This window comes from Trachemys scripta, chromosome 20 (genome assembly GCF_013100865.1).
Source record: "Trachemys scripta elegans isolate TJP31775 chromosome 20, CAS_Tse_1.0, whole genome shotgun sequence".
Classification (NCBI taxonomy): Eukaryota; Metazoa; Chordata; order Testudines; family Emydidae; genus Trachemys; species Trachemys scripta.
In genome coordinates, this window is record NC_048317.1 from 3,891,560 (window position 1) to 3,963,648 (window position 72,089).

The 72,089-nt window shown below is 40.6% G+C and overlaps 1 protein-coding gene and 1 long non-coding RNA gene across 6 annotated transcripts; both read right to left on the reverse strand.

Moving 5' to 3' along the window:
- Window positions 1-5,165: 5,165 nt before the first annotated feature.
- Window positions 5,166-59,179, reverse strand: LOC117868139 (zinc finger MYM-type protein 4). 5 transcript variants are annotated; one of them, XM_034753763.1, is made up of 30 exons: window positions 59,012-59,123; window positions 48,357-48,422; window positions 41,484-41,526; window positions 40,833-41,357; window positions 39,079-39,146; window positions 38,240-38,410; window positions 33,604-33,682; window positions 32,936-33,188; window positions 30,749-30,923; window positions 30,437-30,649; window positions 28,668-28,818; window positions 27,002-27,117; window positions 26,609-26,884; window positions 25,964-26,114; window positions 25,551-25,723; window positions 24,758-24,908; window positions 22,641-22,781; window positions 22,242-22,279; window positions 21,138-21,282; window positions 19,839-19,957; window positions 18,782-18,953; window positions 18,308-18,361; window positions 18,036-18,215; window positions 17,347-17,441; window positions 16,550-16,721; window positions 14,583-14,734; window positions 13,186-13,297; window positions 11,270-11,518; window positions 9,212-9,341; window positions 7,000-7,207 (listed from the first exon to the last, which is right to left on the reverse strand). In XM_034753763.1, the coding sequence occupies exons 4-30, from the start codon at window positions 41,332-41,334 to the stop codon at window positions 7,000-7,002; spliced, it is 4,446 nt and encodes a 1,481-aa protein (XP_034609654.1). In that variant the 5' UTR covers window positions 41,335-41,357; window positions 41,484-41,526; window positions 48,357-48,422; window positions 59,012-59,123. The 5 variants fall into 5 exon arrangements, with proteins under 5 accessions (XP_034609649.1, XP_034609654.1, XP_034609650.1 ...); XM_034753759.1 differs by having other exon boundaries at window positions 48,294-48,422; XM_034753760.1 differs by lacking the exon at window positions 59,012-59,123 and adding an exon at window positions 55,227-55,523 and having other exon boundaries at window positions 48,294-48,422.
- Window positions 59,180-62,869: 3,690 nt separating this feature from the next.
- LOC117868436 lies at window positions 62,870-67,332 on the reverse strand. Its single transcript, XR_004643627.1, has 3 exons — window positions 67,118-67,332; window positions 64,999-65,121; window positions 62,870-63,593 (listed from the first exon to the last, which is right to left on the reverse strand). It is a non-coding gene; the product is annotated as an uncharacterized LOC117868436 (long non-coding RNA).
- Between the last annotated feature and the right edge of the window lie 4,757 nt (window positions 67,333-72,089).

Genomic DNA, 72,089 nt, shown 5'->3' on the forward strand with positions numbered 1-72,089 from the left:
ATCCTGCCATTATATGTGAAACAAGGATTTAACCTTTCAGCCAGGTTGAAAAATGTTTAGTCATTTTTCCAGAATACAGATATTGCGGATAAAAAACATCCTTAGCCAGCCAGCCCATCTGGCGAGTGAATAACCAGTCTTTTAGATGCCACACATTTAACTACACCAATCTCCACTTTTTTAAAAAAAGCTGATTTTTATAAGAGGTATTTATTCACTACTTACCCATTTAGGCCTTTTAAAGTAATGCTTTGCAGTTGCATAGCACCTTTCATCAGAGGCCTGCAAAGCACTTTACAGAATTTAGTCTTGTAACACCCATGAGGTAGGAAAGTATATCTAATTGACAGATGGGGAAACTGAGGTACAGAGGGGCAAGTGACTCAAATAAGGCTTTCATCTACAGGACAGGAGCAGTTTTTATATGTAGCTATGTCTAGGGCTACACAATGAGTCAATTGCAGAGCTGGAACTAGAATGCAGGAGTCCTGTTTCAGTCCTTTTGTCAAACACTCAGAGAATTTTGTTAAGGTTACTAGCTGCCCAACAGATCCAGACTGTGCCCTTTGGTATATTCTGGTTGTTAGAGTTATACACACACATGTAGAACTACTAAAACGTGAAGCAGTTCCACCCAAGATAGTCTGTTCATTTGTGGATAAGGCATGAGAGCCTTCTATTCCATACCCAATCCAGCTGCTGTACACACGTAGTCTGGCCACCAAGAATGCAGGCTGGATTTTGGTCAATGAAATGGACTGTACCTTTATGATGATCTGATTTTCAATGTTTTAAAACTTGACCACTTTTCAAGAGCTGCCCTTTGCATTTTATTGTTTACCCCCCCGTCAAGAGTGAGGTTGGAAAATTCCAGTTGTTAAACACAAACCTCCACCAATTAGCCCCGAAAATCCTTAGCTGAATGTTACCATCTTATCAGTGTTTAAGAACTAGGCATCGGCGAATCCAAGGGGTCTGGATTTTATGAAACCGTTAAAACTTTTAAAACCATTCTAGAATTTTTCAACATGTTGGGCCAGATCTAGAGCTGGTATTAACAAGTGTAGTTCCATTGATTTCAATAGATGTGGCCTCTAACTTTTATAAATTAAAAAAAAAAAAAAATTGTTGGCCAGAACCACCCTCATAACCCTCTTCCTCAAATCTAAATAGCAAAAAACTTATTAGACAGAGGTTGGAATGCTAGACCTATGAACTTGTAAATTAGGACTACCAGAGACTTGTCCCATCTCTGCTATAAGTGCATATGCACATCATGTTGTTGATTAGGTTGGATCTTCTTTGAATAAGAAACACTGCATGCAGAATGATGGAACGCATACACCTTAAGCCTATCACTTGTCTGCATAAACTGACTCCAAAACCAAACATGATAAAGTATTTGCAACGCAGAGCTCTTGGGAATACAGTGCAGCAGCTGTAGATTCTCCACTTTTATTTAAATATTCCATTACCCCTTGGCAAGTGCAAAATAACTTCCTTCTAAGGCAAAACAACAAAACAAAAAACCCCAAAAAGCATCAAGAGACTTTTTGTTGAAAATCACACACAAGATTTTACACATGCTCAACCAGACACTGTGGGCTTGCGGGGGAATTGCTGGGTGAAATTCTATAGGCAGGTGGTCAGACTAGATGATCATAATGTTCCCTTTTAAACTCTCATCTCTGAGATTTACAGCTGGAAATCCCAGTTTTAAAAGCAAACTAGTCAAAACAGTCATAATACAACCCTATTGTGCACAAAGTGTGTACCCTCTGTTTTCCGGCTCGATTTTCCCTGAGCAAAAATATATTCATATTTCTGGTACATGTATGGGTAGGGCTAATTCCTGGCCATGCTTTCCTTGGCTTTACTGAGCAACAGGTGGTTCTCAAGCTACTGACCCTAATAGAATGAGGGATTAAAATTATGATGTAAAATCGTGTCCTGCTCGGTCATCTTTCAATGAATCTATGAGCAGAGCCATAAAATGGCAATAGACTGCTTGTCTTTGGGTATGCCTACGATTAAACAGCCACAATGCTTCAGTGTAGACATAGGTCATCCACCTCTCTGAGACGCAGTAGCTTGGTTGACAGAAGAATTCTTCTGCCAATCTAGCGCTAGGTCCGTTTAACAATCTCAGGGGTGTGGATTTTTCAGAACCCTGAGAAAGACCGAGCTATGCCAATGTAGATGAGCCCTAACAAGTACAAATTTTACTCCAGTGGTAATACCTGTGTAATGCAAGCAGGGTTTGGCTCTAAAGTTGCAGCTCTTAAGGGCAAAACTGGACTCCATGATTCAGCTTTACTACGGCAGAAGAAAGATAAAACTATCGTCCACAGTACATGAAATAAGAAACCAGCAGCTGGTCTGCCACTTCTCGCCCAGTAATCTATAATCCAGTCTGAAATTGCCATGCCTTGACATTGGCTGCACAATTTCTCTTGAGAACTGAGAAAAAAGTCTGATTCATGTTGCTCTCTGGACACATGATGCAATTTACAACTAGAGAAGGATTCGATAGGCTTCGAAAGTTTTGTGACTCCAAAAAAGATTTACAGTGGGCTGGTCTACGCTGGGAATTTGCCTTGGCATAACTACGGCTCTCAAAATCCACACCTCTGTGCAATGTAACTATGCCATCTTAACCCCCAAGGTATAGACAGTGCTAGGCTGATGGAAGAATTCTTCTGTTGACCTAGCTACCCCCTCTCTATCTATGACGGGAGAACCCCTCCCCTCAGCGTAGGTAGTGTCTACACTGCACTGCTGCTGTAGTGGTTGAGGTATAAATATACCCAGTATATACAGTGAACATAGGTAGATTCCATCAGTCTTCTGCAACTTGTCTGCTAAATTGGCTGCTCAAAACTAGCTCCTTCTTTCAGGCCTGCAAAGATGTTCCCTTCTACTTGGAACAAACTGTAGAGCAGCAGCTGAGGAGAGCAAATCCAGATTCTGAATCCACTGGATTGATCAAGAACATTAAATAGGGTAACACATAAAGCAACAAGAGAATGCAACCCTGCTTTGTTAAGGCCAGCCAAACTCCGAATGCCCTCATTTTATACATAAAGCATGGAGACTGAAGATGAAAAAAGGAGCACAGTACACTAGGGTTACCATATCTCATAAATAAAAAAAAGAGGACCCTCCACGGGCTCTGGCCCCGCCCATTTCCCCACCCCTAGCCCCACCCCAACTCCGCCCCTTCCCCATCCTAACTCCGCCCCCTCCTCCCTTCCACTCCCACCCAGGGGGAAAGGGCTGCCCCAGTGCTACCAGCTTCAGGGTTTGCCGGACAGCCCCCAGACCCTGCGCCCCCAGCCGGCGCTTCCCCAGCGCAGCTGGAGCCCGGGAGGGGAAGCACCCAGCTGGGGGCGCAGGGTCCGGAGGCACGGGGGCTGCCCGAAGCCAGTAGCGCTCGGGCAGCCCGGCTCTTAAACAGAGCCGAAGAGTCGGGGAGGAGCAGAGCCGCCATTTTCCCGGACATGTTCAGCTTTTTGGCAATTCCCCCCGGACGGGGGTTTGACTGCCGAAAAGCCGGACATGTCCGGGAAAAAGAGGACGTATGGTAACCCTACAGTACACAAGGTTTTATACACTGTAGCTGTTTTGTAAGGCAACAGTTCATAACCCTGCCTCTAAAGCTTCCTCAGTACTGCTTGGCCATTATATTACTGTACCCTTAGGAAATAAGAAACGGATACCACTGCTGCCATTTTATTTTAAGCTTGCGAGGAGACATTACTGAACTGGAGATGTTGCCAGCTGAATGCAGATTTTTTTTAGCTCAGTGGCTAATAAGGTCAATGGAATAATTAATGAAACATGCATCTTCCCTTTGTGCCTGATTCTGAAGTCAATGGAAGCTGGAGATCAGCACATACAGGATGCATCCCACTAGAAAAGGTCAGAATTGTGCAGCGGACAACCACGCCCCCCAAAAGGCATTTTTAAAATCTTTGCAAAATCGACAGTCTCAAATTACTGGCTCTAGCTGTAATTCACTATGTAATATACCCTGTAATATATAACTGGGCAGCCTGGCTTCCAGGCCCTCAAGCGAAACCATCAGGACAGCATAGCTGTCCTATCTGTGCCCAGAAAAGAAACACTTGAAAATCATAAGTGTCATTGGGTTAGGAGACCTAAAAATAAGCAAATAAACCTATTGGCAGGAAGCAGTATCTTCTGTTTGTCCTGCTTGTACTCACCACTGTCATTTCTTTGCCACGTGCAGACTAAAAAAAGGGATTTGTTTTCTCCTTAAATAGAACATTTCAAGTTACGAAGAGTATTCCCTGGGCAGCAAGCAATATGATAGAACTATTTATAATAAAAATAAAGGAAGTGTTTTAGGATACCCAGTAACTTTTTGAAACTGTGTGTGTAATAATATATATTGAAATCTTCAAGGCAACAGATCTTGCCTCAGTGTTGAGTCCAATCAAAACAACCACAGATCTGAGAGGCTGAGGCAACACTGGACTATCGAGGAAATGCATATTGTCTCTTACAAAGAACCACAAAGCAGAAGTTGTTACACTGGAAAAAACTGAACTATTGTCCTGTTAACGTGACAAAAAGAACCAAAACGGCAATTAACTGTTTATCATATAAAAAATTAAATAAAAAGACAAATACAACATTCACCAACGTTGCTTTCAATCAATCAGGCTAAAGTAGTATAGATTTGTTTGCTAAGAGGATATGAGGGGTAATTATTTTTCATTCCAAGAACCTGGAACAACTGACATTCTGTAGTTCCATACATAACAAAAGAGTGAGGTTCTCCAGAGAGAAAGAAAAATGAGTAAGTCACCCATCATATACAAATATACTATTTTATTCTACGGGAATATTTCTGTAACTTCTATCCAGGGAAAACCAGAAATTTGTGTTTAAAAACAAACCTAACAGGATGTCTTGACTGTTTCCCTTATTCATTGAAAAAATTTCACACAACTCTCTAATAGAAAGGGAAAAAAACAACAACCTGACAAAGACATTATAGCTGCACTCATGAGGAATGTCCAAGAATTACAATAATTCATGGATATTTCCTGTGATGTGAGGTTCTGGGTAGACCTGCATGCAACTGAGACACTACTTGTTTTGTTTTTTTAGGGGCAATAGGATTGTGGGGTTTTTTGTTTTTTTCCAACCATACAGTATCTGTTGTTGTCAGTTAAAGGCATAGGGATATTTTTTCTTCCTGAAACACATCAGCTGTCCAAACACAAACTGTGTGTTTGCTATCTAACTACTTTTAATATTGCTATAGGGAGAAGGTTAGTATTTATATACTGTAAAATTAATGTAATTGAGATCATTAAGCCTCCAAGTCTCTGGGTAGTTTATTGATAGGGTAATAATGGCCAGGGTATTTTCCCCCACAGCTTTAGGACAAGATGTGAAGTAAACAGTCTCCGATCAGAAATGACAGACACAGATGGACTTGGATCATACAGAATCAGGGGCAGGTTTACTTTTCACACAGTTTTCTGTATTAAAAAATACATCAGTGAAATCTGTTACAGGCAGGGACAGGACTACCGAGTACACAACGTCAATAGACTACTTTACCTTTGTTGCTGCTAAAAGTAAAGAAAATTAAAAAAAAAACAAATTTAATTCAAGGCTGTTGATTTTCAACTCCTGAAACTGCAGTGAGAGGGTAAGATATCAAACCCCCTGCTACAGAAGTTGGGCAACTACTGATTTTAAAAAAAGTACAATTCTCGTTAAAAATAGTCTCGTATGACCTGTCGTCCTTAGAAACGAACATCTTAAGCTTGAGAAAATGGAGAGACAGATGTTATCTAATCAGTGTCCTGTCCTCTGGATACAGTATGGGAGATTCCCCTTTTAAAAGATACAGTAACAGCCAAGCCATTGAAAAAAAAATATTTCAATTTCCAACACTATCACTAAATTTCTTTGGGTGGGGTAAAAAACCACACAAGGTACTTTTCTACCACAGTTCTGTTGTCAAAAGTAATACTGCACGCGTTGAAAGGGTGGAAAGAGTATCTTCACTTTGAAATGACAAGGCCCTCCAGACTTGCACTGTATAAAAACAAAGAATTAGGTGGGAATGGGGGGGGGGGGGAGAAAAGGGAAGGAAAGCTGCCTTATGCCCAAACCAAAACAACTCCCTCCAAAACAACTATTTTTGCGCACCACAGCATTTGCTCGATTACATCAGACAGCAGAGGCTATTCAGGGGGCTTTCTGCACACAGCCCTAGACCCTCGTTCTCCTATACGTATTCCAGAGATTTTTGTCCCATAACGTGATTGCTCTGATGCTTGACTTACAGCATCTCCCCCACATCAGAGATCCAACAGAGTCGTAGTTGTTAGCATGGACTAAGAGCTAGACTCTGGGGTCACGTGACTGGTTGAACGCAGTCCAGGTAGTCATCCACTAGGATAGTACTCTGGCAGATAGAACGTTGACTTCTGGCTTAATATCTTTCTTAATCTTTGATCCCAGTAAAAAATAAAATAAAACTAAAAAAGTGTGTGTATACATAACGGAAGGTGTCTATTTGTCTAGACCTCACTGCACTGTGTCTCCTGTCCACATGCTCTTTGGCAGCAATGGCTGCCAGCCATGTGAGCCACAGTCTAGTTCTCTATGCCCATGGTTACTATGGTAGAATTTATACAACAGTTTTGCTTAAAAATATTTCACAATTTTGTTTTAATCCCAAACAAATGAAGGATTTATGCACCGCTTGAATAGGTTAATTCATCTTGAGTTTGTTTAGAGGATTTATCACTGCACTGGACACTGGCGTTTCTTGCAGCTTAAAGTAGTTTGCTTCCTTCGGATTCCAGTTTGCACATCCCTTGTGGTTCAAAATATGCCTGTGTAGTGACGTTAACTTGGCTTATTTGATACACAACATTTTCTGAAGGCTGGATGTGTTCACAGTTTGGTACTTGCAATGTGTATTGAAAGGAAAATACCCCACTTCAGTTAGTCTGACAATTCAATATCAGAGTCCTCTGATCTGACTTTGGCAAGTTCTTCGTGTACCTCCCTCACCATAAGAATACGTGTTAACATGATGTCCAAGGTCCCGGGGTCTATTGGCAACGTGGAGTACCACATAGGGCTATTGGGTACACAAGAACGCTCAGGTTGAAGGTAAAACACATCACTTCTCTGCTTCACGCTTTCAGAACTGTTAGTGTAAAGAAAGGAAGACTATGTATCAGAAGGCAGCATTAGCAGTCCTGTTTACAGCACAGTTAAAGAGACAAAGGGAAAGCAGCTTAGACCTACTACCTGACATTACCTTGAGACTGGAATAACTACAATTTAAACAGTAAAATTTGGATCTCCATTCTAGTGCCTCAATCTCTGCCCTTCATTGCAGCGAGCTGCCAATCCGTCTCCAGCTCAAAGGGCATTAGCTATTTATAGAACCAAACAGAATAGCTGCGTCTCCTTATAGAGGTGGTTCTTCAATTGCAGTTTCATCCCATTACATAGCATCACCATCTTAACACAAGTAACGTTCAATCTCAGAACAAAACTGGTTCTAGTGTTCAAGGCAACGTGGGAGCTCCGGCTAAGTCTATGCAGACTAACGGCATTACTGGTATTTCCTGGGACACTTGATAACTTAAATGTTCTTTGGGATTCTGAGGGTACAAGAGCCAGTGATCTACAAAACCAGAGCCTCGCCTGCCTGTTAGTGATAGCAGAATGGTGAACCCATCCACTTGAAAGACTGACCTTCAGCATCAGAGAGTGCCTGGCAGTCTTGCGGAGCAAGGAGTGTAAAGCCTCCGCTCCCTGCTGGGCTTTAGAATTGTCACATTAAAATCCAGGAGGTGAAAGAGGCTTTTCACTGCCACTTGCCCTACTGCAATGGCTGAACTATGATGTCATATGAGGTGGTGTTGCAAATGTGGGATAGCTCAGAACGACACCAGTGAACACAAGGAATATGTGTGAAAGGAGCAGGGAGTGGAGAGGGTTGCCGGACATGGCTTTGCCTGGGCAGGGCTATTTTGCCCTAATTTGGTTGGGTGTGTTTCAGAGAATGATTTACAGGGCTATTAGCGGGCACTAATGCTATGTCACTCTCTGGCATGTATGTTCTTCTGAGAGAGAATAATACTGAACTCCATTGCTCAATGATCTTAAGTGGAGAGTGGGGGAGAGACTGAATGATTTATACCAGGGGTCCCCAACCCGGTGCCTGCGGGCGCCATGGCGCCCACCAGGGCGTCTAAGTGCGCCCGCGTACTGGCCGGCGGACGAGCATCCACCGAAATGCCGCCGATTTTCGGCGGCATTTCATCGGCGACGCCTCTGGATGATGCTGCTTGTTGGCAGCATTTTGGTGGCGACGCCTATTGACGTTGCCGCTGGGTGGCGGCATTTCAGCGGATGCTCGTCCGCCGCCATGGTCCTCCGTAGCTCATCGTCTGGTGCCCGCCAGACAAAAAAGGTTGGGGACCACTGATTTATACGTTCATCCTTGTTCTGCGGCTTCCTTTGTGACTTCTGGAGTAAAGTTAATCTCATCTTTCAGCAAGTAAATGTCAGCATCTCTAGTTGCTACCTCTAGTCACACTCTTCTACCCTGCTTAACGAGGAAAGTGCTACTGAGATGTTGCTTATCTTGCGCGATGGATTACTGCATTGCAGAGCTTGGCTCTACTTCTCGGTGCAAGGGGCCAGATTGCAATCATTCTGCAGGGTCCAGAATCCGTGAGCATGAGGGCAAAGGAATGGCGGGGGTTACTGCATCTTCCTCTACCCCTCTTCCCCCACCCAGCCCGGGGAACTCTTGGCAAAGTTAATGCAAACCACAGCGGTATTACCATGTGACAGCATTTCCCCATCACTGGTTGGACCCCGGAGGATCTGCTGGTGCCTGGCTCCATTAGAGCTGTGATGTTGAGGAGGAGTAGGGAGCCTCAGAGCCTGTGCAGAGGCAAAGGGCTGGGTGACCCTGATCCTCCTGAGGGGCTCAATAGGGATTGGGGGATGGATAACTTCCTTGCTTCTTTGCAGGGGAACTGCGTGTGTGGGAACCCCCTTCTTGTGGGGTGTTTGAAGAAAACTCCCCCAGAGGAGCTGCAGAGTTGCCCTACCCCACCACAGATTTCCTTGCAGGAGGGCACAATCTGGTCCAAGTATAATCCAAAAGTAGGCTGTGCCAATCACTCACCATTTTGACAAGTAAAACTCATAGAGTCGGACTGGACATCTCAGAGGGTTATCTGTGTTTTCAGCCATTTCCACTGCTGTTGGAACCTCCTCGTCCTCACTCCGTTTCCTTTTTCCTACAGATAACTTATCTGGATACAGGAAAATGACACATGAGCTCAGTGGAGAACAGTCCTCCTCTGTGACAGTAAGCTGAAGCTGGTTGGTTTAAGTTCTGCACCCTGATGGGGCTTTGCGCAGCGCATAAATGACATGCTGTTTGAGAGGATCACTTTTCACGCAAACTGGCACTGCCAAGTCAAACACTGGAAACAACTTTATCAAACGAATGCCATCATTTGTGTCGCTGAGAGTTAAAAAGGAGCCCAACATAGCAGAATGAAATGCTGGATCAGGAAAATGTAATTGCTTAAACAATATTTAGTTTCACCTTCTTAATGCCAGTTTACAGTGACTGGTACGACCCTCGCCCCCATCCACAGCTCAATGCTAGAACACCATAGTACCAATGCATGGTCATCCTTGGTGTGTCTGTTCCCCATCTACCTCAGAGTGCGTACATCCTTTCCACGACACATCCACTTACCTGCCACTATGCTTTTCTCCACCCATCTCCTTCTGCTGCACTTTCAGAGCATACACCCCCACTGCTTTTAACAGTAGTTGTATAAAAATGAAATCAAGATCTACCCGCAGTGTATCTTGCTTATGCAAATGACCTTTGCCAGGACACAGAATGAATTTTTGATAAGTTCCAGAACTAAGGCTGTGTCTGTCTATGCAGCAGTGCCAATACAGCTGCGGCATGTGTGGTGAAGATGCCGATGGGAGAAGCTCTCCCACCGACATAAGCGTTTGTGTGCACAGTGCTACGACGGTGTAACTTATGTTGCTCAGGGGGGTGGAATATTCACACCCCTGAGCGACAAGTTTTGCCAACATAGGCTATGTCTACACTACAGCTTAAGACCTAGTGGCCCAATTCTGCACGGACTTGTAACACTATTGGAAGCATTTAAGAGAGACTTTATGGTCACTCACTTAGAAAATCAGTAGTGCATGTTATCAATCTTATCCAGGACTTCAACTCTAGGAGGGAAGAGTAGAAGTGTTACTCCCCTCCTGGAGAAGGTAAGAAGACCTAGCACACAACCAATAGCATCTATCTTAATAGAGAGAATTCATAGCTTATCAAAATTAACTCAAGCAGGCAGTAGCTTGATGATCCTGCTTGCTGTCCTTACGAAGGACACTGTCTGATCAGTGGCAGTCAGCACGCTTCCACCGAGTTTTCGATTCACAAACAAGTCAAACATCACCACCACCAACTCCTCTCCCAGGGCTCATTGCCATCCCTCACAGAATCGGATTGAGCTTTAACATTTCCCAGCTTACCAATAAGCTGCTCACCCACTACCGCAGCGAAGGAAAGCTGCATTCTCTCGCTCTACATCTGGGGCCTGCAAAAGGAGAGTTTCCACTCCCTCCTCCTGAATTTCATGTGTGTCAACAGCTCTGGCTGGCTTGGCTTTATCTGAACTGTTGTCCTGTGGCTGGTCTGCCTTCGGGCCTGCTCCAGTGCGATAGGGTGTGCATACTACAAAGCAGAGCCTACCTAAGCAGACTAACTTCAAGTGCCCCTGACTTCCATGGGGGTTAAAGGTGCTCAGCACCTTAAGGAACCTGGTCCTTCGAGCTATCAGCTCTCCAGGAAGGGAATGACTCATATTCTAGGTTTGAATGGCTGGATGTGCTTAGCCTGCTCTAAAAATGATCAGTGAAAATCTTTCAAATATTTTGGGCATCTCATCCACAAGTTTCTATCAGCTGGTGGGGCTCATACATAATTTGGTTTTAAACCCAGCTAGAAGTCAAAAAGAAAGGGGGGGGAGAGGACAAGGGGAAGGAAGTTAAAGTATCAGCAGAAGCCCAAACATTACTAAATGTGCAAAATGCCCAACGTTTTTTGCTCATTTTAAAATAAAGCATTGACAATGCTCCTGGGGCTATGTAAATCCAAATTAAAACCACCTCAAGTAATTAGAAAGCAGCAACACACCTGATTCTACCTCTTGTTTTTGAAAAGGTGGGAAAAAACGCAGGTATGTCATCTTGGTGTTGTATTTCAGAGTCCGGGTGCGTCTCATAACGTGGGCAAAGGACAGCTTCAGATGCTCATTGACATTCTTTAGTTGGAAGTATTTGGTATTGAAGAACAGAAGTGTGTTCAATAAGACTATAGGGGAATATGCACCGAGCTGTTTACATTCCCATAAATGTTCCTCTTCAATTCTCGAGAACATGTAACCTGAGGATAATGGGTAAAGGAAAAGTAAAAATCAGCTCTTTCTAAACAGTCATCTCATTGTAAGGGCAACTCTCTGCCCTCAGGTATGAGTAAACAGCTTCAGCAGTGACTTGAGGGCACAATGTGATCCCTGAGGATTTTCATAGGTTTAAGGAAAGTAATAAACCCCTGTTGGATTTGGGGGGGGGGGGGGGTTGCATTAAAAAGGGAGATCCTGCCAGACAAATTAGAATATAAATGAAATCCTCCTAGACAACCTGATGCGTCAATGAACTGTACATCAGGTCAAACTCCGATCTACAGTAAGTAGATTTAACTTGACTGAAATCAACAGAACTGCAAACACTTACACAAGGGATAAATCTGACCCATCAAGCATGAGAAACTGATCAATAGCTTGGTCTGAGATTTGTCAAAAGCAAATGGAAAGCAGCCATTATTTATCTCAGTAAGACCTCAGCACAGTTTCATGTTGTATAGCTCAAACAAGTGCTCAGACATTACACTTCTTGGGTGTAGAGCATGGATAATTGTGTGATACCTCCAGGTGGAGATAAACTGCTGTGACATAGTGAACCTGAAAGCAGGTAAAGAAAAGGTATTATGGAGGTTAATCACAGGGTACGTCTTCACTACCCTCCGTATCGGTGGGTAGCGATCGATTTATTGGGGATCGATATATCGCGTCTCGTTAAGATGTGATATCGATCCCCGAACGCGCTCCCCGTCGACTCCGGAACTCCATTGGAGCAAGCGGCGGTAGCGGAGTCGACGGGGGAGCCGCGGCTGTCGATCCCGCGCCGTGTGGACCTCAGGTAAGTAGATCTAAGATACTTCGACTTCAGCTACATTATTCACGTAGCTCAAGTTGCGTATCTTAGATCGATTTCCCCTCCCCCGGTGTAGACCAGCCCACAGATGTGTTAGGCAACCAGAGGCCTTGGTGGATGTAGCACCATGTAAATGCGTGTTTTTTTTTTTTAATTTATTAAAGGAAATACACAGAGAGATGGTCACGGATCCAGGTATGCAATCACCACAATCACTAAAGCTTCTTTGGTATCCTGAAACCCATCTCCTCTATCCAAATTACAGTTAAAAAAAGTGTTCAGCTGTTTTAGTTGCATTTATAAAATTACCACCTTTGTTTCGTTCAGTGCCCTTCCCAAGTATATCAACCAGCCAACTCTGCAGGAAACAGAGGGACGATTTATAACAATATTTTGAAAACCTCCAATGAAAGATGCTAGATGAAGAGCACTTCAAACATTAATTCATGAAGCTCCATGACATATGGCTAAGGGAAGCGTTATACCCATTTTACAGAGGCATAACCTGAGGCAGAGAGATGGTTAAGTGTGTCTGGCTAAAGGGCCCATAGTAAGTCAGTGGCAGAGTTGAATACGGAATCCAGGATTCCCGTCTCCCACAAATGACTACATGTTGTGGAGAGGGGGGGAGGAGGATAGCACCTCACAGTACAGATCATTCTCCTAATCATGGTAGACTTAATGGAGTAGTTCAATGCTGCTGTTCTTTGGCCACAGCACTCTTCAGATGACCTATACTGTAAGGCGCACCCCTGAGAACTCATTCATTTATAAAGATGGGTTTCACTGTCATGCAGGTACATAAAAACAACACAGTATGAAAAATAATTGTCCTACCATTTGGAAGTATTGTAGGTTCCCAGATTTTCAATAGTTTTGTAAGTTCAATCATAAACCTGGAATAGGGCTCGGTAAATATGTTATCTATTCTACCGTTCTCAAACAGGTACTACAAGAGAAAAGAAAGGAAGAGATACAATTCACAGTTACATAGAAGAGTGCTGACAGATTACAGGGTGTCAGATTTATTTTGGTTCTCTCCTACGGTATTTCTCTTTGCCTTCCTTTACAATTATGCTCAAAATGAACGTGCATTTCCAAATGTGTTATGCTCCAAAGCATTTTACTGGCATCCCAGGTATGATAAACAGAGGGGCAGTGGCCTCTCTTATTAAATGGGAGATGCGGGCGAGAATTATTATTAATGCACAGATCTAGACCAGTGTTCTGAAAATTCATCATCCGTGAACACAACAAAATACATCTCCAAATATGGCTCTGTCTACAGATGCCGGCGTAATCATTTTAGCATCTTTCTAATGAACTGGGCTTAAATATGTTAATACAATGTCTCTTGCCAACACAGACAGCATCTTATATAAGCCTACAAAGGGCACAACCACAGACTTATTATGATGTCACAGGCAGGCTTGTTCTCAGTAATCGGGGTGGGGGAGAGTTCAATCTTCATCATGAATGTATTGTCCTTTAATGGCTAATGGACTAGGATACAAACATTCTACTCCAGTCTGGAAAAAGAGTTTGCTTGAAAAGAAAATGCAATGCTAAGAAATTTCTGATCTTCCTGAATGCTGGTCACAGGCAAACCAAATTTATAGCTCTTCTTCCATTCTGTCAAGGATGTCTGGTGAAAAAAGTTAAGGTGACAAATCAACAACCAACCAAATGAGGTTTAATGCCTGGGAAAGCATTCGATCCCTAATCTCTGAATGGTTACTGGAGACAGTGAACAAATATGCTACCTAAGGAAAAACTGGTCCCACCCTGAACTGAGTCACTTTGTGTTTTAAAGAGCTAGTTATAAGGTTCTGGGGTTTATCATCATTGTTTCAGCTTACAGTAAGCAAGCAGGCCACAATAACTAGTTACATTTTTTGTTCCTATTGGTTAATTCTAATTTGATTGTTCTCATGATATTATTTCTGTAAGTGGTATCTCTGTGATAACTGTCTAGCAATGGCAGTCCAAGACTTTTTTTCAGATTTGCTAGCATGTTAAGGAAGGGTGTTCCTTAACCACTCATGATAGGGCCTGCCCTTGCTGCCAGACAGGTTTTAGAGGTATGTGTGAGGGTTTAAGAACAAGCCTTAAAAATGGGGTAACCAAGTGGCCCTCATCTCCAAAATAAATTCCCAACAGCTACCAATTACTACAGACACTACATTAAAAAACATCTAATTTACACTTGGCAATGCAGTAGTTCAATGAGTTACCTGCTGAATTCCAAGGCACAAGTATAAGATGCTGTCGGGATCATATTTTTCACCGTTTGGTCTCCGCACCTCTTGGATAAACTGGCACAAGCCAAAACTCAGCTCAGCAAAAGTGCATGAGAGAATATCCTCCTTGAGTTTCACAGGCCGAACTGTGGGGAATAGAAGCACAGGAGACATAAGACTCCATTCTGCAGGTCAGTCCTTCTGTACTTCCTGGTCCCGTACATCACATGAGCAGAGTTGTTACAACATCCATCTCCAACACACAACTCAACTCACGCCTAAAATAACTGTTCATCACTTTCCCATTTGTTAGTTAACAATTATGCAGCAGTTATTGTTTTCTGAATATTTACTAACAACCTTAACTGCCACCATATGTAACCAATATAAATTTTAACTGAGCAATAAGAAAGTGGGTACTTAAAACTAAGCAAGACTGTACAGTAGTGTGATCACTGAACCCAAGGAATAGTGACTTATACTTTAGACTGGCTGTGTAGGTTTCATAAATCAATTTCATTTCTATAGCTGGATTCAGGGGAATATTGAATGGGAGAATGATCTTGAGCATTTCCTAGTAGCTCCGGAAATGAGTTGGATGCAATATGTTTGACTCATTTACTTAAAGAGAGGAAGGAATTAAAAGTTTAAAGGACCAGGATATGGAGGGTGGGAAGAAGAGCAAACATAAGAGTTGGTTCCAGAATAAATGGTCAGAGAACTCTTGCACTGGGCTTGCTCCCTCCATCCCATAGGCAAGTTGCTTCTGCAGACTAGACAGAAAGCCTTTGTGGGGTAAGTTTAGGCATGGAGGCGACTCCTGGGTGTATGCAGGAAGATGAGTGAAGTTCCCTCACCCGCAAAAAATAGGATAGACAAAAAAACTTAATGGATTGCATTTCTGTGGGGACCTACAACCAGCTGTTCTCATATAACAAAAAAATTCCAAAGGAGCACAGGGGAAGCGTTCTCTTCCTAATCAGAAGATTTTTCCACTTTCTTATATAAACCCCTCACATTCTGTTTCAGAAAAATGTAAAAAAAAAAGTTTATTTCCCCAAAAGTATTTTAAAAATTTGAGTTTCTTCACTTCCCTGCAATCAAACCACTGGACAACTCCCAACTATTATTTCTAAATTAAGGGCCAAATTTTCAGTTGGCCTCTGAAAGCATGCCCGTAAAACTCTTGGTGTATTCCTAGGTCAGACTAGGGAAGAGGGAAAGGGAAGCAATGACATTTGATTCAGACTCTGCCAGAATTACTGGATGCTTCTGTTAAAAATCATCACCAGTGAAAACGTTAACACGGTTGACATTTCAGCCATCATTATTAGGCTCCAGAGCCAACATACCAATGGTAGGAAAGGAATGGTTCATGCTTTTCTGAGCTAGTTTCAGGTTGGCTGTAACATGGCAGTGGGATGCATTTGGAAGATTTTCTATGTAATTGTGAGGGCAAGAAATGAAGGGTCCAATTCTCTACTTCATCATTCACTATAAAACCAGTGAAGAGTTATGAAATTGGCATATGAATGCTTAAATTCTGGAGAAACAGATGGGGACAACACAAAGGTCAGTACAGGGTCCTACCCTATGCTAGCTCAGTCAGAACCCTGCACTTTATAAACACACCTGTGTTTCAAATCAAGTACAAATGTGCATAAAATTAACACTTACAGGGACATGAATGACTAATATTTATACTGTTCAACTTCCAAATTTCAGTCTGAGTCTTGCGTCAACAGGTGACATAATAGATTAAAAGCAACAGACAGACAAGATACTTAAAAATATATATCTCAATAGCCATGAAAATTGAGACCTGTTTCCTATAATCCTTACTCCACTCAGAGGGACATGGGCCTCAGTACCAATGGCATGCCTCAAACTCCATCCTGAAAGCTACATCACAACAGCTGCCCTCCAAGTTGCAGGTTTTGCTTCAATAGAAACAAGTTTACCTCCAAATTTTAGTTCCCCTTGGTCTTCCTGTGCATTCTTCCATTGGACCCAATTCCTCCAGGCATTTACCCCATACATGTACTTCAGAGTCATCCCGGAAACAGAGCAGCCTGGATAGGAACCCTGCATAAGATTCCGAGGCTCCACAGAAACTATGGACTTCTTCCTCCCCTGCAGGAAATCCAAAAAAGCTCATAACACAGTGTCCAATTCTGGACCCCTTTTAACCTGATCTCACAGGAAAAGTGCATTACACTTTGACCAGCTACTAGACGCTTACACTCCTGATGCTCCTGTTATAACACAGTGTCAGAGGACTTCACAAAGAGTGGAGAAATATTAACCTCGTTTTAAAGAAGGGACAACTAAGGTACAGGGAGGTTCTGCACACACAGCTAGTCAGTGACAGAGACAAACAAAAAACACAGGTCTCCTTGCCTAGTCCCCTGCCCTAATCACTGGACAACAATGCCACAGCCCATGATTAAAATACATAAACGAGTAAAACTTGATAGTTTTCTCTGCATTATTATACAACTAAAAATATAGGCTCCAAAGGAGTTGCTTTTAAATGCTACACACTCTTTAAATGCTACCCCATAAAAAGAACACTGATTCCCCCTAGCAAAAATACCTAATTTTATAGAATAAACATAAAATGTAGATAAAATATTTCCAATCCTGATCTTTGTTTCCTTATTCTGTTTGTTCAAACTCAAGAGATGTAAATATGCACGTAAGATTAGCACCTTAGATACATGGAGTTTTTAATAAGATGGAAGGGTGCTTTCCTTACCCGTCTTTTTGGCTGTGGGAAGCCATCTCTATGTCTCCGCCTTGCTCGCGAACGTGAGTGGAGACCCAGTCCTTTATTGAGCGGGTCAAATGAGTCTAAAGTCAAAACAACATCAGCACAAGATAAATTAATTATATGATTTAACGGGGCCATCTAGAAATGAGAGTTTGAGTCATTACTAAGTATCTTAAAATTAGAGATGCCACATCTGGATATTCCTATTGCATTACCACTGGATAATTAAGCAGTAAAAGCAGCTCTGTCGATGTCAGCTAGAAGGAAGCTCTGAGATGGAGGACTCCCATGTAAGGGACATGGAATTCTCAGGGTAGGGGGAAAAACCCCAACACACGGATGTGCTTCTGTACATAAACTGATATCCTTTGTACTCATGAAAGGACTCCCACCAGGACAGAGAGGTGACAAATTCACAAGCAGTCAAGAAAGAGTAACCACTATTCTCTATCAAATCATCTAAACTATGTTTTTTAAAGTGTAAACAAACGTGCTCTATCTTATTGGGATCAAGTATCTCTATTAGAGAAGATGTATTTCAGCTTTAACAACATGCATTTGCCCTTTGTGGGCAAATTAACTTCTTGCAATAAAGATACTGGAAGGATAGTTTCTAGCAAATCATGTATATATTTTTTTATACGTGACAGTGTGTTTTTCTACGTTACACAAACCTGAGGGAAAGTCCGCCTCCAGGTCCTGCTCCACGTCCCCTTTGGAGAACTGCCTCAGCTCGGGGTCTGGATCCTGCATGGCATTTGATCGTAAGGCATAGTGATTCAGCTCATCCTCCCAGCTGTGTGGAGTTGACACTGCTTCCGATTCTAGATCTCCACTGTAAGTGCTGCCTTGATCTGTAACGAACAGGACCCATATACAAAATGCACCAAAAGGAAAAAGAGATGTACAGTAGGACCAAAGTCCTCTCTACAAATGAAATACCAACCTTTCTCAAATATCTTAGGGTCCAGGAACAGCTCATGCTCAGATGTTTGGGATCCTTAAGGAAAAAACAACAACAACTAGAATTCATATGGACATGAAGTATTTTACTTATTTAAAACAGTAGCTGAAATGCAGAATTTCTTAGCTCATACAATTGATCCAAAAGGTCAGGAGACTAACCGGTCAATCTTGGGCTAAGAATAGTGGACTGTGTTTAAAGTATTCAAGAAGGCATCCTGGCTTTAAGAGAGAGGTAACCAAAATCCCTTATGAAGTAAGACCATTTTCACTGCATTTGCCCTTGGGAAAATAAAACAGCAGCTTGCTGATGGGGCAAAAGGAAGGCTTATCACAGCATGATGCAGGGGCATCTGGTCCGATGCAGGGGCATCTGGTCTGATGCAGGGAAAGCTGACATTTACCTACCTTTCACAGGAATGCTTCCTTTAGCATCCTTTTTAAAATGATCACATACCTCCATGAGAGTGCGTTTTTTCCTTCTCTTCATCTTCTGCAATCATTTCTGCCATTTGAAGGAGATCAGCCTCAAATGGATTTGTGGGAATCTTCTCCTTGATATCCTGAATAGTCTCTATGATCTTATCGGCATTATCCAGAGTAGTTGGGATAAGCATGGGAACTGGTACCTAAACACACGCAGGAAAGTTTAGATTTCTGAGCAGGACTTGTTTTATCGCACATGAAGTAGTTTTTTGCGTACCAAATGCATTAAAGAGGATCCAGCTATTTTTCTTCCTCTGGCACTTAGACTAAAGGGGCAACACAGACTATCTGCAGATTGGACAACTTGCTGTATCTCTGTAATAACCTGAACAATTCCTTTTACCACCACCTCTTTCCCCTGCTGCCCAGCTTTATGACCCTGCATAATGACCAAAGTCAATCAAGCAGAAGAAGACCGGATGGGATTCCCTCCAAACCCCATAACTGACCAGAGATTTGAGTGCCAGAAGAACTCAATGTCTGAATACATTGTCTTTGTGGCACTTCCAGCCTCTGAAAACTCTAGGACCGACAGACCAGGATCTGAATCTGCACCTGAGATTCTCACATTGGATTAGCCTATGCTAACTCTTTTCCTAAAAGGATGTTTACAGTACTTTCCTTGCTAGAGGTTCTGAAAGCTCCCTGGGAGAGAGTAGTAGAAATGCTACATAACCAGATATTTGGTTATAGATAAGAGAGACTCAGGCTGAAGATTTTAGGAAATCTCTCTCTAATTCAAATCTTTTGATGATGAAGTTGGAACCCCTGGGTTATAATTTAAGGCACAGCAGCAGAGGAGCTTTTTGAGGATGGGTATTAAATTTTAAGTGACCTCTAAGGCAATGTGACATGACTGTAGCTCTTGCAACCATCTTTTCCCCCTGAATACTGCCTACTGGGACATGTTTAGACAGAGTAAGAACAAATATAACCCTCACGGTTCTTTGTTCTAGTGAAACCAATCTTTAAACTGCAGGCCACTGAACATAACCATGAGTTGTCAGATGAGCTGAAGGGTAACTTACAGGTACTGGGACCCCAAGTGGAACTGGCGTATACTGGGTGAAGAGGTGAAGGGGCACTGGCACAAACACTGGTACAGGAACAGGCACCACAAGGATTTGGGGTCGAACTTCATCTTCCTCTGTCATGTTAAAAAAAATGAAAGTGGTTTGGTTCCCAGAGGCAAGGGAGCGTCTGACACCTCCGTAATATCTTGGAGTGGTCCATGAAGAATTATTATTAATAATTCCATTAACAGTGACTTCTGCTTGTATCTCCCCATGCACAACCTGGTATGTTCATCCCAGTGACTGACACGTCTACATAGCTGTGCGCACACCTCCTGCCCCTAGCTCTTAACATGTCAGGTAATAAGACAGATTTACCTGAAACAGGACAGGATTCCTGTCAAGACAGATAAATGTATGTATCATAGAAAGTCAAGAGCTATGACTTAGACCACTCTTCACTGGACTAGGTCCCACCCCCTTTGTATGGCAAGGACTAAATCCTGGTCGCAAAGGGTCAAATGGGAGTTTTACAATTGATTTCACTTGAGATGGAATGTAGCCTTAAAATGTTTAGGCCAATTATTCAAAGAGGATGCCAAATTTGTGCCTGTGTCTGCATCAATAAAAGCCAGCATTTTATTTAAAAATTGCACCTACACATGTCATATGGATTATTCCATATCTAATTATTTAATTCACCCACACTGGATTTAAGTTTGACACTCCACTCTTTTTATGGACTTATTCTAGCAAATCCCCTGCATCTTCCCTGGAAGTGACATTTAACTTTAGTGCTGTTATTAGAAAGTGCTAGGTATACAATTCAGATGTAAACAATATTGTGACCATATACATGAACAATGAGGGAGAAAGAGGTATTTCATACACCATTCTGTATATCAGAAGAAGGATGATTGCAATGAATACTAGACTGTGTGATCTTGTGTCTTGTACTCAAATTGGGAGCCAAAAACTCCTTAATTCTAATCCTAGAGCAACACAAGCTCCCTCTGTAGCCTTGAGCATATCACTTGACCTCCCTGCTTCACTTTCCATAACTATAACCTGATGATAGCATCCTTGTGAAAGTTTGAGCTGATTCCAAGATGCATTCCACATGCAGTTTTCATGGACTTCAAGAAATGCAGACAGAGATTGTCTTATATAGTTATAACACAAAATGATGCTTAAAAGCACTACGTAATCAAGCAAAACCCTTATTTTAATATTAAAAATCCTTATCACACTACGTTACTCATTCACCTGCAATACAGGCCTTTTTTTAAAAAAGGAAGACAATCTGACACATACCTGTCTGGCATTCCTTATTCTGGGTATGAGGTTTGCAAGATGTGGCCTTGGTCTGGGTGATCGGCTTGCACAATAATGCTTTGTTTTTTAAAAGCCTTGGAGGTTGTGATGGTGGTAGTTTCAGGGCGTCTGTCTGAGTACTAGCCTGGTTTTAAATACAGAAAAGAAAGTGTGGTAAGTTCAGTACATTTGGCTATGGTATTTTGTTACAATATGAGATGCAAGCCTCCTGCAGTATAATACAGATATAATTTAAAAAATGGAGATTTTGGTATGCAACATGCTTTACTGTTAAGTGTGGTAACCACAAAAAAAATTGCAAAAATGGTATCTTATTTGCTCCTCGTGTGTCTTCACATCTCTCTCTTATTTCTGTCAGTGAAGCAAAGGGTGTTTTTGTTTATTACTGTCAACACTGCTGAGAATAAACCCACAAGAGTGTCTGGTTTTAGATAACAAATAATGCTGGCTAAGTTCTGATTTTGAAACCTTAACTGTTTAACAAATATCTAAGACCCAGAAAGAACATAGCTTAGTTTTCAGATGCCATGTGGGGAATGCAATTAGAAATATTCCATCAACTAGGCAAACTGCTGTGAAGTCATTAAAAGGGAAAAAATATTAAAGTAGAACAAACAAGCCCGTCAATTTTAGGATCACTTTTTTGACTGTAAGCAAACTGATTAGTTTTGCTTCTAGTTTCCGGCACACTGTGCTGAATCTCTCTCTCTGTCATCATCTATTCCAACAGCATGATCAGATTACAGTAGAGACTCCACTAGGGGGGAACATATATTTGCATTAATGGGCATACTGTAGTTTAGAACATCAAATCAGCAGTTTACCAGTGTACACCAGAAGAAAGACTTCTCTATGCAGTAAAAATTCTAGCTATCTATGAAGATATTAGCAAGTTGGATGTATTTTGAATCTCAGTCACTGTCAGAAAAAAATGAGTTCAAATAACCGCTGTAACACTACATATGGAACAGAGATATTTGATGTTTGGATAAGATCTCTAACAAATCAGTGTGTCTGAGCAAAGCAGGGGGGAGGGAGAGAGGGGGTAGGAGGAAGTTTAAAGTTTCTTTTGCAAAAACTTACATCTCCAATGATCTTTGCTGTCACAGTAGGAACTGCACCTGTTAATTAGAACAACATAAACTTAATTTCTGTATTGCCTAACAGCAAGGCCCGCATCCTACAGAGGTCAAGTATTAATCTCCATTGGGCCCAATTCTCTGTTGAATGTAATTAACATTGTAGTTATTTACACCTGTGCAAAGTGAATGTGACAACCTCGCCATTCTAATTTGGTAGCATTTTACATTCGCTCTGCAGTGGTGTAAATGAAGGCACAAAGTACAGGGCAATGAAGAACTGGGCCTGTTATCTTCAATGGGAGCAGGACCTAATGCTGCCTATCAGACCTATGAACAACCAAAATACAAGCTCAAGAAAAAAAATGTAAAGACTTTGAAACTGTGTATTGAGGAATTCTACCTTGTAAGACGTTGTTGGAGTTAACCGTGGGCTGGGCAGCAGGGGCACTTGCTAGGGATACCACGTTTGCTATAACTGGAGTTGAATCCTTCCTTAGAGAAGGAGGGCCTGATGAAGAAGTTGGTGTCATGGAAAGGTTTGCTGTTTAGAATGAACAGAAGAAATCTAGTGTAAGCATTAATATTACTGATAACAGGGCATATTCATAGCAGTCTAACATATTATGCAAGATCCACCCTCCACTCCAATACATACACTCTTATAGTTAAAAGCTTGTGTAAGTATCAACTGCAGGTTTTTAATTCAGATTAAAAAAATCTGTTTCTTTAAATTCCATATGCAAACCATGCTACCCAGTCAGTGGGACATCTCAGAAATTGATCACAGCATGAAAGGGCCTATTTACATTATTATGTTTTATTACGTAAATACCATGGGGCCAACTGAGAACGGGACCCCACTGTGCTAGGCACTGTACAAACAGTAGTATAAGAGACAGTCCATGCCCCAAAATCCTTATAATCTAAATAACTCAGGTGAATTGTAACACTGCCCTACGAGACTCTTCACTGTCAAAGGCTGGTTTAAGTCCTTGACATTCATAATCTCCATGTTTACCATATTTCACCAAAGGTACTGTTCCCAGCAGTCTCTGGTACTACCCCGGACACATGAGGCCAGACTGTCAGAAGTGATGCACACCTGTAGCACATCTGTTTCAGATGAAGTTGCAGGTAACCTGAACTTCTGAAAATCAGGGCCATGGTACCTATCACTATCCTTTCTGCTTAAAACACACTAACTGACAAACTTCACACTAGACCAGGAGTGTCAAATGTTTTAGTAACGGCGTGAGAGTATAAATTAATTACTGAGTTACATATTACCCTCAATCCACAGCAAAAGTCCCACTGCTATCAATAGGAGATTTGCACAAGGATCAAGGGTAGAATATGGCCTAGAAGCATACAATACACTAATATTATTTATTATCTGGGGAGTAACTTAGTGTTGCAGTCACTATCATTCACTGGCAGAATATGCCCCTCTTTAGGACCACTACTATCTCTCCCCTTTGTTTCTCTTCCTCTTCCGGTCTTCCTCCCCTCTAACACTTCATTCCTCACAGTTCCTATTCCTGTGGGACGAATTGTCACCATCCTTCCCATTCCATCTGTTCAAATAATCAGTGAGGAATAGCTACAGCTTACATCAAGCTTAACACTAATATTTTAAGAGTCAACACCTAACGAAACTGGAGCTCAGAGTCATTGTTTCAAAATGTCTGCACATTTGGGAAGACAACTCAGCACTGGTTAAACTGAATTCACATTTGAAAGTTTGTCTTCAGAATCATGAAGTTTACAAATGTGTATTTTTTAATGAATACTTAGATTCTGCCAAATATGATGCTGCCATGTGGGCTGCTTGAAGAAAACCAGGTGCTTGACATCTCTGCAACAGATATTGCTCTAATCAAATGTGCTTTTGCAAACAGTGACACTCAAAAGTAATATTTAATTTCTCTCGTTTTCTCTACATTGAGCATTTGCGTCTACTTAACACGGAGAGAAATCTTGTTTCTCCGCTACAGAGGATTAAAGTCACAAGAGGCAGAAGAGCCCTAGATCAGTGTTTCTCAACCTGGGTGGGGAGGGATCACAAGTACAAGGCCGGCATTAGGGGGTGGGAAGCAGGGCAACTGCCCAGGGCCTCACTCCACAGGGGGGCCCGTGAAGCTAAGTTATATGCTTCAGCCCCGGGCAACAGGGCTCGGGCTTTGGCTTAGTAGAGGAGGGGGGGGGGAGGGTCACAATTTTTTATTTAGTTTTTGTAAAAGACTAAAGGAGGTTGAAGGAAAAAAAGGTTAAGAAACACGGCCCTGTATCACAGAATCGTAGGTTTAGAAGGGACTGCTAGGGTCATCTAGTCTAACCCCCTGCCAAGATGCGGGATATACCTGAGTCCATCCAATGGCTGTTCTCAGTAGGGGATGTGTGTGTACATTATATGATTTATGAAAAGGTCCACTGAACTGAGTTTTCCCCGAAATGGTCATACTGCATTATCCAAAGCAATTGTTCTGTTCTTATGTTCTAATTCACATCCTATTTTACCTGTGTTGTTCTGAGGTGGGGGTTCAGACACAGTTTGCTGATTACAGAACATCAAAATACAAAGCAGGTTGCAAAAATGTTTGATCTCCCCTTGCCATTTCATAGACTCACTGAGTTTACCTTGTCTTTTACAACCATCACACTTTGCCATCTAAAAAAAAAACAGCACGGGGAAAAAAAATTAAAAACACTCAAATACCAGGATAACAATAAATGCATATAAGTGAGCCCCTTCCCACCTACCTCCAAAAAAAGCTTTCAGCTTATATGCTGGTACTTTTAGAATAGCTGCAACATTTATTGGCGCTGCCACAAAACAGCCTAAAGAATGAGAGCATTAGATTGTGTTCTCCTGTAAGGTTCCTTTATATGTAGAACTGGTGTTCACAACAACTTGTGGGGGGTGGGAAGGACATTCAAAGGCACAAAGGGAACCTGGGCATCCAATTCCCCTTTCTGCCTTTGGCTATCTCCCCTGCAAAGCCCAGGAGCAGCACCAAAGCCAATAAACAGGCTTTTATAATTATAGAGGCACAGGGTGGTGAGCTGAGTGTGCCCCAGAGTGAGACAGAGAACAAGCAGGGCTGAAGACCCAAATAACCTGACTAATTCTGACAGCAAATGCAAAACACCAAAGAGTGAAGACTTCTTTTTCATTCAGCTCCCACAGATATGCAAGATCTTGAAAGGAAGCAGAGGTCCACTGCAGACAGTTTCATGCAGCTCTTGGGCTTCACAAGTTCTTTTGTTATGGCATTTACATTTCAGAAAGTGATGCATGAAAGCTACTTACCTGATAAAACAAAACCGTAAATTTAGACATGCATTCTTCTGAGCAGAACTCCTCCATCTTTCCCCCAAAGTGATTCTGGACCAGTTTGGGGGAAGCCTGTAAACAGTAACTGCACATTTTACAGTGGTTTCCCCAGCGTTTAGCCAAGTCGTGTTTATAGAGCAGTTTACAACCTAAGACATCAAAGGAAGAACAAAAACAAAAACAAATGAATATCAAATTAAGGTGTTTGTTTCGTTCTTGCTGTTAGTTGTGACTTTACGATAATTTATTAAAATTGATCATGAACGTGTAAAGTATGGACAAAGACCTAGTTAGGTTAACAGATGAGATTTCTCATTTTATTGCTCTCATTTTATGGCAGGATGCTTTCTGATCGGATTTACCTGACACACAGGCCTGCCTTTTCTTACCTTCACTACAGAATGGCTTGTCTATTCCTGAGAATCGCACGGTCTCCTTGATAATCTTCTCAATTTTGCAGTATGCACACATTGCCATTACACTACTTCTCTTCTTGTATTCATCACAGCAGGTCTTCCCACAAAACTGAAACATTTTACCCTGTAATTACATGAGACTAATTCAATTATGCCAAATCTTGTTTTCCCCCCAAAACCAGTATTTTTAAATAGTTTAAAGAACAAAACAAAAAAAACATGTAAGAGATTTCTAGTGCTGGTGAAAATCACCATTTGATAATGCTGGAGAATAAAGTCCGCAGAACAGGTGCAGCACAAGGAGGGAGTGGAAAGGTTCCTATAGACGCACCTACCAATGTGCTTCACTCCTGACCAAAGGTATCATCTCTAGAGGCAAGAAGGAATGCTGCCTACATAGTCATTTAATCCTTCGCCTTTCTTCTGAGGCAATCAAAAAGGACGCAAATCAATGCCAATTTTGATGGTGGTATTGCTGTACCGAACCGACTACTCAAATCCCAGGATAGCTGGCCATAGCAAGACACCAAAGGACTGTTGCCAGATTGCCCCACATTATGGTTTTGTGCCTGTTTCTGATTCAGAAAGATCTGCATGCAAAGCTCTGATCTTTATTACCTTGTAGTCAAGCAGCTCTGGTTTGGTTGCAAACAGTCGGTTACAGTGCTGACACTTGAGTTTCACAACAGTGCGGGCGAAAGTGACTTGCTGGGACTGAGCAGCGAGCCTCTGGAGACCAGCTGCAGCCGAGCTGCTCATGGAGCTGGGGGAGACTGTCGAGGTAGTGCCACCTGATGCGGATACCGTTGCCCCAGAGGGAATGCTTACAATGACTTGACCCTGCGACAGGGGCACCACAGAGGAGTTCATTCCTGCAGGCTTGTTGAACAAGTTCTGTCGGAAAGCAATTAGGAAGGTATACTTTACAACAGGAAACCCATCTCTTGGAGATTATAGCACTAGTCTGCCATTCTATTAATTGAACTTAGAAAGAAAGTCTAGACATGATACCTGAAAAGCTACAACGCAGCTGTAACTGCAGAAATTGCGTATACTCCCATCTGACATAGCCAGGTGATACTGAGGGATTGCGGAAGTTTTACAGCTGTTACACTGAACTTGGACACCTGATGGAAAAACAAAGAAAAAAGAAAACCCAGTGAATAAAGCCACACAAAAGCATTGCAAATGGCTTTATACTGTGTGTACAAAAAACACCAATGACTCTGAATGACCAAGTTAGATAGATCTAAGAAAGAATATGACCAATGTCCTAGAGAAGAAGAAGCAGCAGCCAGAGTAGATTGAGCACTTTATGATAGGTTGACATGAGCACTGCAATGGTGGTACATAGGTGCCTGCATAGTACTTTATAGTTCATTAATGCTCACAGTATCGTTGGCAGGTCAGTAAGCATTTGCCCATTTTACAAGAGAAGCATCTGAGGGACAGAAGCTGAAGCCAAAGGGGGAATGAGTGTCAATCTGGAATATTAAAATGCAAAAGTTCTGGGGCCCACACCTGTCATTTGTGACATGTAAAACCCCCAACCCATTTAAAACAAACAAACAAACAAACAAAAATACAAAAGCTGCTGTTTAAACAATAATACATTTGAAGGGCTTGGCAGAAATGTGATCACCTATGTACAAGATACAGGAAGCAGAGTACTAGAGTGATTAAAGTCCGCCCAGTGCTTTTGACTATATTAAAGCTATAATTTTTTAAAATTAAAATTGTAGTACTGGAACACAGTGTACACAGAACGTGATAGAATGTATGTTCCTTGATAAAATCCCTTGGTTAACTGGCTGAGAAAGAACTTGGCCTGCAAAGAACTGGAGTGTTTTACAAAGGCCAACAAACAAACCATGCACTGGTTATCACCTCAGAACCATCATTTATGCACAATTTCTGTAGGCATGCCCATGACAAAACAGTGCACCAGACTAGTGCACCCTGCCACTCACACCACACCTGTCTGTTTCATGCTTGTGAAGAGGAAGTACATTAAGATTTACAGGTATCTTCCTGCTCTCTGAAGTCATAGGAAATTCTGCACAGGTTGTTATTCTAGCAGACAGGGAACAGGATGTCCATTAGATACCAACACAGCAGATGGATCCACTTTTAGGGCTATCAGCATTCAAAGCATGCAAGTAAGTTTACACCCAAGTAATTATAATTAATTATAATTATAATTAATAATTAATGGAGATATCCCATCTCCTAGAACTGGAAGGGACCTTGAAAGGTCATCGAGTCCAGCCCCCTGCCTTCACTAGCAGGACCAAGTACTGATTTTGCCCCAGATCCCCAAGTGGCCCCCTCAAGGATTGAACTCACAACCCTGGGTTTTGCAGGCCAATGCTCAAACCACTGAGCTATCCCTCCCCCACAAAAAGAAAAAGAAGGAGTAAATGAAAAGTTGATAAAACTTTAGCTTCTTATTCTTTTTTCTGGCAAAATAAGATAATATTTAAACTGGAAGCATTGCAAAGTTAATAGTTGTATCTACAACAGGAAAAAAAACTTAACTCTTATTTCAGCCTATTATTCAAATTATTTTTTAAGCTTTGTTTTCAAGATGAACTAAGTTTGATCTAAACTAGATGGAACTATGGATGTAAAACAAAACACACAAACAAACATAAAAGCCCCAAAGGAATAAAGTTACCTGCAGATGTAACCATTTTAACTCTGTAGGCTGACAAGCAGTTAACAGAGCAAAAGAGTTCGGTCTTTCCTAAATTATTTGTGCTCTCTATCATCTCAGCTGAAGATCTCAAAGACTTGCACAGTGCACAGGGTGTAATTTTTGCTGATTTCTGTGGAAAGAATAAAATAAGTCACTCATTTGCAGGTTTGATGCAAATTTTAAGCTCCAAATTAACCACTCTAGCACATAAAATGTACATAAAATATGAGAGCCAGTGTATATGACGTTTGATTTCTTATGAAGTTATTGCAGTGTTTATTACTTACAATATATTTCTTCACTGTAACCTTATGCTCCCTCATGTTTGTTTGTACTCCTTGTTTTATATCTAGGTTGTAAGCCCCTCTTTTTATGTGTTTAAATAGTACCTAGCATAATAGTTCTGGGGCCTCTAGCCACTGCTGCAGCCCAAACAATTCCATGCATCTAGTAGCTTTTGTTGGAGTGTCTCAAATATTTTGCTAACATTAACTTTCAACACACCAGTGAAGTAGGTACACACTACTGCCATTTTTGCAGATGGAAAGATGAAGGCACAGACAGGTGAAGTTACTTGCCTAGGGACACAGAGTCAGTGGCAGGGCTGAGACTAGAGTTAACTACCATCTCCTATCCTTAAAAATGCATTTTGTTCTGTAATCAAGTAATATCAGAAATTTGTGGAAGGACACAAGGGAAAGAGACTATATACAATTTAAGGATTTAAAATATCACAGACAAGCAGTTGGTTAGAACTGGTTTATCAGTTGCGATAAGTATTATTAAAAAAAAAAAAAGTTAAAGGGATCAGAAAGGGCAGTGAATCAAGCAGGGTTGGGAAGAGAGGAAATAAAGCCCCTCAACTCATTGTCATATGAAAATATTTGTGATACATGTTCGTAACTCATTTATGCAGTACGACTGGGTTTCCTCCAATGATATACAACATAAAACTTAAGTTTGAAATTATTCTTTCCTAGCTTTCTACTGCATAAAGACACATTTTCTCCCTTTTCCCATCTAAGACCTGTTCCTTGCTCTTTCATCCAGGTTTAGGCTACAATTTTCAGCAATGATCATTGTTTTTGAAGGTACATTTTTGCATCTGCACATCAATTAACTGCAGATACAAATGCCACCATTTAATCAGCCAAGTACCTGATTTGCAGGCAGAGTCAAGTATCTTGACATCTTAATGGTGATACCTGAATGGACAATGCAAAAATGGAAGTTACATTTAAAATATCAGGGCCTTAGTATTTATCTTCTATACAATGCTACAAATCTACAGGGTACCATATTGTGGTAGGTAGGTTTCAAACAGTTAACTGGTCCCTACACTTAAGGACTTACAACCTGAAGACAACAAAACAAGGGGAATAGCCATTAGAGCTTGAATGTTCAACATAGGGTTTTCTTAGAGACGGGCTTGAGATATTGTTTGGATGTCAATTTGAATTTCTCCAAAGTTGGTGGTGTCTGGATATAAGACTTTGGTTCAGGTCTATTTCTAGTTTATCTAGGAGTCAGAGGAAGCTTAGCATATGAAAAAAGGTATGGAGACAAAGTGACATGTTTGAGCACAGCTTGAGAAATTAAAGGGCAGAGAGGTATTCAGGACAGAGTTAATGAGAACTGAAGCCTTCTATGAATAAACCAGGTCTATTCCTTAAATGGTCTATTCTAAAGTCCCCACTTACCAATTAAAGTAACTTCTCAATCAATGGGACACGAAGTTTTATAAGTACCTGTTTATACCCGGTAACACATGTTGAACTGCAGAACTTCTTTGACTGTCCTTCTATTTGAAGAACGTGGCATTGGCCAGAGCCACTGTAACAGTAGCCCCCACAGTTCTCACAGCAGTTCATAGTCAAGTTATTAGCAGAACGGAACTTGGAGAAGCAGGCATCACTGCAGAGTTTGTGTACAACATTTTGATAATTCACTTCATGTCTAATCTAAAAGAATAAAAAATAAAATAGTTGGTGTCCGAGACATTAAACTGTTCTGATTTGCAGGAAATTTGAACTAGAAAGTAGAAGTTACGTATAAATTACCACTGCATTCTTCTGGCACATGCTGCACTTGGTTGAAATGCTGTTAGTATGAATAGTAACAACAGGTTTCCTTTTCAATTCATATGTAGAAAGACATGACTGGCTGCAGAAATCCTTGCTGGAGTTTGTATTGTCAAACTGTGCAGTGATCACATCCTTTGGATTTAGGATCTCTCTATTTAAATTAAAAACAAACAAACAAAAAAACATCAGCTTGATACACCCATGGCCCTTGGCAGACCAAACACATTATCTGGAATGGTAGTAGTGTAGTAATAAGAGAGCATGACAGTGTCTCACTCCCGTGGCCTTTATTTCAATAGTGTAGCCTTCCTCAACTATAAACCCAGCAGAATACACTGAGACAAACTTCTTTGTTTAAAAAGCTTACTCTCAAGGTGGGTTGTGTTTTTGCAACTGCTTTACCCATTAACTTAGACAATCTGGTTTGCTTAGATGTCACTAAGTAACTCGGTTTTTAAATGCAGTATGGAAAATAAGGTGATGTAGACTGTACAAGAGAAACATTTGTCAAAACCTTCAGAAAGCAGGATACATAAATTAAATTCAGAAGAATGTTCCTTTAACAAGGAAAATACTCATCAGAGGGGAAAAACGACAACAAAATACATCTCCTGATCACTGTGAAGCCCATCCCAAGATGCTTTCACGGTGCTGTTCCAATCCTTCCTTTTTTCACCTCTTGTGTTGCTCTATTTGATGCTTAACTGCTGAATTTGACAGAGACGAGTTAGTTTTTCGTCTTATTTCCTGCCCTGCCTGCCCTCTTAATTACTGCAATTCTTTTGGCTAAAATGTTTTAAAATTCTTAAAGAGCAAATCTTCTAGGCCAATGCTCTTGATGGAAGGCTTCTGACAGTAAAATCAAGTTTAAAATAACACTGCACTTATAGCAGATGAGAACTACTTTTCTGAACACAAATATGAACAGCAGACAACTGAACATTGTTGCATGGATTTTTCACAGTGATGCATTAAACAAACCAAAATAGCAAATTGCAGTTTTATATTTAAGCTCAGCTGACCCTGTAAATCTGAAGGTAACAAATCTGTTGTTGAGGGACTCACAGTGATATATAAACAAAGCAGAATTCACTTTGCAAAGTGACTTTCGTAACTAAAAATACCACATATGAATAACTATACATATGAATAATATATTAATTAGATATTGATGAAAGCTTGAACAGCTACACCCAAAATTTCTCTTGGTTTAGTTTGGAGATAAGGACACAAAAGAAGATATGGTTTATAGGAATTAAAACTGCTTCTGCAGCAGTAGACAACAAATGCTGGCTCAATGCTACTTTCATATTCAGAACAGGTTTTTCAAATTATGCCTAGAAAGGGCAACGTTTCTTTTTCCATACTTGACAGAAGTTGCGAGCATCTGATTTAGATCCTAATATCCCCCTAAACCAGAAACTTATTTCATGCTCAATAATTTCATCTCTTCAGCTCAGCAAGGGTTAGATATTATATAATGAAGTGCCACCAGAGTGCTCTCAGGTGGCTTCTTTGGCCAAAAACTTAATGGACAAAACCTAACCTTGCAAAGTGGAGAGACTGCCCCTATTGGTAAATTTGATAAATAGCTTAGAGAGCGAGAATTTGTAGGGAATCTCATGAAATACAATCTATCAATTACATTCAACTACTAAAACTTGATTTTACTTCATTGACTTTAGTAATTTAATTGTTTTCAGTTGAAGAGCATCTGTTAAATGTATTCTCAAAATATATTTAAAACTTAAAGAAGAGTAAGTCTAATTTTGTATAGGATTATTTTAAGAATGGGGGAAGGGGACCAAGTACCTTTTGAGAGGCAAACTTTTATTTCCTGTTGATTTTAACTGGAAAAAAAGAAGGTGTGCATATCAGGGTAAGCGTTTTAAAAATATATATGTAGTTGCATACAACAGCCCATTTGCAGTGACGGAAAACCAAGTTCACACTACCATTTGCAAACAGCTAAATCAGCAGAGGCAGAGAATGAAATGTATTTCTGAAAGAAAAGACTGGTGGTAAAAGTGGGTACTGGGGGGAGGGGGAGGAAGAGATGTAAAATAGCGATCCCTAACAAGCTAACTTTTCTTCACAAACAAAGCCTTTGATTATTCATCTGAATGTTAATTATTACTAGAACTAGCTAGAACACTGCTTTACTTTGAGCAGCTTGAGCACGTCTTCTTTGTAGAAGCTGGTGGACGAGAAGCTGGAACAGTGTATCCAGTGAGGCACAGTGTGGAGCAGAAGAGCTGAGTAGAGCCTTTCCTCTGGTACGCTGTTTGTCCCTTCTGGAGGATTTTTTTACAGCCAGAACAGGAAACCCGAATGGCTGTGGTTGGAACTGAAGGCAGCATTTTACTCATGCCAGAGGATGCCACAGCAGGCTGGAAACCTGATGTCAACTGTGGAGCTAGAAATACAAGAGGAAATATATGTTAACAGCCAATACGTGGCTGGGTGAAATTCATGCTGTGCAGAAGGCCAGCCTCTGCATTTGAGGGACTAACTGGGACTTCAGTAATGCACAAGCTTTGTCCATACATACGTATATATGCGCCTCGTGCTGGCCTTCTGCACAGGAGCAAATTCCACCCATTGTTATAACTAAATACATACTTTTACATCCCTTTCAGATTTAATTCTCTCTTGGGTTCTGCAATACAAGCATTTGTAGGTCTACACCTGAAGAGTGTCTAGAAGCTGAACCAGACTTCATTTCTGCTGCAGTTAGACAGCAAATGAAAAGCATGCTAACCCCTGGGGTCATTTTTTGAAGTTGAAACATGTGGAAGATTTAATTAAATTTGGTTGGTCTTGTTCCTTACCAAGAGGACTGCCACTGACTGAAAATACAGCACTGATCTTCAGCTCCCCTTCCTGAGTTTTTGGCTGCTGGCCATACTCCTGAACAAAGGAAAAAGGAGACCAAATAAACAAACCTAACTAAAAGTGACATTAAAACAAATGAAATGACATCAATTCCTTCATAATGTGCTACTGAATACAAGGTCCAAGAAACCAAAAAATGAGAACTCTTCATAAACTTCTATGTCAAAAATCAAGGGCCACTGCATTCACAAAGCTCACACTGGTGTATGCAAATTGTGTAGCGGTGTGTGGAGATTTCATAGCACAAATTATATGTTCCCTTCCTTGGTTATATTTTCAAGACACTTTGATGGCCAAGCCTTAAAACATCTCCATGCTTCTCCCCAAATAATTAGCAGTTATTAGAGAGCTTTTCATCTACAAAGCACGTTGCAACTTATTGTTCTTGACCTTGTCTTGTAAAATAGAGGCAAGTATAATACTTAATCTCTGTTTTCTCATATGTAAATTGAGGGACTTCCTCATGTCCATAAAGGGAGTAGGTGTCAGAACTAGAATGTGGCGTTCCTGTCTTCTATTCAAACCATGCTCCCCTATTTGCTCTCTCCAGACATTTAAACAAAACAGCGGCCACCACGCAGAAGCAAGGCACATTCTATATGCAGATTCTAAAGTTTAAAAAAAATAGTTTCATGGAACTATATAAACAATTTTCAAAACACACAATACATTCAATGTTTTATAACAACAACAACAACGAGGAGTCCGGTGGCACCTCAAAGACTAACCAGTTTATTTGGGCATAAGCTTTTGTGGGTTAAAAAAACCACTTCTTCAGATGCATGGAGTGAAAATTACAGATGCAGGCATTATTGTACTATATTAGTTAATATAGTACAATAATGCCTGCATCTGTAATTTTCACTCCATGCATCTGAAGAAGTGGTTTTTTTAACCCACAAAAGCTTATGCCCAAATAAACTGGTTAGTCTTTGAGGTGCCACCGGACTCCTCGTTGTTGTTGTTGTTATAAAACATTGAATGTATTGTGTGTTTTGAAAATTGTTTATATAGTTCCATGAAACTATTTTTTTTAAACTTTAGAATCTGCATATAGAATGTGCCTTGCTTCTGCGTGGTGGCCGCTGTTTTGTTTAAATGTCTGGAGAGAGCAAATAGGGGAGCATGGTTTGAATAGAAGACAGGAACGCCACATTCTAGTTCTGACACCTACTCCCTTTATGGACATGAGGAAGTCCCTCAATTTACATATGAGAAAACAGAGATTAAGTATTATACTTGCCTCTATTTNCAGGCATTATTGTACTATATTAACTAATATAGTACAATAATGCCTGCATCTGTAATTTTCACTCCATGCATCTGAAGAAGTGGTTTTTTTAACCCACAAAAGCTTATGCCCAAATAAACTGGTTAGTCTTTGAGGTGCCACCGGACTCCTCGTTGTTTTTGTGGATACAGACTAACACGGGTACCCCTCTGAATGTTCTATAACGGAATCTACAAGGCAGATAAAGTTTATCCTATTTCCAGGCATGTGGGGGCAGTAAAATTCACATACTGTGTATAATGTCAAGCTTTATATTTCTATTGGGGCTGGAGGAAAATTTCCAAACTTCTTTACTAAGGGCTTGTCTATACTATGCAGCTTTTAGCGACAAGGCTGTGTCGACACAGCCTTGTCGCTAAAAGTCAGCGTGTGAGAACACACTCTGTCGGTATTTTGTCGGCACTTTTGCCGACAAAATACCTCTAGCCCTGCAAGCGGCATAAGCTTTGTTGGCAGGAGAGCATTCACACTGCTGCTTGCGTCAGACAAAAGTTTTGCCTTTTTTTTGGGGGGGGGGGGGAGTGAGGGGAGCTTTTTTAAAGTACCTGTGAAAGACAAAAGTTTTGGCAACAAAGTCGCAGTGTAGACAAGCCCTAAGAAAACTGAGTTACATCTCTTAGAATTTCCCACAAGAACACCCAGGGATACTAGTCCCCTTTGGGAACTGATGGACTGCAACATTTGAAGTTTCTCCTCTTTTAAAAGTGAAGATTTATCTGCGTGCAACAGAACAGAGTTGTTGTTTTTTTTTTTTTAAACTATAAAAAAAAAAAACTTTAAAACAACTGAAAAACACTATAACTTTTAAAGTTTACAAATCAGCTGTAAACAGATATTTTAATAATTTTAATTATAGTGTTAGCTGCAGGCATTGTTGGTAATGGGAATAGGCTCACACCCTGATGTCCATTATGCATGATTAGGTCCTTAGAGAGCAAAATTTCAAAGCAATACAATTGAGCTGAAATCTAGAAAGCATCACCCTTAAAAATCACTTGCAGCAAAGTGTACTGTGTATTTCAGACTGGAGAAAAAACACATTCCCAACTTAAAAAAGCCAAATTAAGAAAATCCTCACTAGCTTCGATATTTCTCCTCAGTAACAAATAAAGATGATTACTATAGGATTCTTTTACCCAAGGAATTTGTGTGTCTAAGAATTTAAACTTCATATATCTAAGTTTCCAAGTCTTCACTGACATTCATTAATATGACTTTTGATAAGCAGAGGATATCCTGCATTAAATTTTGCTTTCATAGCCAAACCCATGCAGCCTGAAATAAGAATCTGCAAATTACTACATACAAGAATGAATGTTTAATTACAGTAAACAAAATAAATAAAACAACAAAAACAAAAATCAATGTTGTATTCTCCAACCAAACACTGACACAGATACCAACTAGCAAGTCCTAGAGTAAACAAAATTTATGAAATATATTTTGTCAAATAATTTGGAATCATACACATGAGAAAAAAATATCAAAGTATTCATGAACATTGCACAAACAAAGTGAGGTGAAATTTGAATAAATAGTTGTTACAAATGATATTTCCAGCTTTAACCAGTACATAGGAAACTTTTTGTTTACATTTATCTATGAATAACAACTTTGTTTCCTTGGACCCAGAAGGCACTGTAATGCAAGTTTATAAACATTTTTAAAGAAAAAGAAATGGAAAGACTAAAAGGGGCAGACACAGAAGAAAGAGTACAAAAAGGTACAGAAAGAACAAAAAATCAGAACAAAACAAACCCCACCACTACACAAAGACACCGAAACACAGGCAGCAGTGTCAATACTGTATTTACAAACACTAACTTTGTTCTCCTCTTACCTAGGGAAGAATTACACACACACACACTTTATTTTGAAAAGCCTTAGGCAAACACTAATTAACCATCATAATACCCTATGAGGATATTATACCCATATTAGGAATGAGGAAGACTGAGGCACTGTCAAATCAAATGATTTGCTTAAGGCCACAAAAAAATCAAGTGGCAAAGATAGGTTAGAACTTTTAAAATCCTGCCCACACCTCCCTGCCACCACATTCAAACCACTAGCCCAATGGTGCCCAACTTATTACACAGGAGGGCCACATAAACCTAAGCACAACCTTGTGTGGGAGGCCAAACAGATTCTACATATTTTAATAAGATTTAAACTCACCTGTATTGATTTATATTTTAAGTTCAGTTTGTTTTGTATGTATTTAGATAGACAATACTGTATCTAGAAACAACCTATTTATACATTTGTGTAATCTAAAATGATGTAAACATGACAAAACACTAATGAATCGGCCACTAGTATATTGTGCTGAAGCAGGCTGCGGGCCTTATGAAATGCTCCGGTGGGCCACGTATGGCCTGCTGGCCGTCGGTTGGGCACCACTGCATTAGACCAATGGTTCTCAACCTTAGAATCATGAAACTTTTTTCTGTATGGTCACAAACATTTCTATAAAGCTCAAGAATTCAAGAAAGCATTTAAGCATACTCTTAAGTGTTCCTATAACTGAAGTCAAGTCAATGGGAGTTAAGCATGTGATTAATTGCTTTTGTGAATTAAGGCCTGTACGGGTACGTCTACACAGGGATAAAAGATCCGTGGCACAGTTGTAGCTGGCCCGAAGCAGCTGACTTGGGGTTTATGGGACTCAGGCCCTGGGCCTGAAAATACTGCTATGTAGATGTTTGGGGTCGGGCCCCGCGAGCCTGAGCCAGCTAATCTGGGCCACCCACAGGTTTTTTATACCTATGTAGACATTCCCTAAGCTTTATTTCCAAAAAATTGTTTCTAGCCTTTATGCTTGTGAAGGTAACCTTTAGGATATAAACAGCAGATGTAGTCTATTTTTATATACTGCTATGGTGTGACAATTCACAAAATAGTCTATAAAAACCATGAATTATACTTTAGAATTTTTTAAACAGGACATAGACACGGGCTGGACCGAAGTGTCTACTTTAGCCACAAATGATATAATAAACTTATATGCAGTGCTGGGTTTTTAAAAAATTATGTATTATAGCCTTTTGGTTTTTATCTAACAAACAGTATGAAACATTCTGAGATATGGGGTCATGGGAGGAAAAAACGTTGTTTGGTTTTGGGATTGGGGCTGGTAAAAGATAGAGAATCCCTGCACTAAGCTGTAATGCCTGTATGGTTGAAGCTTCAACCACCAACCAAGTGCAAGATTTAATTCATATTCAGTTTATAGGACTGAATGTAAGAAACCAGAATATAAAAAGTAATGGCAGACTTACCTCGGAGTTATCAGGTTCATCTTTAATTTTGTCTAACAGTCCCTGCTGTGGTGCCATAGCTTTATCATATTCATCATCCAAAGGTTCTTCCTTAATTCTAATATTTGATGCAAAGGAATTCCCCAGCTCCTGACCAATGGATTCCTTGCTAGCAAACAGGTAGCTAGGCTCCTGAGGCACAATAATATGAAAAAGAATTACACAATATCCAGTGTTTAGATGACCATTTCCTATATGTCTGTAACTATTACCTTCCCTCTTCAAATGCTTTGGCTCTTATAAACAAAGCAACAGACACTTAAAAACAGTAGGCTCTACAAATCTAGGATGAAATCATGGCCTCACTGAAGTCAATGGTAAAACTCCCACAGACTTCAGTAGGGTCAGGATTTCATCTATTAAGTAGTTTCTCCCGCATAAGAACGGCAATAATCGGTCACCAAAGGTCCATCTAGCCCAGTACCCTGTCCTCCAACAGCGGCCAAATCCAGGTGCCCCAGAGGGAATGAACAGAACAGGTAATCATCAAGTGATCTATTCCATCGCCCATTCCCAGTTTCTGGCAAACAGGGACACCGCAGAAGAGCTCACCAAAAAGCAACTACTTGTCTAGTAGTTGGTCTCTAAATTGTATGTACAGCAACTTTATTATCAAGGGCCCCCATCCAAAGAGGGTGGGCAAAATTAAAATAATCTGCATTTGATCTTTCAAAGTAGTAAAAATGTATATGGAGACAAACTGCAGTTATTTTGAAATACCCAAAACAAACACATTTTGCTATATTAAAAAAAACAAAACAAAACAAAACCCTCACACATCTGAGAGTTCCATAACTTACCCTGAAGTTAGTTTCTGGAATCTGTGGTGCTAACTGCGTCCGTAACGTTTCTTCTACTTGATTAGTAACTGGGGAAAATGTATATTAAATAGAAGTTAATACAATTCTTAGACAAAACTGCTTCAAACCATCTAGGGTCTTATACCAATGTCCATCAGCATAATATCGGAGTATCTCCTATGTATTATATTCAAACTTTGCCTCCTCTTCCTTCCCAAAGCAGGTCAAATATAATGCTCAAACAGAATTAAGATTTTTGTTCTTCTATTAGACAATTTATTTCCCGACATCAGTGAAATGGTCATAAAATTCTGAAGCAGATACCCCTCCCTGTGGGTTACCTGCCTCTGAATAAACTGGATCCTGCCATGTTTCTGCATTTACATTTATATCTGGCTATTGATTTTTTCAAAACAAGGAAGTAAAGACGACTCATCTATTTCTTGCTTTTCTGCCCCTCTCCCTCGCTCCATAAGTACTAGCAGCTAATACATGAAGAGATGTATTCAGTGCATGCTCTTCTTAAAATGTTCAAAGATACTGCATTTGTTACATAATTAACAAAGCAAGTTTGTGAACATTTATTATAGCTGTCACAGTTAGTGGCCACTTTACTCAAGGGTGCAAAAACAGTTTCTGAGAGTTCAACTTTAAGCTCATCATAATTTTCCAAAATATGCTCTTCTGGGGCAGAAATATTTTGTGCTTGGTCTCTGCCCAACAGTTACGTGGTCTGGGGAAAAAAATCCCATTCACTTTTTAAAATTGCCCTTGTGTTGTTCCCTTTACATATGCTGAGATTGTAAAACACTGATTTTAAAATTCTTGTAGAGTTACAAGCCTTTGAAAATGCAGGATTGGGTATGCACAACAGTAAATACCGGAGTTGTAAATTGTACAGAACAATAAGAGGCAGCAATCAGAAACCTCTCATTCCAGGGCCAGCCCTACAGCCTACTTTCTCCCCATCCCCCGAGATTTCTGAACATGATTAGATCATATATTAATTCAGCTTGTTCTGTTACTGTCAAGCTTGGCATCCCACACTGTACTGAGGCTTCCAGAGCCTGGGAAGTTTGAAATAGGTGCCTGGGTAGCAGGATCACTAGGCCACTTTCAGGCTCCCTTGACTGAGGAGAGGATCCCCAGGCATCCCTTTGGCCTGTCCATGATGGCTGGAGAGAGAGTCTGGGAAGCAAATTCCTTGTCCCAGTAGACAGTGTGTCTCAAAGCTGCTCTCTAGCTGACTACTTGGAGGCACCAGTGTAGCTTTAATAAACCTTCCCCCAATGCCAACCTTGAAGGGCACACATATTAATAGCATGCATTTCACAGAAGCATCAGTGCATTACTGACAAACTTTTAAAGACAAAAATCATGGAAGAGAAGAATGGAAGTATAAAGAGACTGCAAAGAACATGATCAAAATCACAGTAAGAAAGCTTAAAGTGACATTGAGCTCACTTAATAAAGCCACAATAAAAAGGTTTAGGTTGAGATATTCAAAGAAGGTTAAGGGAGTCAAGCACCCAATGCCTAAAAGGCTAGAATTTTCAGAAGAGCCTAAATATATAATTTCTATAATATGCATTTGTCATATTTCAGGGTTCAATGTAAAATGCTTTCCCTGCATTCAGGTGGACACATTACCCTCCCCAAGACAATGGGCTACCTAACTAACTCTTCGAGTGGTCTGTATCTAGTTTTCTTTTTCCCCTCTCCTGAGCTGTTATTTCTGTGGGTTAAACTGTTACCTGCTTTATCAAGGAAACTGCTTTTCAATCTGGAATCCAACTCTTTAGGAATTTTTTCCAAACGTTTTTCACGTTCTTGGAAAGGTCCTTCTCTGCTTTTCTCTTTTGTTGAAAAAGTCTCTTTACCATTATCTCTTGCTATGCTAAAATCCTTCCGAATGGGTTTAAATATAGGGCCCTGATCACACGATGAAGTGATGTCCTTTTGGATTGCATTTTGTATTTGCAATTCTTTTTCACTGTCCAATTCATGTTCTGTAACTCTCTTTCCGTCCTCCAGGTTATCTTCAGTGTGAATCGTAGACGGGAGACTGTCTTTTGGAGTAAAATTTTGATCATCCTCATTGTCACTCCCAACAACTGGAATCCCTGCAAGATCCCCTGAGTTCAGAAAATAATCATCTTCATCCAACAGTGAGTTTTCAGATCCTGTTCGATTCTGCATTTCATAGGATATGCTTTCAAGGGCAGGTATTAAATTGTGATCCGCGTCCTCAGACATTTCTGCATCCAGAATATCACCACCTATGAATAAGGAAAAAGAGTGCAGGTCTTCAAAAAACACCATGTTTGGGTTTAACAGAGAATATGCATACAGCATTAAACTTTAGCTTACTCATAAATACATATATAAATAAAAGAAGCACTTACATTTCTCTGTAATGTCAAAAACTGCATTAGATTTGTCTTCAAACTGTAAGAAGGAAAACATTACATGATTATCCATGGCAAGTGTGATGTATTGTGGTGTAACTTACCCTACAACAAAATTTACCACCCACCACTACCAAAATTGTCAATATAAGATTTTGTAAATTAGGATTACTTTATTCTGCAATATAACTACATTAGAAGTTGCAAAGTGACATTTATTGTAGCTGCTTTAGTAGTGTACAGAAAAGCACAGCATGGAGGTTTAGAATTAATACTGCCTCACTTCAGAAAAAGGGTAAAAAACAAAAAAAAACAAACAAACAAAAAACAACAATTTAGTTTAATCCCTCCCCACACCCACCCCCAAATAAAACCAACAAAAACACCCCACACGCCCAAACAAATAAAGATCAGGGATTCCACCCAAGGGAAACTAAGGCCTAATGTAGACCAAATTGGCCTTTTTCATACCCAAATACTAAGGCGACCAGCACACTACGAATATAGAGACACCAGCACACAGAACTTCCATTGACCTTATGGGCTGCATAACCACATTTGGCCAGGGAATCTTCCCTTTTCCATAACGCACATAGAAAGTACGGTAACACCTTCTTTCCTAAGAGTTTTGACAGTGCATGAGAGTAAGGCACAGAACTGAAAAGTGCTTGTGTTTATGTATTGTACGGAACATGTGTTTTCATTACACATTCCCTGACAGATGTTAACATTGATAGCATCCTTTGAGGCTTTTCAAAGCCAAAATGTGCACCAAGGAGAACCAGAATGTCCAACAGAATTATTATTATTTCTTCTCGTGACATAACTTTCCTTTCAGTGGAAATGGTAACGCTTCCGTTTTAAGTCATATCTGCTTTCTTAAGGCAACTGTAAGAGGTAAAGAAATTAAACTTCCCATCGAGGCTAGAATAATCTTTGCCTTCTTCATCTGGAGCACAAGCAATGTGTAGATCCTGGAAGGTTTGAGCTTTCTTACTGTTGCAATGAATTGGGCAATGTCTGGTGAGATGCAAATCTCAGGCTGGTCTATGGGCGCAATTCTCTCCTCAATTACACTAGTGTAAATCAGGAGTATTTCCACAGAAGTGAACTGAGTTACATTAGTGTAAACTCAATGTGAGAATAAAATCAGGATCTATAAACCCAGAACTCTTCCTAGCGCTGGTACTTAGATGTTGAGAACTCAAGAGAGAAGGATGCAGTACTGGAAGTGTCCCTGGTAGCAGAATCTCAGTAGGCACTTGCTGCCATTTCCCCAGGGTGTGCAGGTATGTATCCAGACTGGAAGTCTCCTGGAGATACAAAAAAGGACCAAGGTTCAGTTCTACATCCAGGTCCAGTAGCAATGTTTTCACTCTTCTTCATGAGGACAAAGAACATACCAGAGAGAACTTGCTAGTGGGGCATTGTAAGTTTCCAATGGAGGTGAGGCATTAGATCAAACTCATTCTCCTTCTTGAGTTGCATTAAGATCTTAAGTGATTCTTGGGCTCGTTTGAGATCTCTTGAACATCTCTGAGAACTAATTTTTAGGATCCACCATAGCCTTTGGTAGTCATCCTACATGTGTTCAAAATCTAGCTCCCAGAATCTTCCTCCTCTCCGGGTCCCATACGTGCTGAAGTCCTGTAGTTACTGGAGGCTGGAGTGTTAGAACCCTAATTATTTCTGCTCCATGAAGGGGATTCAGAACCATAAAGTGTTAAAGATGAAGAAGGGGCCAGAGAGATATTTGCTTTATGGCAGATTTGCAGGATGTGTCCTTTATAGAATTCAAAACTTTGTCATGATCAATCTGACATGGAATCAGATAATAATGGAGTCGACATGGAGGATGTTGAAGCTGGAAAGCTGCACTTCAAGAACACATCAATTTTTCCATCACTGAAGTCTTTTGGAAAGAAATCTCTGTTAAAGAGACATTTATCCTGTAGAGGACCTCCCTAACTTGGGCGCTTCGACATAGTACTGTACAATCCTTTGTCAGTTTATAGGAGGTGAGAGATCCTGTGAATTGTCACTGTAGATTTTGCCCCTTCAGTAAACTAATTGCTTCATTCAGGGAAACGAGAGGTTCAACTTGGATTGTAAGCAATGTTTGTACAGCACCTAGAACGATGGGACCTTCGGCACCAACATACAATACCAAGTTCTTTTTCTGAACAGGTTGAAAAATATTTGCAATTCAGACAACTTGGAATGGCTCTTTAAAGTGTTTACCACATTTTCAACCATCAGATTGTCCTTGAAGGAAAAACCTGTTTTGGATTTCTTGTCTCTTTCCTCTATGGAGCTGTCAGAATGAGAGGTGATGTGTACGTTTGCCTTGGGCGTTATTAGATCCTTTTGGATTTATTCTTTTTACAAGATTCAAGGCATACATGAAAACATGAATAGATCACTAGTACGTTTTTATTTCTACTTTGTTTTACTTCTGCTGGCAACCATTGAAGGCCCTAGTTTTATATACAGTATATCACACATTCCACCTTAGAATTAAATATCCTTCTTGATAGGTTCCCTTCTTGGGACCCTTAGCAGACTTGGAGGAGCCTTCAACCACAGCAGGAACAAGGAATAATTGACCTGGGAAAGACATACTGGAGTGTAACTGTTTAGATCTTAGATCAAGATCTTGCAGAAGCAAGAACTGGGAACAGAGGTACCAGGTCTAGATGTATTGGAGAAGCTTCTCTGCCTATTGCCAATAAGGCCAACTATAAAGCTTTAGAACATAGGAACTATAATACCTGATCGGTCCACCTTGTCCCGTATCCCATTTCTGATGGTGGCCACCACCGAAACCCTCACAGGAAGATGCAAAAATCCTCAAAATGGACAACTCAATGACCAGCCTATTGGGACTGGGGAAAACTTCTCCTCCCAATCAGTGGTTTAATTATGCACTGAAGGTGAGGGTTTATACCCCTTTTTTTTTTCTAACTAATATAACTGTGGATATTCTCACTTCTCATATACATTTCTAATCCATTTTTAATCCTATTAAGCTCTATGGCTCCATGTTATCTCTTGGAAGTAAGTTCCACACGTTTATACATTTTGTTGTAACAAATAATTATCTTTTAGCAGTTTTGAATTTGTTGTTTTCAATTTCTTTGGGTCCCCTCACCATTCTTGTATTATGAGAAAGGGTAAATAAGAATGCCCAACTGGCCTTCTCTATACCTTCTTTACTTTGTATACGTCTATCATGCTCTCTCTTAATTATCATCTCTCTAAGAAGTCCCAATATTTCCTCACATGGAAGTTTTTCCCTGTCCCAAACAAATATCATTTCTCTCTGAATGGCCTTTATTTATTCTGCTCTAGCCTTTTAGAAGGTGCCCAGAAATGAACAAAGTATTCCAAGTGTGGATATATATTTGACTTGTACAATGATATTAAACATATTTTTTCATCCCATTCCTTATGCATCCCAATATTGTTTAGCTAAACAAAAAACACTGCTGCATATTGAACAGGAATTTTCACTGAACTTCCAAGGAAACCCTAATAATGGCTTGGCCCCTACTTGTTGGGGAGCAGCCCTGGTTCTTGACCTATCCAACCTGCCTTAATCTATCTAAGCTCCTACTCTTCTTTACCATCACACTGTTGCATTAAAGGAACAGACCCCAAGAGCCATTGGAGGCACGGACTCAAATTGCTCAGACTGTCTCCGGAAGAGGTACCTACCTCTTCCTATGTGTATATAAAGACAACTTCTTCATTTTTGCTGCACTGAATAACTACCTAGCAAGCACAGCACCTGCATTCTCTTTTTTCCCTTTTCAGCCACCTCCCCCCAAACACCTCTGACCTTCCAAAGTTGAGGCTAGACTGCCTAATGTTCTAAGTGCAGAACCCTGTGACATGATGAGAACCCCCAACTCCCACAGAAGTCTTTGAAGGTTGAGGGTTCTGAGCAACACACATCATCAAGTCCTAAAAACGTGAGTCTGCAGATTGGCTATTGCTTTTTTAAAAAAGGCAGATGTTTTGCTTGTCATAGTGCAATCTTGGGAGGCTCACCCTTCAAGTGTCTGATCTATCACCAATGTAGCTCTGATGAGAGGTGCACAATCCTTTAGAAAAACATTTCTAGAAAATTTTAGGAGAAAAATAATATATTCCTATAGTTGCATAATGGGGACAAAGAGCTGGCTTCAGAGTTTGAGGTTATTTTCATATACAAAATAGTACATAACTGTATAGAGCAATTTGCTCACAGGACAGTATCCCACTGATTGCAAGAAGCAGTACACAACTACTACAAACTGGGATAATGAGAACATAACCATCTTATAGGAAACAGAAAAAGTCAATATCCAAAACCAAAGTGTTGTTGCATTGAGTAATATAGTGAAATTAAAATAGCAAGGTTTTTAAAAATTACCATATTATGCTAATACAGATGTTCTGGTGTGATATTGTAAGTAGACTCACAACAACTGCAATTAACAAACAGGAGGAGGAGGGAGGAAAGTTTTTCCCCATAAAAACCTGCTTGACCTGCCCTGTCCCAAAGCAGTTTTAAGGAAGCTGGCTGCAAAAATTAGCAATAAAATAAGATAAATGAGTGTTCTTGCTACTCACATTACTACATCACTTTGTAGTCCTGACTTGACTGCACATAGTTTTAATAGACGACAGCACAATTGACACACTCCTTACCATTGGATCATAATACTCTCACACTAGTTACCACAGGCCTTATTTGGTGCTTCCGCATGTAGTCTTTTTCCTATACTGGAAAAAATGCTGTGTTGCATTTAAGGCAATGTTCTGATCCTCTCTCCTACTACAATACTTCATGGTAGCTCTACTGTAATTTCTACAGCTCTAGTCAACATGATAAAATTGTTGGTCCATACCACTTTAAATTCTTCTGAAAACTGCCTTCACTTTGCCCTAAGTCTGGCCTCCTGACATCGCTGGCACTGTGTTTTAGTGAATCAAAGTATGGAACTGGAGTCCATGAATTTCCATCACGGCTCAACTGCTGACCCACTGCATTACCCGGAGAAAGTTAATTTGAACATTGCACCTCAGTTTCCCAAACTAGCCTGAGGATGCCAGTACTTCACAAAGATGTTGTGAGGATCCCTTAATATCTGTAAAGCTATTTAAACATGAAAGTTGCTATATAAGTAGCAAGTATTATTTTGGAAACCAGATCCTACTGCTTATAGGTCTGATCTTGCTGAATATCTTCAACCCCTATTGAAGACGGTGGGAATTGGGGGCATTCTGCATATCACATGAAGTACCCCATATACTGCAGGGCAGAGCTCCATGTACTGTATCTATCACCCACACTTCTTTATGATGCACATTTATTATAGCTAGAAGGACCTGAGAGCAGCTGCCTCCAGATTACAGACCATGTTCTGGGCCAGTGATGAGGAACTGTAAAAGAGGATGGAGCACACCAAACTCCAGTAGTCTGTGCCTGAAGTTCCAAGTGTATTCCCAAAAGTGATCTTAATAAATTAAGGCAAGATGTAGGATTACTGTACCACTTTGCTAGCCAAAGAGCTTTTTTCTAAGTGAGGATGTTTTATTTTGCTATGTATTCATGTCACATCATTTCTATAAAGTGCAGTTAGTGTGATAGGTATTACTTAAAGTATGCTTATGACGGCTAAATTTTGAAACTAGCAAAAGTTACATGTTACTATTTTTCATAATGGAGATGTTTTAGAAGACTATAGGTTTTAGGTATTTTCTCTAGTTTGAAGATTACATTAGCTTGTATTCTGCGTACCTGAAGTGCAAAGAGAAAAATGCTCTTCAGCTGTGCACACAAGAAGCCTGGTTAGGTGTTAGCTTGTCTAAAGAAAATAAGGGTTTTGATAAGCTGGGCACCAAAATATTTAGCAGAATTGTCAGATTAATTTAAGTAAATCCGATATGTTGTGCTTTAGTTTAATTCTTCCTTCTAAGTCTAAGCATCTAAACAACCACACTGCTGTGTAAAATGTATTTTACTCAAGTTGCAAGGCACAACAGAATTATTAGACACTAGAATGCTTACCACTAGCCCCTTTTTTTGCCTGGCATGGGTGACAGAAGGGTATTATCTATACTAATACAGGGTATTAGTATTATACACTTTGATTTGTAATAATTAAAAACTTGCTCATAATTACAATGGCATTAAAAACTGCAACAACATCCATACACCATTAATAATAATTTTTGTACAATACTAAGAGCAAGGCTGCCTTGAGGCTGGCAATTTCATTTTTTATGCAAAACAGGTAAGTATAACATTTTTTAAAAAGAAACCATTAAGTTCCCTCCCTTGTTCCTTTGTAACAACCCCTTGGAAGCTTGAAATATTTTTTCCCTTCACCATTTTTCACCACATAGGTTTTAGGGCTGATTATGAGCAGGGATGCTAGGTCAACTGTAATATATATTATATATATTTTAAATCACAGATTCCACATTTTCCTATCTCCTATGCAGTTTCCCTTGTGCACACACACCACAGCCTACGCCATCGCTTTGGAAAACAGACAACTTTTACAGAAGACAACATTTTTTTTTTTTAAAGGTCATTCAACATTTAATTAATATTCCTGAACCCAGGTGTAATGAAGTCAGGAAGTGCTCCCTGACCCTTGGTGCATGACATCACTGGAGGGTTGTTAGGCACTCAGCCAATCACATTGCCCCTCCTAGATTTGAAACCTGTACAACACAAATAGTTAAAATTAATCAGTGGGCCATTCTTAGGGCTCCTTTTGCAGAATAACAGAGAGACCAATTGATTCATACCTTCAAAACACCTAGAGAGTGAGGAGAGCAGAGGGTAACAAAGAGCCAGCCTGCTGCAAATACCTGCTACAGGAAAAGAAGCACTTCAACAGGAAGAGAACCCCTAGAGGTCAGAAGAGCCATAGAGATCTGTGAATAAGAGAGCCACAGAGTTGTGCATTAAAGACTGCTATTTAATTCTACAGAGCCCCCTAGCAGCTTCAGCAGTTTCAGCTGCCTGTAGCTAGTGTCTTATTTCTGCCATTCAGTTGCAGTGGGTGTGTAATGTATTTCTGTGTTATTTCTGGAGATAGTTGAAATCAAGTTTTGCTATAACATGTCTCTGGGATTTTAATTTCTACTACATTGTAAGCATTTTTAGATACAAATCTATTCAAAAAGACAACTAAATTTAAATTTAACAATGGGGAAGTATCAACAAGTTGCTGCAACAAGACCCTACCATTTCTCCACATGTATGGGGGGAGGAGGGAATTATATATGGGTTGTCAGTGAACATGCCGATTTTCTTTTTAAGTCAAAGAAACTGTATTACAACATGCATTTTAGAGAATAATTGCAAAGTACATAAATGTGCTAATACTGTGAGGTGTAGCCTTTAAAATCAATGGGACTGTAAATACTCAACACCTCATAGGACTGGGCCCAGTTTTTTTTTTTTAAATCAAAATGTTTTGATTTAACCTAGTCTAACCTTGATAATGTCCCTTTAAATTACAGGTTTTTTTTTTTTTTTTTAAAGCATAGGCAATTTCTAACAATTCTACATACATGTTAAAAAATACTAAGGAAGACATTTTTCTGTTTCATATTGCTTCTGACCTTGTTGTTCACAATAAAATGTAAAGTTATACTTCATCCAAGGATATTAAGCCATCTAAGCACCAAAATAAAATTCTCAAAATATCCTTAATAGATTAACAGTGAGTTGCTAGCATCTTTACCCAAACATCTAGGCTCCTACTATAGATGAAACCTAACCCTGCATTATGCTGCACAACCCCCACCCACCCAGAAATCTCAGTTGCAGATTGCAACAAAACTATAGGAGGTCCGGCAAATGGTTTCCTCGCTTGCATACACACACTTTATTGCATATTTTTTCAAATTATTTGGTACTCTTAGTTTGTATCCAATAAAAGCAGAAGGGGCTCCTACCCCCATAAAAAAAAAATCCTCATAAAAAAAAATGCAATAGTGGGGGGGAACCTTCCTACCTGGCCCAATGGCCCCCTATAGGAAGGTTGTGGTTTGCAGCAGTTTTGTGCTGGTTGCAAAACCAACAGCCTAGTGCACATGGAGCGGAATCCTGCCAGTCTAGATGCCTGGAATCTACAACCATTTAAAACAAAAACAAAAAAAGCGGGGAGGGAGTGAGGGGAATTGGGGGGTTGCATCAGTTACATGCTGAACATCCTTCCTCCTCCTGCCATTTAAGTCATTCCACACACATCCCCCAAATTCCTGGATTATGGTGAAACACATTTGCAACTCACTTAGAATTTTAGAAGAACTTTCACTTACACCAGTGTAAATCAGGAGGAACTTCACTGAAGTCAGAATTATAATGGTATAAAAACCAGGATGAAATCAAAATCAGGCCCTGTACATTTTAGCAGCAAATGTTACTGATGTGATATTCATTAGATGAATTATTCCAAACCAAGATTCACTTTACATATTTTATTAACAAATTAGAATGCTTGTGTTTTCCTGATTGAAAGGATTTGTCTGCAGCTTCCAAAAAATTAACATTTTTTCAGTTAGGAGATTCTATCCTGCAAGGTGCTGAGAGCCCTCTGCTCCCATATAACTCAATGTGAGTTGAGGAGGTCACTCAGTATCTCACAGGATTGAGATTTTGATCACGTTAGAAAAAAACAACAACGCATGCATTTAAAAACAGACTATCTGAGTCCAAATAATACAGCCAACTGACAATGATGACTACAAATATACTGTTTGGGGCCAGAGGACCAGCATACCAGAATCTAAGAGTCACACTTTCCTTTGCTCAGTGTATCTCCCAAGAGGTTAACTAGTTAACCACACTAACAATTGTTTTGTCAGCAATTTATATTACTAACAGTTTTGTCAGCAATTATATTACTAACAGAACATACGTTGTTTTATTAGACTTACGACAATAAGTCTTTGAAGACAGTGATGGAAACAGACTCTTTAGATTTTTCTGGTTTTGGCTCTAGTCCACCCCCAAATAAGAGACCTACAAGAGAGCTTTGCATATAAATTAAGAAAATACGGGAGTGAGGTATCCTCTGGTTGCTGAAATATTACTTCGGGGGTTCTCAGACTTTTTCACTATGTGGTCGACATTATATTAATAGGTTGGTTGGTGGACCAGATAACAGTCCTGTGGTCTTTGCCTACAGTTGCCTCCCTTCCCATAACTGTCCTGTGGCAACTACAGCAGTTGCTTACATGGAAGATAGGAAAGCCTTTATTTGTTTTTAGATATCTCTACTACAATGTGTTTTGTCCTTACTGAAACAATGTAATCAGGACATTGACTTTAGCTCTTTAATTCATCTTCTGTACTGATGCTTTCTTTTGCCCGTTCCTCCTCGCCCTTTTACATGGTGCCCTGCCACCTGATCCTCTCCTTCCCCTACTCTCATAATCCTGAACATTCCCCTCCAGCTGGTGGCTAAAATTCCAGTCCAGCTTGTGGTTCTAGATCCCATGGTTGGCTCCTATTTCCTCTTCTCCTCCTACATAGTTGTGGCTCTTAGTAGAGACAGCTAGACTGGATGTTCCTCGTTTCCAATGTCTGTTATACGTAGTCTGGATACCTCCAAAAACAGGTGGAAACCAGAACACCAGTATTATGTGACCCAAAAACTCTCAACAACCCACCAGCAAATGCTCCACAGGACAGTTTGGAATTGTTGCACCACATAAATAAATGGGAGCAAAAAACAAGATAGTCTGTACAAGATGCCCCAGTAAAAATAGCCAACATAAATTAAACATGCTGGAAACAACTATCCAAGATGAGGACCCTAGTGGCAAAGATTAGACTGTTTCTCCTGTAGCATCTGGCTCCTACGACAGCATTCAAAATGACTGTTACCAGCTGCCTAGAACACCTTCAACCATTGTGATACTTTCCAGAAAACTCACTCCATGGTCGACAGAAGGAACGAAGCAATTTTAGGAGACATAAAAGACATAGAAATTCATACCACAATGCAAGCACATGACGCTCCAATGCCCTTTCAGAAAAATAAGAAAGTGTTGGTCTACATAGCAGATATTTTGGAAAACAAGCTAAAACTAAACTCAATCTCACTCAAAAACAAAACATTGTAAAACTTTAGAGCCTACAAGTCCTATATCTTATTCTGCCAATCGCTAAGACAAACAAGTCTGTTTACATTGATGGCAGATACTGCTGACTGCTTCTATTTACAATGTCATCTAAAAGTGAGAACAGGCGTTCGCATGGCACTTTTGTAGCCGGCGTTGCAAGGTATTTACATGCCAGATATTAGGTTTGCGCCACAGCTCTAAGGAGTGCCCCTTCCATGCTTTGGCCGCCATTCCAGAGGACATGCTTCCATGCTGATGATGCTCATTTAAAAAAAAATAAAAAAAATAATCCATCAATTATATTTGTGACTGTACTCCTTGGGAGGAGAACTGTAGGTCTCCTGTTCTGTTTTACCCACATTCTGCATATATTTCATGTTATAGCAGTCTCAGATGATGACCCAGAACATGTTCATTTTAAGAACACTTTCACAGCAGATTTGACAAAACGCAAAGAAGGTACCGATGTGAGATTTCTAAAAATAGCTACAGCACTCGACCCAAGGTTTAATAATCAGAATTTAAGTGCCGTCCAAAATCTGAGAGGGATGAGGTGTGGAGCATGCTTTTAGAAGTCTTAAAAGAGCAACACTCTGATGCGGAAACTACAGAACCCAAACCACCAAAAAAGAAAATGAACCTTCTTCTGGTGGCATCTAACTCAGATGATGAAAGTGAACATGCATCAGTCCGTACTTCTTTGGATCGTTATCAACCAGAACCCATCATCAGCATGGAAGCATGTCCTCTGGAATGGTGGTTGAAGCATGAAGGGACATATGTATCTTTAGCGCATCTGGCACGTAAATATCTTGCAACACCAGCTACAATAGTGCCATCGCCTGTTCTCACTTTCAGGTGACATTGTAAATAAGAAGCAGGCAGCATTATCTTCTGCAAATTGTAACCAACCTTGTTTGTCTGAGTGATTGGCTGACCAAGGAGTAGGACTGAGTGGACTTGTAGGGTCTAAAATTTTACATTGTTTTATTTTGGAATGCAGGTTTTTTTGTACATAATTCTACATTTGTAAGTTCAATTTCATGGTAAAAAGGTTGCACTAGTTTTTTTGTTTTTTTTCAGTGCAAATATTTGTAATAAAAATAAATATAAAGTAAGCACTGTTCACTTTGTATTCTGTGTTGTAATTGAAATTAATATATTTTAAAATGTAGTAAACATCCAAAAATATTTAAAATAAATGATATTCTAGTGTTGTTTAACAATGCGATTAATCATGCAATTAATCATGATTTATTTTTTTAATTGCATGATTAATCACAATTATTTTTTTTAATTCCTTGACAGCCCTAATAAACATTGGTGTTAAATTTTAGTAAATAGCCTGAGTATTTGTATATATGATTTCAGATCTTTTTAATTCAAACAGGTAGATGAACTTTATGTTTTCTAGTTAGAGAATTAAATTTATATGTAGAACTCTGTTGTGGCTTTTCCATCTAAACTGAAAAAGCATAGGTTTGATGTTTGCTGTAGTGCCATTTGATTGGGACTTTTTTCTGAACGGTGCTCTAAAAAGAATTGTTTGATTCTGAACTGAGAGAGTCTGGGGTTTAATTTTTCTATTATTACTGTGTGTTTAGTACAGAGGCGTTGTACTTTGGCCTGAGGAATAATGAGGCTGTTAGTGGTTCATATCCCAGACTCCATTGTGCTATACTGTCAGTGTTCAGTTGGACCAGCCTCCGCTATCTCTGGAACATGACTGGAGATTCCCCTCAGTGATTTATGAATAATTATGGCTACAGCTCTTAGGGGGAAATTTTATGAATGCTGTACATGTTTAATCGGTCTCAAATGCTAATTTCGGGAATTACCTTTTGTTACTGTTTGTACCTAAACATTTCTTGGTTTATTTTTATTTACACAGTGAATATTTTTACATTATTTCTACTACCTATATTTCACTGTTTACTTGATATTAACCTAGCTTTAGATGGGAGTCTTTTGAACATTAACATAGAAAACACTGAAGTAAAAGCTGATTATATAATCTTCCCAAAGACCGATGATTTTTTTTGTTTGTTTTTTCTAAAACCCTACTGATTTCCCTAAACAATTTTCTAGCTAATGCTACATTTTTTGTCATGGAAAAAGTGTCATTTTTCATAAAGAACAATGGCAACTTTCACAGGGTAACATCAAATTTCATAAACATTCATGTTAATAGCCAGTATCGATTAAACAATACTTCATCATGAGCTGAAATATTTCAGTACGTACCAGAATGAAGAAGCAAAGAATTTCCATTTACTTTTTAACTTGTTGGAACTTTGAAAATATTCAAGAATCAAAGGGAGAACTTATTGAAAAAATAAAAATAAATTTCAATAAAAAATGTAAACAAAAGATAAAGGAACATCTGCTCTAGGAAAATTTTTGTTCAGCTGAGTTCATCCTGCCACAATATTCTGTGTACCACATGCATTACGAGACTTAAAGTTGGTATAGATATTATTTACTCTCATTCTGAGTCCCTTTGCCAGAGTAGTGTAAAGTGCCCTATTATAAATGAGAATCCAGCCCAAATTCTCTGGTCTTATGCTCCCAATGTTTAAAATTCTGCAGCGCAACATAGTGTGAAAAGGTTATTTCAGCACTTGCATTGTGGACTGGCACACAAAGACAACTGTAACATTTGTCAAATCAAAAAAATTATCGACATTCTTATACTTTGCCAATCTCAGTCTGGTGAATTATGGCCTAAATAAGAGATTTTCAGAGGATGTGGGGGGAAAGGCGGGACTGCTGGACAGCTAGAATTTTATGTTTTTGAAGCAAGTGATAAATTCTATGATTTCCATAAAATTGAAACCACGGTTAAGGAGTTTTAATTACAATGATATTTGAATATCATATATATTTTTCAATGAAAATTAAGAGTTACACATAGACGCTTTGAAACTTCAAAATGTGTTCCAATTTGCATATGCTTCTGAAAGGCCACTTAAAAGTTTCTAAATGTGCAATTTCATAGCAGTGTTATTGAGTTAGAGACAATACTATTGTCAGAGCATTTCTAGAATCTGACTGCTAATTCTCTCTGGATGAATTAAAAAAAAAAAAACAACCAAAAACATTTTTGATATGTGACCAACTGTGATTTTACCTTTCTAATTTATTTTTTGCCAAAAGCCAAAGAAAAGCAATAATTTTGCACTGATAAATCAAATATTACATTTGAAATTTGCTTTCTAATATGTAGCAAAAATGTATGGAAAATACAAAGCAGCTATGCGTTTCACAACATTACCAGTTCTCAACTGGTCTAAACAAAAGGCAGTAAGTAGCATGCATTTGTTGAACAAACAACATTTTTCTAACCTAAAGCTACAGATAAGAAGTCTTTAAAAAACTAGTTGCTTTTATTTTTGTTTCCCTTGCATTTTCTGGGAAGTAGCATTTGCAGAAAGCCAGAACTAAGAAAAAGGAAAGGGTAAATAGAGAACGAGATGACATTTAAATTATGAGGTGAGCACCATTCCCTAACCTTTCTTATGGCTTACATGGGTGTCCTTTTCCCTCAGAGGGCTAAACAGCAAATCGGGGTAGCAGACCTCCTATCTCTCTCAAACTCACCTGTCATGTGGTCTTTGCTTCAGCGTGAACTATGCTGCTAGCAGTGCAGACACTACCTGCTGGTGGAACCAGTTCCACACAAGAGGCCAACTCGACAGACTTCCTACTGCATTCCTGATATAATCCATTTAATCTTCCCTGTGGCACAGCTCAATTTCTTCTCCAGGTAATTCCCCATATGGATCCTTGCACATCCTTTTTCTGTTCCCTTTAGACATCTGACATTAAAAATGCACTTCTGTTGCTGTTCTCTGCCTGTCTCCCTTTTTCACCAGTAGAGACATGATGTTGCTTTCACTATAGAACGGAAAGCAAAAAATGGGCTAAGACACTAGAAAGCAGGAGCAGCTGCCACCCTAATGACAAGTGCTGGATGAAAAGTCTTCTACTGGAGAAGTCTGACTTTAACAGGTATAGACGATTACAAAGCACAGATGTTATCAGCAAGATAGCTCTGTTTCTATGCAGCTAGGAACTTGTTATAAAACGGACAGACGGTAGCCATCTGGATAGAGAGGGCTATTGATGGGAGTCCTTCAAGTAAATTCAGTAAATAGAATCAGCTACAATATTATTTAGACATTATTAGAAGGTGAAGATGGAAACAGGTCCATTTTAAGAACATTGGGCATGATTCTCACTGCAAGGCCACTTTACACAGCTCTAGTTGTGTGAAGGGCCTTAAAGTGTGCTTAAGTATAATTTACTTCCACTTGAAGACCCCTTTACACTGCTCTGGCAATGTAAAGTGGCCTTAATGTATAAGAGAATCAGGCCCATTACATTCACATATAGCAGCCCAAGTGTGGAAGGATAACAGTAGCAACATGTTCTTTGAGAAATGGATTGTGACAGTAAATGCCTTTGAGAATCATAGAATCATAGGGTTAAAAGGGACCACAAGTCTAACCCCCTGCCAAGATGAAAGGCTGTTTATAATGTCTTTGCACCACTGAAGGGGGTTCAGCAATAGCAATTCGCAAATGAGAGAACATTTCCTTCCATTTTCAATGGCACAAGAATCATACTGAAGTTAACAAATGTTTGAAGATATCTGCCTTATTAATGTAAGATGCCAGCTTGTCTGCCAGCACTAATTTAAATTTCCAAGGCCGCCCAACTTTACTCCACAAATAGTCCCAGAGTGACAGAATAAGAACCTAAATAAATACATGCCCTGTTTAAGTTGTAATCTGTTCAAGAGAGAAACATTAAAGTTAACTAAGAGGAAAGTGCCATGCGCATTTGAGGCACTTAAAAAAAAAATTCACTTCTTAGTAGACGATATATTAGTGGACAACCTTCAACTTAAACCTTTAGCATTTATAAATACAAAAGTAGTTTTATAATAATTTAAGTAGGTTTAGTTATAGTCCTTATAAAATGTATCAGTGTTGTTTTGGGGAGAACACTAATCTCCTTTGATAGTGATTTTTTTAATATTAAAAGTTGCAGAATATTATTAAAAAGCAAATAGAAGGGCAGCTTTTTGGTTTTTTGCAATGGCAAAGAGTTAATCTTTCCCTCATTCTTTGCAGATGTTCCTGGATCAAGTTGCAAGATTCATCCAGTGGATTTAGCAAGATGACTATTTCAACATGTACAAAACTATCACTCTGAGACTGGAGTGACAGTGCTTACAAAAGGTATGGGGCGGGGGCATGGAGGAGGTTCATAACACAGATCAGGGTAATTTTTGAATATGCAAGCATTATAACTTATTAGGCTACCAGAAAGTTTAAGGATAATTAGGATATCCAGAAAGGAAAGGGATTCATGATTTTCCTCTTTTCACAATACATTACCACTGCGTATCCCAAATATCTCCTCTCAAAGATGGAATACATTGGCAATTTTAAACACTGCATAATGTACCTAAGAGAAATATACGGTTCACAGAAGAGCTATATTACTAACATCTGCATTGAGTGGAAATGAAGTTTTGCTTTGTATTTTCTAATGTATTTCTCTCATCCAGTCCCTCCCCTCCTAACTTCTTGCTAACATCTGAGAGCTTGAGCCCACATTATATATATATATATATATATATATATATATATATATATATATATATATATATATATAAAAACTTTACACTTCTGGGCAGTTGCACCAATATAAAGCTACACAAATGTATAAGTGTTTGAAGGATTGGGGTCTAAGACAACATTATGATGTTCCATGACCCTATGGTAGTTGAGCAATATAAAACTACTTACAGTGTCGCCAATTACATCCAGAAGATTCACATATTCTACCTAACAACTAACCAATCACAATGTTCATGTTATTTGAAGCAAAATAATTAAATTTATTCTCTGAGTCTAGCATCCAGAACTTGAAAGGACTTCATCATAAACAGCATCTCTCAGACAATGGAAATGGGACAGCTCAGAAGAATGGTAGTGGGATATGAAACTTTCATTTCTAAATCAGAAGCTCAGATCCAGGTTAGTATTGATTCACTTATTACTGACAGTTTTCAGCTGGAGTTATACAAGTGCAGAAAAGAGCCACTGACTTGCTGCAAATTTATTTAGAAAAATGCTTTAAAACTTATTTTTATCAGCTATTCTTCAGGCAACAAAACATAGGGAATAAGAAATTTATTATTGAGATCCCTTATCACTGTGGTAAAATAACATGCCTGATATTCATGCAGACTTAAGTGTGGAACTGAAGGACCATGTCTCAGTATTAGCTGGGCTAATAGTACATATATAGTGGAGTCTGGTGGCACCTTAAAGACTAACAGATTTATTTGGGCATAAGCTTTCATGGGTAAAAACCTCACGTCTTCAGATGCAGAGGTTTTTACCCACGAAAGCTTATGCCCAAATAAATCTGTTAGTCTTTCAAGTGCCACCAGACTCCTTGTTGTTTTTGTAGATTCAGACTAACACGGCTACCCCCTGATACTTATATAGTGGGTGCAGTCTGAGTAGCAAAGAACTGTATGAGCCTGCCATGCTGAGAACTCACTTTGGTTTGACATGGACAATTAACATAACTTTTTAAAAACAACTACAGTGTGTGCTTAAACAAGGGAAAGCCAGACAATTAAATCCCGATGAGGAAACCTAATAAACTTGAATTGTGTTGCTTGAATAATGACACCCGGAGGACCAACTGACACTCCCTTACAAAATTTTAAAGAGGTACTATCACTCAATTGATTTGCACCGGACAATTTTAGGGAAACCTAGAAAATTTTAAACACTTGAAATGCACCTTAGCTACCGGATTCCATACCCTTAATTAGTGGGGACTTGTTGGGTCACTGCATTTATATGAATCCCAGCATGCTTTATGATGGCATCTCACTCCCTGCCAGGTCAGGACCTCCAGCCATAGACTACCTAGGCTTTAGCATGGGAGGTTGGCGGGGGAAGGGGAAGAGAAAGAAGGATCGTTTCCAGACAGCCATCTTTTCAAGATCACTATTAAAAGGTGCCTCCTGCTCTCCCACCATCCACACGCCAGGTCCCCATCACCGCCCCCATACCACCCACCCTCCCCAACAGCAGAGGCGGGCTGCACGATCCCTTCACCGGGGACAAAGAGGAACGGGCGCTGGAGTCCCTCCCACCAGCTCAGCACACTCCAGATACCCACCCCGGCTGCCCCACTCCCTGCCCCTCTGCCTGCAGGCGCGGCCCCCTCCTCTGCGGGCCAGCGCCCTCCCCTTCCCCAGGGCGCCTCCCACACGCCCCCCTCCCCCTGACCCCCACCTGACCCTTCCCCTTTGACCTCCCCAGCCTCCCCCGGGCCCCCCCTCCGCTCACCCTGGCACGAGCTCCGGGTCCCTCCTCCTTTGCCTCCGCCATGTTGGGCCCCCGCAGCCCTCACACCCCGGGGGGGGGGCTCTGCCGCTCGCCCCCTGGGGGAGGAGGTGACACGGAGCGGTGGGGATCGGCCCCGAGCCCTGCTGCGGGGGAGGGGGCTCCGACCGGGCTCCCCGGGAGGGGGGGTGTCTAGGCTGCTCCCTCGGGGGGAAGAAGGGGGGGGCTGGTCGGACCCTCCAGGCCGCCAACCTCTTAAAGCTGCAACGACAAGCCCCAGCGCGGGGGGACTGAGTGCGCAGGCGCACAGCGCATGCGCTGAGGCTCCGCTTCCCCCGCCCCCTCCCCGCGCATGCGCGCTTCCCCCCCTTGCTTCTTCAGGTCTAGGTTGGCCTCCTCTTAAAGGGCACCGCATCCATGTCTGGGCTGAGCTGGGAACACAGCCTGCAGCCTCAGTGGAGACCCCTGGTCTCTGCTTTAAAGGGAGGGGGAGGGGTTGGGTATCATGTTAGGGGTTGCCTACACCAGGCAGCACTATCCGCCATGGCCTGTCTGCAGGGGGACCATGGCACCTCATGCCAAGGCGTCCCCTGGAGCCTTAGCACAGTGCCCCAGTGGCCTCCCCCATGCTCCAGTACCCCAACCTCACGCCTGGGTGCCCCAGTACCCCCCTCACCCTCTGGCACTTCCGCCTCCCATTTTGCACCGTAGCACTCCCCACCGCAGCACACCGGCCACGTCGCCACAGCGCTCCTTTGCACGATGACACTCATACTTCACACTAGGGCACCCCCACCTTAGGCCTCACATCATGGCATCCAGGCCATGATACCAGTGTCCCTGCCTCTCCTGATACAGTGCCCCCATCACACACCACAACATCCCCACCTCATGCCATAGTGCCCTCCCCTCTTGTACCTGGGACCAATTGGCCTCAGTGAAGACTGGCTGCATGTCACCACCCTCTGTTGGATTGCCTGATGCGGTAAGGCAACTTTGTTCCAGTGACCAAGCTGTTCACAAGCCCCCATCGAAGTCATGCTTGAAGTCACTTCGTGGTATCATGACATTACTCTTGGAGGCAGTATGTATTTGTTTATTTAAAGGAAGCTGGCAGGTTAAAAATAATATATTTTTACAAGCAAATTTCCTCCCCTATGTTGCTCATGACATCTTGAGTTCATTAGCACTGAAAGGATGTTGTTTATCTTTCATCTCTGAGGCAATCTATTTTTATTATTAATATTACGACAGAGCCCCGAGGTGCATCTCTCCCATCCTGGGATTAGCACCCCATTGTTTCAGAGACTAAAATAGACACAGTCCCTACCCTGATGAGCTATTTATTGTTTGCACTTCACTTGGACTGGCCAGTGAAACTAGATTACTCAGTTTTGCTTTTGTTTATAGTCCCCAGGCTATGTCAGTCACTAATAATAATAATATCATAGTCAGTTTCTAGTTAATTTCACTTTTTATCAGTGCAATACCTGGATTGCAAATATGTGGAGGATAATTTATTTGTTTTCATTGGAGTTTTTCTAATTTTGCAGAAAGATTTCTATTGGTCATAGGTTCTGCAAAGATCTGTTTCTACAGAAACTAATCCCCCAATCCAGCAAAGATTTGCACGTTTAACTTTAAGCACATAAGAGGTCTCATTTTTAAGTACATGAATAGTCCCACTGATTTTAAGTTAAACTTAGGCATGTGTGTAAATCTTTGCAGGATCAGGGTTTAAATCTTTAAAGCTTTGTAATGGTGGTCATCACCGTGATACCTCCCACCAGTAACAGGATATGCCTTTCAAAAAAACATGAAGACTGTAAGTCCTTCATGCTAGAGAAGGTCATCAGTTTTTACCTGGTATAGTGTCAAACACATTGTCAGCACCCAAGGATAATAATTATGAACAACATAATCCCAGTTGTTAATTACAATTTTAACTAAATAGTGTATTCTTCATTTCCTATCCTAATCTCATGTGCACTATTGTTGAACAGCTGTTAAACAATAGCCACATTCTTTGCCATAGATAGCTGCATTTCAGTGGTGGTTGAAATGATCCCTGCATAAACTGTATCCTTCACTTCCTACCCTAAACTGTTGTGTCTTGTTGTGATTCATTATTAAAATGCTGTCAAGTCTCTCTCTAGAGGTGGCTGCATTCCAGTAGTGGTGAAATAATTCCTGTATCTAATAATCATTAATAATAAATTATTAATTATACTTTACTTTTCATCCTTAAGTGGATTAACTGTTTAATAGTTAATATATCAGTTTCTTACATCTTAAAGTACTTTGGTATCCTTCACAATGAAAAGTGCTATATAATATAAACAATAAATTTGTTGTGAGACTTAATTAATATTTATAAAGTTCTTTTAAGATTCTTGGATGGATGGAAGTGCAAAGTATAAATATTTATTAGTGGCCCAAAACAATGGAGTAACAATATTGTCAAATCCTGAAATATGATAAAGTTGTGTTAAAAATTATTAATTAAAAAAAATGTGAAGTTCTTTTTCTTTGACTTTTGGTTTCTGAGCCTGTAAGTTGCATTAGGATCACATCTTCAAACTTTGCTCCACAATCATGAGGGCTAGCGCTCCAAATGAAAGCTGAGATTTTTATGTAATCACATGACTCCAGGAGCTGGGGCTTTAAGAAATATCACCAGACTCTCAATGAAATCACAAGTGTTTGCAAAACTGATGTTGCACACTGTCATGTCTGGAACAATGTTGTAGAGTACTATGACACTTTTTATGAGTTGTGCAGCGCACAACAGGAACAATAAGCTTTTTCTTCTGTTTTTCTCATCAAAGAAATAAACTGAGGAGCTGAGGAAATGTCAGCATAAGCCCCCAGATTTGACAGTATACTGAAAACACATACAAAACACTGAGTAATATTTTTTGTTAGCAATAGGCCCTGTCATTCAAATTGAATGTTACAAGACAATGTGCTGTTAACAAGTGCGCCTGATAAAGGATTTTCTTGTATTGGTACGGTGTTACTGATAGTGAGGCTTATTATTTTGTGAAATAATCTCCCACTGGAAGTAGGGAAAATCATATCACCTGAGACATTTAAAACTAGATCAGGCAGAGCCCTGGAGCATAGATTCTAAAGTACAGTCTTGCATTAGCCCCTGTTAGGAACGGAGTAGACGAACTGATGGGACAAATTTTCAAAGTTGCCACAACTTGGCTGAATCTTGCACCTAATATAAACGATGTTTGTATTACAATTGGTATATGAGACTGTGCGTAACTCTGTTCTTCCAAAAATACTGCAGGACATGTTGCTTAATTGATTTAAGATAAACTGAAACAAGCCCTATTTCAACTGAAATAAGGGTTTCCACACAACCTTTGGCACTGGTTTAACTAAATCCGTTTAAAATCACATCTTAAGTTAACCGTGTGCAGCAACATATAGGTAAGACTGTTACCAGTGGAGTAGAGTGAAAATCCTAAATTACATCAGTACATTTCTGTGGTCTTTCTTCTTCTTATAATGAAGCATCACTCCATTAATAGTAATTTTTCTCTCCAGTGTGTTCAGATGCCACTCTGCAAAGTCCTCTGGAATACAGCATTTTCCACCTACCAGATAGATGCATTCCAAAGAGACTACCATCGCCCACTCTCCTGCTCTAGGGGCCTGATCAGCACATGGGAGTCTATAGGTATGCCTGTATTGCATTGTATGCCCAGATCTGTGACATCTGTGCTTGTGGACTCTGTATTTCCAAACACATGAGCCATCGGTGCTAGAACTAGGGGTGCTGGCTTGAAGTGGTTTCCATTATATACAGGGTTTGCAGTTTGGTTCAATGGCTCTTAGCACCCCCACTGTACAAATTGTTCCAGCACCACTGACCTGAGCATCCACACTCCATTGTAAACCTGGGTTTACAGTTGCTGAATACAAGTCTCATAGCCATGGTAACCCATCGATACTGAAGTAGGCAGACCGTGTGACTCAGGTTTGTGGATTGAGCTGTATCCACACAGCAAAATGACAGGGCTTGGACTTCAGTCAAAGAAAGATTCAAGCTCTGACCCACCACAATAGCAGGATCCTAGAACCCGGGTACTGTGCGCTTGCTGACCCAAGTCAGACTGATTTTGTGTGTGGATGGAACGGGGGCTTAGGCTCAAATCTGAATCAGAGCCTGGACTTAGTGTGCTATGTAGACATACTCTGTGGGAGTTAAATAGGATTTGGATCAGGCCTAGGTGATAGAGGAGGGTTAAGAGAAGTGGACAATATCCCATGGCAAAAGGCTAAAATGGCATCCACTGACTCCCACTCTTGGTGCATCTGTTTTTAGGGTGGATTAAAAGGAACTGGATTACTCTTGCCACAGCTGCTTCCCACTGGTAGCAACAACACACAAATGACCCCCTAAAATGCAAGGGGTGAAGAAAGCCCTTGCCATTGTTCCTGGGCTGAGAAGGCGGGAGCAATAACCAGGTAGGCTCTCTCCTGTTATAGCGAAACTCCACTTAACTGTGACTTTTCTGTGTGAAAATAAACACTCCACTTCAGGACTTAGATTATGTGGTGATGGACACTATAGAAAGAAAAAAAATATAGACAGACAGGTAGATTAGACAGGTAGACAGACAGTTGTATACTGATTTATAGTTGATTTTAATTTACAGAAAGAAAAAAAACCCAAACCATAGCCTATGGCACACCTCTCTTTAAGAGCATTTGTCTTTAAATGATTGACATTTTTTTAAAAAGTGATTGTGAAACTCCAGTCGTGTGCAGGCTGCAGTTCAATGAATTGAATGCATGATCATTCCACATACGCGCAGGCATGAATAGCTGAGTGTGGATCATCCAAATAAACCCCTCAGCATTGCACGCTCTTATCTACGCACTCCTTCCTCTATTTTAACTCAAGTCTATTCAAAGAATTGCAGCTGCAAATTCTTGGACCATTTAAAATTGTTAAATACAAATAAATAACAATAATAATGTTTTCAACCAAATTGGGAAGCAGATTCTGTAAGCATCTTTGTTTTATTTTGTGGGATTACCTGGAAGGAACATGGCTAGCATGGCTCTGGAGCACACTATATACAAGTTGGGAGCTCAGTTTTGAAACGTTGGGACCTTAATAGGACAATATATTAACAGCTCTAATTTAAAAAAATGGGAGTTTGGAATTAACAGAACTGTATGTCTCCTATAGAATAAAACATATATTGCTGTATTAGCAAAGAACCAGGCCAATTTTCAAGGGATGAGAAATAGGTCCATGAGAAAAAATTTGGTCAAATAGTTTATTCAGTGAAAAAAGCAGCTTTGTGGCAAATTAAACTATTAATGAATTTGGTGAATAGTTTTGGTCGAATAAAAAATTGAATTTTTTAAAAAAGTCTAAATAGTTAATTTTGACATTTTCACAAGGAAATGTTTTCGCTTTTTGTCTGAAACAATGTTTCCTTTCTAAATTTAGCTACATTAAAAAAAAACATTCAAAGTGTAAAAAAAAACCCCCTGAAATGTAATGAATAAAACAAAAATTTCCTATCAGGTCAAAACACTTTTTTTTTTTCCCTTCCAGATTTTTGGTTCAGCCACCAAACCAAAAACTCAATTATTCGCTCAGTTCCAGTGAGAACTCCTTTCCCACAAGTTTATAGAATACAGAGACACTCTGATATGATGGTGATGAGCCTGAGACACAAGCCTAGACAAATTACATTAGACAGAAAAGTTGCTCAGCAAAGACCTTCCTTTAGTCACCTCCTGTTGGAGTGATCTGGAAAGCATGTTTTGAGTTCGGTCTCTTAGGGTCAGTGTTAATGAGGAGGGTTCAGCTCCATTTTGCTTATTTATATCAAACAAGTTTTTTTCCCTATAGTTTTTAATAACAAAAATAATGACTTTGATTTTCCCTCTGATGGAAACCTCTGAGTGAGAGAGAATCCCCTTTAAAGAGATACGTCCTAAGCTGTACTCACTGTTGCTTGTCCTCGCACTGCGGTGCTCTTTATATTCCCGACATCTGCCCCGGGAAGTTTGGAAACACCTGGACTAGCATTCTCATCCGCAAGCGCTGGATCCACCTCTGCATTCGTGGATGGCTGGGAAGTGCAATATGGAAATGTTACATTGGAGTCTTGCCTGCAATAGGAATAATTCCTAAACCGTTTTTGTCGTGTGGCTTGTCACAATGAACATACACCCTTACCACACAAAAATGCTTCCTATTGGAGCTCAGACTTCTACTCCCTGCTGCCAGCCCTGCAGTTGCTCGTATTCTCAGTTTGGGGACAGCTTTCTTCTTCAGAGGGTTTCTTTTGTATCCACAGCGTCATGCCATGTCCGCCATCATTGAGAAATCACATTCATCAAAGGGATCTTCACAGAGCATGCTATTTTTGCTTGGCTTCCAGCTCATTTCCCTTCTGCAAGCCTCAGTCCATGCTGCTCTCATTTTCCCCTTGGAAGGGAAGTGGTAAAAGAATTTGCCACTACTCTGCCCATTAGTACAAAAGGGAAACACGCAATACACCATCCTGACCAGGTATTTGGTTTGCTTTCCAAACCAACTTGCCGGACAGCTCAGCTGTGCAATCTCTTTCCTTCTCTTCAAGTCTGCCACCCTGCGCAAGGCCTTCTTTTTATTCACAGCACTGCATTTCCCCTACCTTTACTCCTCCCACTACCAGCCAGCAGCCAGTTTACTCGATCCATTCATGCCATAGTGTCCAATTGTTTCAATAACCACCATCACTCCACAGTCCAGCAGGGAACTCTTGGGGTAGGAAACGTGGGGGTTAGCCTGGGACTGTTTTGTCTCCTTTCAGGCAACACAATGGGTTGTGGGATTGGCATTCCTGGCTCCCCCTCTCCTTCCAGCATAGCAGTAGGGGCGGGAGTGGGTGAATGTTAGGGAAAATCTGTAACTATTAGTGGGGATGCAAATGGGAGTGTGGGGAGGAGCTAAGGTTTGCTCTGCCAGTGAGAGGGAGATGAATGAAGTACCAGGTCTACATTAGAAACGATGTGCTGGTATAGCTATACCAGCCTGGCTATACAGGCAAACCCACCTAGTGTACACACAGTTGATACCAGCAAAAGAGTGCTTTTGACAGTCTAGCTTATACTAGTTCAGCAAGCGAAATAAGCTATGCCAGCCAAAGCACTTTTATGCCAGTATAACTGTGTCTGCACTAGGACTTTAGCTGGTATAGAAATGTCACCAAAATACTATATTCCTAATGGCTATTACTATATCGCTAACGTTTCTAGTGAAGACCGGACCTAAGAGGATTGCTGGGCAGGCACACCTGGCAGGGGAAAGCACCTATTCACAGTCATTTCACCCGGGGATGGTGCCAGCAAGGTACTGTGGGGTCTCAGGACTGGATCACTTGAGAGGAGGGGACAGCAATGCCCAGAGGCTGGGCCTTCCTGCCTGTGGCAGGATGTGGGGAGAGGACAGTGTTCACGGGCTCTGAGGAGGATGGCAGCAGGGAAAGGGGAACTAAGATTGAATCAGGGCTCTCTCCCTAGGCAGAAGCTCGTGGGATCTAGCAGCTGAAGTTTAGACTGCCTGTGGATCTTGTAGCCTTTGCTCCTGTCTAGCTCCACCAGAGTAGCTGCGGTGGCAGCTCTAGTGTAGACAAGGTGCTGGCAGTCTCTGTGGGTGGGGCTGCATCCCTGTTAGCAATGGAGAGCAATAGTTCAGAAAAAAACCTAGTGTAGACACAACATTTGTGCCGTGGCAGCCCAGGAGGGAAAGGAGGAAATTAAATGCAGGGAGCAGCCTAAGTTTGTTTTTCTTTTACACAGTTACCATTGTTTTATCTCAGAACCCTCCCAGCACAGGGCACCATTGGCGGGGAGAAGGAAGCTGGCAGACTGCGGGGACAGCAGGAGTTCAGATTACAGTGCGGTGATTTGCATTTCCATGGCACTAGTGATGTCACGGGCCTACACTAAGCAAGGTCTCCTGAGGCTCTGAAGACAAAGGGGAGCGACAAGAAGCATGGAAAGGAAACAACATAGACTTAAAGGACAGAAGCCAAGTTTAAAAAAGAAATGAATTCAGCAGGCGCTCAGTCATATACTCACTAACACAGGAGTGATGGCAGGGTCATAATTTTTTTCTTTGCAGTTCACTTTTAAACTCCCCAGGCACAAACGCCTTCCAGACTTGCAGGGCTGGATTTGTCACTGAGATAACATCCCCTTCCCCCAACCTTCCACTGATTAGCGAAGGAGCCCGCGTTGCAAAAAAAAAAAAGGCAGCTGCTACACTCTCCCTGCTAGAGAGATGCCCAGGAAGTGTCTGATGGTAGGTGGATCGAAAGGAGGAAGCGGAACTCAAAAGGGAATATTCTAGTTTTCCCTCCACAAACAGATGCCCTTCTGCTGCTGCATTTTAGTCAATAAGGTCTTGTGACCGGTTCTTTCTGTAGGGATGCTGGCCCAGGATGGGCTATTCACTTCTAGATCTGTGATGGATTTGATTTGCTTGTGCCACACTACCCCCAAAACACTGCAGGAACTAGAGGGTGGACTTATGTGAATAACTAGGGAAGAAAAGCAACCATATTTTCATCAATCATCCAATAACATTTTTTTGCTGTGGGAATGATCAGGTGTCAATCATCAGATGAATTGTTCTATGGATGGACCCGACAACCGGAATTTGACCCAGAATTTAAAATCAGTATGAGCATGCTTTTATAAAACCTAAAACCAGTGGAATCCTTCCACTGTTTTTTTTAATTCCAAAGAAAACAGCTGTTTTATGAAAATATGCCAACATTCAGTGTTTGCCACCCAAACATGGCAGTGCTAAGATCCCGAAAGGGAAACTGACTGTAAGTACAAATTAGGGAAACTGATTTCAATGATTTTCATTGTCCAGCCAGAGAAAAATGCAAAAACTAAACAAGGAGAATATAAACGGTGAGACGTACAATGGGTTTTTAAAAAATCACTGTCGGTAACTTTAAAAAATTAACTTGTTTGTTTACATAACAAAAATTTTAGTTGACGGTGGCCAAAATGTACAAATTTGGGTGTCTATAGTTAGGCACCTAAAACCATGTTTAAAACACCAGAGGCTAGTCCAGGCTAATGGTTATGCAGGTCTATAAAATCATGAATGGTGTGGAGAAAATGAATAAGGGAATGTTATTTACCCCTCCACATAACACAAGAACCAGGGATCACCCAATGAAATTAATAGGCAGCAGGTTTAAAACAAACTAAAGGAAGTAGTTCTGCATACAACACACCATCAGCCTGTGGAACTAATTGCCAGTGGAAGTTGTGAAGGCCAGAATTATAACTGGGTTCAAAAAAGAATTAGATAAGTTCCTGGAGCATAGGTCCATCAATAGCTATTAGCCAAGGGGGTCAGGGACACAACCCCATGCTCAGATGTTCCTAAGCCTCTGACTGCCAGGAGCTGGGACTGGATAACAGGGATGGATCTCTCAGTGATTGCCCTGTTCCTTCCATTCCTTCTAAAACATCTAGCATTGGCCACTGTTGGAAAACAGGATACTGGGCTAGATGAACCATTGATCTCACCCAGTGTGGCCATTCTTATGTTCTTGTGTTAACCTTTCTTGGTCCACACACCCATTTCCCCCTCCCTCCCCCCGGACAACAAATCATCCCATGACTCACCCATTCTTCCACTGATTTGCAGCTTGTTTTTTACATTAGAAATTCAGGTCTCATCTACCTTGGAAAACTCTGTGGCAGGGACGTCAAACTCATTTGGAGGAGAGGGCCAGATTCCATATTTAATTATGGTCCATGGGTCAGGATGTATATTGAAGACTTCATATCCTCTCAATACAAGCAAGTCTCCCACTGATGTCCGAGGGAGGTCTGAATAGAGAACAAGAGAACACAACCTTCATGCACTAACTCAACCTTTATTAATTATCAGAGGGGTAGCCGTGTTAGTCTGTCCACAGAAACAATGAGGAGTCCGATGGCACCTTAAAGACTAACAGATTTATTTGGGCATAAGCTTTTGTGATAAAAACCCCACTTCTTCAGAAGTCAAATTTTATTATTTATTATTCAGTATATTATTGTCACACTCAGACCTTGTCTGCACTAGAAAGGGTTTGCAAACGCTCCTAGTGGAGACACAGCTTTTGTCGGAATAGCTTATACTAGTTCCCTGAACAAAATAAACTATACCAGCAAAAGGACTTTTTTGCCAGGGTAACTGTGTCTACATTAGGGTATGATTTTTTCACACTGCTAAGCAACATGGCTATGCCGTGAAAACTTTAACGTGTATGTCAGGTCTGAGTGAGAAAGTCTGCTCCTCATTAGGCCACTGCTATTCCGCCCTTCGTTTCCCTTCCCTTCACTGTTTCTCCCTCTTTTCTGCCTTTGTGCATCTCCTGTTTTTTTCACTCAGCTTTTTCCCTGCAGCCATTCCCAATCCCTATCCCTCAGAGGTTTTATTCCCACCCCGTCTCCCATTCCATCTGGTAAACTGATCAGCAATGGAATAGTTAATATTGACATTGATAGATCTTCATTGGGCTTTCCAGGTGAGGCTCCAATGAGATTAATAGGATACCAGAGAGTTCATCTCTCTGATTCATTGTGTCAGGCTGCTTGCAGGCTCAGGCAGATATCACGGCATCAGGTCAGGTTATCTCTGCAGTCATGAGAAGGGTGCAATGTTGTTGTAGCTGTGTCAGTCCCAGGATATTAGAGAGAGAAGGTGGGTGAGGTAATGTCTTTTATTGGATCAACTTCTGTTGGTGAAAGAGACAAGCTTTTGAGCTTGCACCAAGCTCTTCTTCAAGTCTGAGAAAAGTGGAAGCTTACATTTTTTTAAATGAAACTTGATTTTGCACAATCTGAGTATGTCTTGAGGGCCACAAAAATACATCATGCAGGCCAGATCCAGCCCCCGGGCTGTCTGTTTGATAGCCCAGTTATGGTGACTGGAATTATGACATCTAAATATACAAGACTGACAGCAGGCGATTGAGAGGGGAAAAGATTTTACTCAAGGCTTATCTATATGGGGAAATTTACCAGCAGAACTATACTAGGATAGTGATAGCACTGTAGTTATACCTGTATAATTCCCAAAATGGGCACTCTTAGGGCATGTCTTCACTAGCAACATTAACGTGGCTGTGTAATCGCGGCACCTCCACGAGGGGTATAGCTACCAGTGCTGGGAACCTGGCTCCCGGTGCTGGTGCACTGTCTACACTGCCACTTTACAGTGCTGAAACTTGTAGTGCTTATGGGGGTGTTTTTTCACACCCCTGAGTGAGAAAGTTGCAGCGCTGTAAAGTGGCAGTGTAGACAAGGCCTTAGTCCAGAATAGATGTGTCCACATGGGGAGTTATACAGTATAGCTATAGAGGTATAATTATACCAGTATAGTTCTGCCGGTAAATTTCCCCACGTACACAAAGTCCTTGGACTGTTTTAAAAGTCTGCTGTTTGTTTTTGTTAACACTTACTGAAGTCCAGTGATTAGTGAACAATTGAGAGAAAGGATGTCTTTGTTAAGGATCCAACCCTCTTTCCTTCAGTTAAGGTGTGAGCCCACAGTACACATCTCTGACCCCAGCTTCCCCTTCCACAAGAAAGACCGATAGCAAAACCAGGGAAGATCAGATTGATATTCAATTCCTGATACTTCTAACATAAATAACAAGTGTGCAGTGTGTGTTTGAAATGTAAGAATTGCTGTACTGTGTCAGACCCGAGGTCCATTTAGCCCAGCATCCTATCTTTGACAGTGGCCAGCACCAGAGGCTTCAGAGGAAGTGTAAGAACAGCGCAGTAGAAGATGTAGGATAATCTGTTCCCCGCATTATTCTCATCCTGATCTGCAAGAGTTAGAGATCAGCTTAAGGCCTGAAGCATGAGGTTTAATATCCCTTTCAAATTGTTATCACCATTGGTTATGATAACGGCAGACATTCTTGTTATCTATACAGATGTCCAATCCCTTTTTGAATCTTGCTAAATTCTTGGCCACAACAACTTCCAGTGGCAATAAGTTCCACAGTCTAATAAAGTGTTGTATGAAAAAGTATTTCCTTTTATCTGTTTTGAATTTGCCACTTTTTAATTTCAGTATATACAAAACAACCTTTCAGGCCCTTTTATACATCAAAAAGAAGCAAAAAGAGGGCATACACCCAATTTTAAAAATACTCCTTTGCAGGTCTCCTTCAATGGACCCTATGTCCATTGAAGAGCACCTGAAAATTGGGAACAGCATTATCCAAAGGTGCCTTGGGACAGTACTGTTTCTTAAAAATCTGTGAGGTGTACTTTCTTGGGTTTGTAATTCTCTAGTCTTGTGTGTGTTTTTTATGTTCCATCATTTCATGCAAAGTTTATATATTGGAAATAATTTTTTTTTAAATTGAAAGAGAAAATACATCACTTGTCCTGTAAGATTCTTAGAAAGATGAGGCAGTGTGGTATAGAGGGTAGGGAGAGAGATGAGCCTGCACATCCCTGCTGTCCAACAAACCCCTTTGGACAGGCTGACATTGACATAAGCAGTAGGTCAGGGCTGCTGGAGCTTCTGCATGGTTGATATTTCTGTTTCCCCATCAGCCCTTGACTTGCTCAGTAGGAATGTCATTATTTTTGATAGCTACTTTTACACTTGTATAGCTTATTTCTTTTTAGTGACAAGATTTGAAGTTCTCCTAGCAGAAGAAATGGAAAGAGCATTAACTGTAGAATAACGATATAGTTTATATTTCTAAAGCACATTATGTCATGGTGGCGCTCAAAAAACTTTACAAATTGATGGCCCACTCATGAGTGCTTCCTACAAGATGTGGAGCACTCTTAATCCCAGTTGCCTTGACTGGAAGATGAGGGCACTTCCACCCTCCCAGGAGGCACACTCATCATGCTGGAGTGTGTCTTTAACAAACAGACACAAGAATCATTCCATCCATCAGTAAAATGCAGCCACCTCTGGTGAAGAATGCACACAGCTGGAAGGAAGGATAATTTAGTTATTTATTGTAACAGCTAGGCACTCCAGTCATGAGCCAGACCTCAT

Coding starts and splice junctions, on each gene's coding strand:
- LOC117868139 (XM_034753758.1), bottom strand. CDS start 59,053: ATGGCGGAGGCAAAGGAGGAGGGACCCGGAGCTCGTGCCAGG. Junction 28,819..30,436: donor GTGTTACCGGGTATAAACAG/GTACTTATAAAA, acceptor TTCTTTCCACAG/AAATCAGCAAAAATTACACC. Junction 17,442..18,035: donor GGAGGCGGACTTTCCCTCAG/GTTTGTGTAACG, acceptor TTTTGACTTTAG/ACTCATTTGACCCGCTCAAT.